Source organism: Amphiprion ocellaris, chromosome 9 (assembly GCF_022539595.1).
Source record: "Amphiprion ocellaris isolate individual 3 ecotype Okinawa chromosome 9, ASM2253959v1, whole genome shotgun sequence".
NCBI lineage: Eukaryota > Metazoa > Chordata > Actinopteri > Pomacentridae > Amphiprion > Amphiprion ocellaris.
This window is the reverse complement of record NC_072774.1, coordinates 3,972,520-4,044,608: the sequence shown is the minus strand read 5'-3', so window position 1 is coordinate 4,044,608 and position 72,089 is coordinate 3,972,520. Positions and strand designations below refer to the sequence as shown.

The 72,089-nt window shown below is 39.4% G+C and overlaps 2 protein-coding genes across 2 annotated transcripts; both read left to right on the top strand.

The window, feature by feature from the left end:
* The first annotated feature begins 28,060 nt into the window (after positions 1-28,060).
* Positions 28,061-43,623, top strand: efna1b (ephrin-A1b). Its single transcript, XM_023293587.3, has 4 exons — positions 28,061-28,351; positions 41,447-41,742; positions 42,229-42,417; positions 42,552-43,623. Exons 1-4 carry the CDS (start codon positions 28,254-28,256, stop codon positions 42,671-42,673), a joined length of 705 nt encoding a protein of 234 aa, XP_023149355.2. The 5' UTR covers positions 28,061-28,253; the 3' UTR covers positions 42,674-43,623.
* A 4,615-nt stretch (positions 43,624-48,238) lies between these two features.
* On the top strand, positions 48,239-58,219 carry slc50a1 (solute carrier family 50 member 1). The gene is made up of 6 exons (XM_023293588.3): positions 48,239-48,467; positions 48,740-48,817; positions 52,931-53,054; positions 53,123-53,284; positions 56,807-56,926; positions 57,021-58,219. The coding sequence occupies exons 1-6, from the start codon at positions 48,400-48,402 to the stop codon at positions 57,126-57,128; spliced, it is 660 nt and encodes a 219-aa protein (XP_023149356.2). The 5' UTR covers positions 48,239-48,399; the 3' UTR covers positions 57,129-58,219.
* Positions 58,220-72,089: the final 13,870 nt, after the last annotated feature.

Sequence of the window (72,089 nt, the reverse complement as noted above, 5' to 3'; positions counted from 1 at the left end):
GACCACAATCTCATGAGCAGCTCTGTTGTTTGTATTGGCAGCTTGAACTGCAGAAGCGAGTACACGCCTGTTCTAAGTTAAAAGTCAGTCTAAGTTAAACAGTCCAGCATTTCCTCTTATAAACAATCAAAAACAAATGTTTTACAAAGACTATATTGAAAGTTCAGGCCCCAAAGATGAAACTCAAAGCAGCAAAAGTGAATCCACCTGTGATTACTGGAACTGAACTGGGTCCACCTGTGATTTCTAATCAGCTCAACTGCATGAACATGGCTATAAAATGAGATGTGAACTGCAGAACTTTCTCAGTTTTATGAGCTGTGTCTATCTTCGTGTCTCCATCATGGCTCCACCTGGAAAATAATTGACAGACGAACTGAAAAGTCTGATTGTGAGGTTTCTGAAAGATGGGAAAGGATCCAGGAATATCAGTTAACAACTAAAATCAGTGAACCACAGTGTCAGCAGCAATCAGGAGTTATATGAGGAGCCATATTATTACCAATCATGGCTGCAGTGGTCGTCCTCCTAAAATGACTCCACAGACAGTGAACTACTTTCATAACCTAACTGTAAAAAAACGGATAACAGCTGCTTCAGACTTGCCACAGGAGTTATCAATGGTTATCAGAGTTTGTTTGAAGCTCAGACAGTGAAGGACACTTCAGAACATCAACCACTATGGACGGAGAACAAGAAAAACACTTTTTTGGCACAAATAGAAAAGCCAAACTTAGCTAAAATTCATGAAAAGAAGCCTGATGAATGTGGGAGAACATTCTTTGTTCAGATGAAGATAAATGAGTTGGGCTCAGATGGAGTCCAGCATGTTTGGTGTGAACCTGACCAGGACTACCACAGTGGATGCATAGTCCTGACAGTGAAGCACAGAGGTGGAAGTGTGACGATATGGGGATGCATGAGTGTAAAAGGTGTTGAGGAGACGACATTTATAGATGAATGTCTGTGGATAAACCAAAATACTGTCTGACAAGATGCTAGAAGAAGAAGAAAATTCCAGCAGGAGAACCATCCAAACAAGAGCTTCCAAAGAAGTAAAAACTTCGACCAGGACTAGTGTGTGTCGTCTGACTTGAATCCAATAGAACATCTTTGGGGTATTTTAAAGAGAACATTAGAGCAACACAACCCCTCCAGCAGAGAGACGCTGACAAAAATAGTCTATGACGAAGAATGTCAGAACATCTCTGCAGAAATTTGATTGAGTCTGTCGAGAAATATAAAGGTGGACCCATGAAGTAATAAAAAAAATAGACTTTTGTTGCATTGAGTTCCTGCTGTGGGGCCTGTATTTTTAATATAGTAAATCTAAACTATTAGTTTTTAATTGGACTAAACAGAAAATACTCTACTGCTCAGTTTAAAAGTAATCTGATTACTGTAATGTCATACAGTGTTGAATCATTTGACATTTAAGTCACATTACAAGGGGGTGTACTCGCTTCTGTGGCGTGCTGTATGTGAGGAAATTGCCAGTTCTACATCCCATAATTCCACCCAGCTGTTGTTGCTAAGGTAACTGGCTAACCAGTAGGAAGCAGGACCTAATTACAACCTACCTCCCTGCACTTGCTCTCCTGTTTCTATTCTCTCTGCATAAACCTCTCGGCTCTATCCGGCTTGACAGAAACAAGAAGATGTGTCTTTTTCCCATAGATGTATGTGAGACAGCAGCTTTCCATCTGCTCTTTCTGTCTCCCAGGCATCTGTCAATTAAATTTAGTCTGTCTGAATCTGCCTAATCCCGCTGACCTGTGGAGACCCAGCAGCAAGATCCAGGTTCCACTGTAATAACCAGGCCTTAATTTGAGTCTGGCAGACTGGGCCTCACATTGAGGACGCAGGAATCAGGGCCGAATGTCTGGAAAAACCGCCCTAAATACACTTTGTCGTCCGACTGTCTTTTTCGCTTAATTCACAAACACAAATGCGCAGCCTTGGTTTTCTCCGACAGCTGCATTAACACTGTACTAATGGCAGCGGACCAGGATCCTTTAAGCTGCAGTAGGAGTCCGCAACGTTGTGGATAAGTAGGTCTTAGCCTACTGTTGGAGCCGTCTGAAGCTATGGACAGTGAGATGTAGGTCAGGGCAGTCCCTTTGGATGCACGAGCAAGTTGGAAATACTGTATGTGCGCACACAGTCTTGTTTTTTCATCTTTATTGGGTCAGACAGTCGATCCGAGTGATGCTTGGGCTGCCAAACGTCCACACATTACACACAAAGTCAACAGCGACAGTCGTAAAGCAGCGCCAACACTTGTGAGTCAGTCCTGAACCACATTTACCCAGATGCTTCAGACTACACCACCTATCTACTTTAGACTACACCACCCATCTACTTTAGACTACATCACCCATCTACTTTAGACTACACCACCCATCTACTTTAGACTACACCACCCATCTACTTTAGACTACATCACCCAAATGCTTCAGACTACATCACCCATCTACTTCAGACTACACCACCCATCTACTTTAGACTACATCACCCATCTACTTTAGACTACACCACCCATCTACTTTAGACTACACCACCCATCTACTTTAGACTACATCACCCAAATGCTTCAGACTACACCACCCATCTACTTTAGATTACACCACCCATCTACTTTAGACTACATCACCTATCTACTTTAGACTACATCACCCATCTACTTTAGACTACACCACCCATCTACTTTAGACTACATCACCCATCTACTTTAGACTACATCACCCATCTACTTTAGACTACACCACCCATCTACTTTAGACTACATCACCTATCTGCTTTAGACTACATCACCCATCTACTTTAGACTACACCACCCATCTACTTTAGACTACACCACCCATCTACTTTAGACTACACCACCCATCTACTTTAGACTACATCACCCATCTACTTTAGACTACACCACCCATCTACTTTAGACTACACCACCCATCTACTTTAGACTACATCACCCATCTACTTTAGACTACACCACCCATCTACTTTAGACTACACCACCCATCTACTTTAGACTACATCACCTATCTGCTTTAGACTACATCACCCATCTACTTTAGACTACACCACCCATCTACTTTAGACTACACCACCCATCTACTTTAGACTACATCACCCATCTACTTTAGACTACACCACCTATCTACTTTAGACTACACCACCCAGGTACTTTTTTTTCTTTCTTTTCTTTGTATTGGATTTTCCAAAACATAAAAAACAGTGGTGTCCCATGGATACAAACATATATGTATACATATATATATAAACGCTACCAGTCAAAAGTTTGGACACACCTTCTCATTTAATGGTTTGTCTTTATTTTCATGATTATTTACATTGTAGATTCTCACTGAAGGCATCAAAACTATGAATGAACACATTTGGAATTATGTAGTAAACAAAAAAGAGTGAAATAAGTCATAACATGTTTTATATTTTAGATTCCTCAAAGTAGCCACCCTTTGCTTTGATTACTGCAAACCCTTGCCATTCTCTCTATGAGCTTCATGAGGTAGTCACCTGAAATGGTTTTCACTTTACAGGTGTTCCTTGTCAAGGTTCATTTGTGGAATTTCTTGCCTTCTTAATGGGGTTGGGACCATCAGTTGTGTTGTGCAGAATTCAGGTTGGTCCACAGTTGACAGCTCTATTTGACAACTGTTAGAATCCATATTATGGCAAGAACCAATCAGCTATAGAGAAATGACAGTTCATCACTACTTTAAGAACTGAAGGTCAGTCAGTCTGGAAAATTGCAAAAACTTTGAATGTATCCCAAAGTGCAGTCACAAAAACCATCAAGCTCTACGACCAAACTGGCTCACATGAGGACCCCCCCAGGAAAGGAAGACCAAGAGTCTCCTCTGCTGTTGAGGAGAAGTTCATCCGAGTCTCCAGCCTCAGAAATGGCAAGTTAACAGCAGCTCAGATTAGAGCCCAGATAAATGCCACCCAGAGTTCGAGTAGCAGACATATCTCTATATCAACTGTTCAGAGGAGACTGAACCAATCAGGCCTTTATGGTCAAATAGCTGCTCAGAAACCACTACTAAGGAAAAGCAAAAAGCAGAAGAGATTAGTTTGGGCCAAGAAACACCAGGAATGAACATTAGACCAGTGAAAATCTGTGCTTTGGTCTGATGAGTCCAAATTTGAGATCTTTGGTTTCACCAAAAAAAAAAAAAGAAAAGGTGATGGATGGTCTCTACATGCATGGTTCCCACCGTGAAGCATGGAGGAGGAGGTGTGATGGTGTGGGGAAGCTTTACTGGTGACACTGTTGGGATTTATTCCAAAACTGAAAACACACTGAACCAGCATGGCTACCACAGCATCCTGCAGCGACATCCAGAGAATGTCAAGAGTGAGCAAAGCAGTACTCAAAGCAAACGGTGGCTATTTTGAATTTAAAATATAAAACATGTTTTGATTTATTTATTTATTTTGCACTTTTTGTTCATTACATAATTCCATATGTGTTCATTTATAGTTTTGGTGCCTTTGGTGAGAATCTACAATGTAAATAGTCATGAAAATACAGAAAACCCATGAAATGAGAATCTGAGAAAGTACAGGATATCTCTTAACCAATGAGTGCTGAAGGGAGGCACGGGTGATTTCCACTTTGTCACTATAAGTCCGTCTGGCCAGAAAAGTGATGAAAGCCAAGGAGTCTTTTTTGCAAGGAAAGATTGCAATGAAGGGAATTGAGCAATGAGAAATTGTCTCAAAAACCTCTGTCCAGACTACATGTGTAAGGTCCGCAGGGGAATGCTGACACCTTTTCCAAGCTGGGGACACCCTGCCATAAAATTCTGACAGATTTGCATCAGGTTAGTCAACGCAGTGGATCAGTTTGCAATGAATAAAACCATGTTTTGCACAAAAAGAAGATTTATGGACTCGTTTTAGAATCTCAGCCCAAAGATCCTCAGATATTGCTTCCTCCAAATCCTTCTCCCAGTGCACCTTACTAGAATTTAAAGATTCCAGGCACAAAAGATTGATTTGTTTAAAAATATATGAGCACCCAGACACTTCAAACTCCACCACCCAGACCCCAGAGACCAGACGCCCCGCTGGCAGAGCTTCACTGGGTGGAGGCCTTCAGAAACTATGATTTCACCAACTTGATATTTTGAGCTGACGTCAGTGTGGTCGTGATTTCTGTTTTGATTAGCTGTCGTCTGAGTTTCCCACCAAACAGCTGCTTTTTCAGGGGTCTCGCTGTCAGTCATTCTGGGTCGTGTGGCAGAGCAGTAATTAGTTTGACCTTATGTGACCTCTACAGACAACCAGATCTTTTTAAAAGAAATATTACTTAAAAATTATATATATAAAAAAACACTGTGAAAATGTGGCAGCAAGGTGCCTGAAAAATATGTTAATAAGAAAATGAATGCTGTAATGTTCAGAAAGAATTGTATTTAAAATAATGGCAGATATCTAAATAATAATAATTCTATTTTTGCCTTTTTGAAAATACAGTAAATAGATTTCTAATGGTGACAATATTTACAATTTTGGCCTGTTATTTTTTTTTGTTTGCTTGTTTTGTTTGTTTGTTTTACAATTAACATGGGATTTAACACTTTCTTAGCATGATTTTAGTAGGTATTAACTGTAATTTAGTAAAATGGGGAAATTGTGGTAGATAACAGTAATTTGTAAAAAAAAATAAATGAATCAGTAACAAAATAATTAAAATCTTACTATATAATATAGCAGCAAATATCTGTAAAATTATATTTTTAGCTAATTTAAATACAGTTTTTTTACAGTAAATGTGAATTATAACCTTGTTTCAGTTATTTTATTAGATATTATCTGTAATTTACAAAACAGGAAAATTTTATATAATAACAGTAAAAAATATACTTACAATTTTTCAGTCCTTAATACATATAGTGTTTCTTTCAAATAATGATTTTTTTTTGTAAATTTTAATTCAGTAAAAAATTCTCATTTTAATTTTTTAATTCAATTCAATTCAATTCAATTTTATTTATATAGCGCCAATTACAGTCAAATTGTCTCGAGACGCTTTACAGAACCCATATGCCTGACCCCCAGAGCAAGCCAAAAGGCGACAGTGGCAGGAAAACACCCTTTTAACAGGGAAAAAAACCTCGAGCAGAACCCGGCTCTAATTTTACAGTCAAACACTGTAAAAAAGTATGTATGAACTGTATGAATTATGATATAAGTACTTGTAAAAATATTGATTTTGTACATGGATATTATTTACATTTTTGACAGTTTTAACAAAACAGGAAAAATCTATAAAGTGATGACGTTCAGAAAATAAAACTGTTAAAACTATTACTGTTTACAGTGTACTGTAAAAATAAATAAATAAAAAAACAATATGTAAAAACAATGGTGAAAATCTGGGAGCAAAGTTTTCCAAAATAACTAAATAAACAAAATGTTTAAAAAAAAGTAAAATATAATAGCTGTAAACACTGTTAAACAGCAAAAATTGGTAAAATTATAATTTTTTTAGCCAATTTAGACACATTTTTCACGGTCAACATGTCAATTAATCCCCTTTTCTGCTTATTTACTAGATATCTGTAATTTAACAAAACTTGAAAATTCTGTGAAATAACAATTAAAATTAATATTTTTTCACTCTCTAATATACAGTTATTCTTTTAAAATGTTTAAATATATGTATTTTTTAGATATAAACTCAGAAATATATAAAATAATATATTTTGACACTGTTTAAATTACCATTTGTAAAAATAGATGACTTTTTTTTAAACTTTTGGCCTGTTTATTTTGGGTTAGCCTGTAAATTAATACTAATTTTCTCATATTTTTAATAGCTATAATATGTAATCAACAAAACATGGAAAACCTGTTTTAAAAAATAAATAAATAAAGTAAATCATTCATAAAAGTTGGAGTTAAAAACTGTTTAAAAATAGTTTCATTCTAATGAGACCTTTTAGTTCCAATGTACCTCCTGAACAGGATCCACTTGGTTATCCCCTCAGTGCGTAGATCTGCGTAGTGACACTGAGCTGTTTCTGTTACCCTCTAAAATAAATTTGGCTTTATCAGGACAGAGATCAGGTTTCCCCCCCAGCCTCCTCACCCTCTCCCCCTCTCCTCCTCCCTCCTTCTCCAACTCACAATCTCCTCTCTTTTTTCCTCGTATCTCTGGAAACACTTCCACCATTTTATTTCTTTCTTTAACTTTCTCCCTCGCACTCATTTCCTGCTCTCTCCGGTTTCCCTCGTGGACCGGCGTGCCGTAAAATGGACAGAATAATTAGAATCACACTCTCTTAATTGGCTTTTTCCCAGCCTCCATTCATAATAAGTCCATTTAAAATCACAGCCCTCTCAGAGTGCGGCCGTCTGTGTGTGTGCCGCTGGAGGCAAAAGTGTGAAATTAAGCTTGCCAGAGTGCAGTAAAAAAGCCACAGTGAACTCTGGACACAATGTGCATGTGTGTGGAGTGCACTCATTAGCCCGTGTCCTCTAATGAGAGCCACGGGTGGTTTAACACCTCGGCCCTGTGGACGGCTTCGGCTCTGGCAGCCTGAATCCGGCCTGATTGTAATTATAGCAGCCGGTCTGAGTGCATTAGCGGCCCTCTCCGCCGCGTCCTGTTCTGTAATTAGAAATGTCAGAGCTGACCTATTGTGCATCTTTTTTTCGCTCTGCCCTGCTTCTACTGGGGCGTGCAAGACAAACAGCTGGTGGGAATTGAACCGGCAACCCCCGCTGGCAGCCTCTCAGAGTCCATTGGATTACTTCCAGTGCAGCCATGATGGAGAAGAAGCGATGCAAAGCTCCAGGGATTGGTCCCGTGACCGAGCAAACCACAGCGAGCTCACCGCAGCCAAGGACTGCAATTAAGATTTTTCTGAGAATAGTGAGAAAACAGCTCCTGTACACGGCAAGCTGCACCGCTTTTCTTTCTTAAAATCCGTCACTTCAAACACCGAGCCATCACAAAGACGGGTTTTCTCGGCAAACACCTTGTGCAGGTGGAAGGTTCAATGATTAATTTGTCATTCACATCATCCAGTTTCAAGTGTGCCAGAATTTACTTCCCCCTCTGTTGTGGAATTTCAGCGAGGTTGAGACACAGAGAGAAACACTGGAGACTCAGATGACTTAGGCTGAGAGTAACGTTTACTGATATCAGGAGAAGTGACACCAACAGAGCAGCAGTTCATGCAAGCATCAGTTCTGAGGTTCTCTCCGATCTTCGGGTTTATATCGTAGTTGGGAGAAGGTCAGATTTAGATTACAGACCAATATGGAGACAACTAGTCTGCTTAGTCATGTCAAAATAGACAATATCTAACCTCCTGCAGCGTCTGATTGTCTAAAGGGCATTATGGCCTTAGAAAGGTAGACATCTTTTTTTTTTTTTTTTTTGGCAGATCAGGTAATTGCTAAATGCACCTGTGGCTCCCGGTGACTTGGAAATGCTTTCAGGTTAAAGTAGGGTTTGGATGAGAGTTGGTGGTTGGGGGTTGCCATTTAAAAACATCATACTTATAAAAGCAAGATGAAAGATCTGGTGTTGATTTGTCATCGTGTTGTGCTTGATTCCCCCTTAGAAAAACCACAAAATTAAACTGACCTTAAAAAGTGAAATAAGACTATTAAAAAAAACTATGAATAGATGAAGAGTTACAGAAATACATTCAATAATACACCGAAACGATCATGAATATGTTCATTAAACTTTGTCCAGAAGTTGGCCCTGTCATCCTGTTTCTGTATGTAATATACTGAATATTTATACATAATATAGGTTTTTAATACTGATATGTAGCGTTTACTGTTATATTGGGGTTTTGTTTTAGCAGCTTTACATACTGTTGAGTAGTTTAATCTTGCCAAACTGAACTCCAAGCAGTTTCTGGGCACTTCTTGGCTCCTGTCACATTTTTTGTCATTTTTCACTGCAACATAAACTCCTGCACCTCTACGGAAACAGAACAACCATGCTGAAGGAGAAACAACTCAGAAATGTCTTCTGTGCAGAATGATACAGTTGAAATTTGTCCAAAAGGATTCAACATTGGTGTAAAGTAGCAAAAAAATGTCCAAAACAAGTCAGGAATTCTTCAAAATAACTCCAAAACGGTCCAAACTTCCTTGAAAGTACCTGAAAATATCTGGAAATTTATCATTTTAAACAAGATTTGAGTCATTAAGGTGAATTTTAGTAATTTTGGAAAAGTTTTAAGCCACATTTCAGTCTCTGCTCATCATCAGTAGAAAGATGTTTCACCATGCTGAATGTATCTCCAACAACTTGCTCCTCTGTTCACTGTTTCTGAGCCATGCTGCATTTATTTTATTCATCCAGTAGGTTTGATTTTCCACTCAGTCTTTCATGTTGTTGCCTTTCTGCGTTATGGAAACACTGCCTGCAGTTCAGCTGAACAGTTTCAGAATTTTTGTCACTTGACTGAAGAGTTTCAAATGTATACTTCTTTACAGGATCTGGTGCAAATGGTTTATTTTACAATATTTTGGGGGTGAAAACATGGAGAATAAAGTGATTCCAATTAAATATCCCAGTTTTAAGCTCAGATTTGGTTCATGATGCATTCAGGAACCGTCAGAAAGCTGAAAATCTAACGTTTCTCTCTGTTTTTAAAGTTTCTGGCTCTGATAAATGGTGTCATTTTGGCCATTTTTTTATGAAAAGAAACTGTGCCTCTTAAAATCGCTGTGGGTTTTAGGTTTCGGAGGATTAATGTTAGAGGAAATAAGGACAAGGAAAGGTAATTTGGACTTTTCTCTAATACCTTCTGTCAAATTAAGGGGTAAAATGTCTTTCCGGTGGAGTTCAAAAGCCAAAAAAGGATTATAACAACCACTTTAATCTTCCTCAAAGCTGTGGAAACTAGAAAGAGCAAATGTAAGTTAAGTATATTTATTAAATACACATTTAAATGCAAACTTATTGGCACACGTCTGTCTCCAAACGATCTTTCTGCTCTGATGTTGATGAGGGCATAAGCTACTGTTCTGTTTATCGTAATCGTTTCCACATCTGACATCTTTCTTTGACTGATTTAGGCCAAAGCACTGACATATTCCAGAGTGTTTTTGTACTAAAAAAAACACTATGGATAGAGCTGAATGTACGCACACACATCCTGGAGATAGACCACTGACGTTAACCCACTTACATATAATATCCAATAATGGGATTAGTCTTTTATTCCACTGACAGAGAGGTGAGGCGCTTTGAGATAAAAATCAGTCCTCAGAATCCATTTTCAGGCTCAAGTCAAACACAGATGTAAGATTTTGGAGGTGAGCTACAGATGAGAGGCTTCACACTGAGAGTTCAGAGCGATGATCCATAGCGCTTTGAAGATCATCGCCTTTAACCGTAAGCCTGTTATAAGCAGACTGACCGGGCCTCCTCTTCGTACATTATATCCCCAGTAGACGTGGACGCAGTAATTAGATTGGTTTTAATCGTGTAAAAGCACCAAAGCAGACGTCGAGGAGCTGCGTAATCCCACCCACCATTGTTCTTTAACTGTTCTTTGTGTTACCCCCTGACCTGCCCTTTAAGAGTATCCCAGCTAAGATGACCTCTTCCTGGAAGCTTGTATTAGATTACATCCCTCCACTGTAAAGACATTGTTGACCCGGAGGAGTCAGGTGGAGGATTCTCAAGGTGCTTCTTCCATTTAAAACTACAACTTTTAACCCTGCGATCCATCAAACGCACTGGCAGGTTTGAAAGCATGTCATCTTTTGAAAAACTCGTCAAAATTCCACCATTTACCAGAGCCGGAAACTGTAGACAACGAAAAAATTGTCAAGTTTTCAACTTTCTGGGGGTTCTTGAACTACTTATCTGTGATGTTCCTTTTGTTTGGAAGAATTCATCAAAATCTCAGCTTAAAATGGTGCTGTTTCATCAAAAAAAAAAATACTGTTTTCTACATGTCTTATTCAGAAATCTCCAAAAAATGTAACCCTTTGCACAAGATGATATACAGTTTATGGAGGTTGCAGAAATGTAAATGGTTAAATATCTATAGTATGTAGAGCCGCTGATTATTTTCCAGTGCTGGTAGCATCTTTGGGCACTTTAAAATAAACTTGTACATGTTGATTCCAGGTTTTTCCAATATTTGTAGAATAAATAAGCGAACAAATCCTAGTTTTTGTGGACTATAACTGCCCAGAAGACATTTCTCTCTCCTTCTTCATGGTTGTTCTGTTTCACTAGAGCTGCAGGACTTTATATTGCAGAGAAAATGTGACAAGAGTAAATAAAAAATGAGCAGAAATTGCGGAGTCCAGAGGGTTAAACTGTGAAGTCTGTAGGTTAGTACGATTTAGAAATCTTCAGTTGAATATTTAGAATCTGTAGCTGGTTGTACACCCAAAATCTGAGACTCTCTGATTCCATGTGCGAGAACTATTCCAAATTTTTTGACAGGTTTGGCCAGCGAGCCGATGCAGATGGCAGCGATCAAAGCCAAACAGGATCACAAAGTCTTGATGTTTGCCTGAATGCGCCCGTCCAATTCTGATTTTTTTTGTTTGGAGTTGACTTCTAGCGTCGTCGTCTTTGTCAAAAAATCCGACATGATCAAGGGACGTGTTGTCTGCAAAATTTATCACAACGGATCGCATTCATATTTGAGGCTGCGCTGATTTCGCCTCGTGACTCAGATGTCTGGCTTCTGAGCGGCTTCCCTCTCTGACAGCCACATAAAAGCCCACATCAGAGGGGTATTTTTTATTTTTTGTATGAATAGAGTCCCTGATGAAAAGGCTTCTCCAAAAGACCCACTGAATGATCTGAAAAACATCCTTCAGATCCCTGCAGGATCGATGTGTTGAATCACGGTGTTTTTACTCTGTTAGCGGGATGCCATCTGTTAGCCGTTAGCCGGGGAGGAGGCCACCATCCCGGCTGAACTTTTCCTTCGCTGCCTGTTTTAACTCTCCTTAACCTCCGAAGCATGACCCGGCCTCCCCCCCCGACCCGACCCGTCACCTACTGTCATCGGAAAGCAAGACGAACAACCTGCACACACTTTTAGGTAACGTGGATCCTCGCGGTCAATAAATCACCGGAGCGCAGCTATCGGTGTGTATGGATGACCCTCAGCTGATTGGGTTTGGCAGCGCTGTGGAAAATCCCACAGGAACATGTTGTGCATGAATCCATCTGCCCAGGACAGAGCATCAAAGCTCCAAAGCTCCTAGCATGTGTGTTTGTGTGTGGTCTGGTTAGTGTCCTGGACATTCGTGAGGTTCATTTTTTTTCTCTATAAGGCCAATTCAGTGTCCTTGTTCTGATTTTACGAGTTATTATCTGAGATTAATGCTGCTGCTGCAGCCAGATTTTGGTGGTTAAAGGCATTTTTTGATGCAAAATTTTACTCACCGGCTGGTTTTCTTGGATTTTTAGACACACAACTAATTTCGTGACCTTCGTTTTAGAAAATATCTCCACATACACAAGACTACAGATGTTCTAAAATGCATGCTAGGCCAGTTTACATCAAAAATACCTCAAATCATCAAAGAAGACAGCCATTTTATAATTTCTGCAGACTTTAATATTGCAATTGCAATTAATGCAAAGCAACTCAAACACATCACACTGCAACTTCATTTTGCTGCTTCCCGGCTCATTTTCCATGACTAATCTGCAAGAGAAGTCTGTCTGATAGGACATTATTTACTCTGATTTAAGGGTTCTTGAATAGATCAAGGTTTTATTTAAGTTTCTTTAAAAGATGCAGAGTTTGTTGACATCCAGGCGTCACTTGTGCACAGCAGAATGAGCAGAAAACGGGAGATAAAAACCAGAAATCAGAAATATTTCAGCTTCAGAAAGACCAGAAACAGGTGCACGGCCAGATCTGAATGCCATCCAATTAAATTATTTTTTATTTTTGATGCAGATGCTCCTCAACAAATTCACCCCAAGCCTTTTAAGTAGAATCATCTGGTGAAAATTTCTGTATTTTTTCCAGGAGAAATCGCAGAAAAACCAATATAATGCAGCCGAAATGCACAACCCAGAAGTCCTTACTAAAATAGAAAAGCGGTGTATGTATCGCTCATGTGTGGAGCTGGTCAAGACGCTGCTGCCGCCCACTTGTGTCATTTACGAGCCCCTGGTTTCGGAGATCACCATGGTGACCACTCTTTGCCCGGAGTTGCACACACACACACACACACACACACACACACACACACACACACACACACACACACACACACACACACACACAAACACACACACACACACACACACACACACACACACACACGTTTATCCAGTGTTTGACTTGAGAGTGCATCAATTATTAATGAACCGTGCTCGCTAAATTGATTTCCAGTCTCTCATTAGATGATCTCTTCAAGGATCGCATCTGTGCTGTGAGTGTTTCCGTTAGCGGTGTTTGCACAATGTAATTGTATGGCTGCTGTGCAAAGCGATGCAAATACAAGAATCCTGCAACAAGAACAAGTGTAGCGCACAGAAGAGCACATTAACTTTGAGTGTGGGAGGATCTGGCTGCGTTATAATGGAAGCCGCTTTGTGTAACTGCATCTACAGGTGTTTTTTACAGTAGCAGCATGTTAGCTTTGCCTTATCTGAAGAGGAGGAAACAAAAGAAACGAAACTTTAGACGAGGACAGCGATAGATTCTGCACTTGTGTTTGTGCTGACATGCTGAAGCGAACTGGGACAGGCCTCCGACACGGCGAGTGCTAGACTGAGCGTTCTCGATAATTAAGCAAGTGTGCAATTATGCAACGAGCGTGACCGTTGCCAACGCTAGACAAAGAGAGAACAGAGAGACAGAACAGGAGGCAGAGAGGGAAGCGTGACGGCTCGCTGAGAAGAAAAAAGATGCAGAGAAGAAGCACTTAAGGACGAGTTTCTTGGAATGTTTCGCTGCTCAGCTGAAGTTGGGTGAAAACTTGTTTTTACGGCACACACACGTGGATTTATGGCGCTAGTAGAGTGCGCAGTAAACTATATTTGGAGATGGGGAGGGGGTTCAGGCAACGTGTGTGTATGCATTTAAAGAATGCTAACGTATCCATGACACGCATTCATGCACTCTGCCCTTGCACCTGTAACATTGTAACCTTAGCAGACCATGCATGTGTGTGTGCACGTGCACCACAAGACCTAAACTTGGTTAGCAGCAGGGCTTAACTTGTTGCCTTCCCTAACTTGCTGATCCTTTGAGTCACATTTAACATAGCAGACATGTTTGGGAGTCTAAACAGCGTCTAAAAAGAATCATTTTGCTTATTTACTGATTCGTGTAAGTCGCGTATGGATACAAAACCAAAAAACGTGAATTTGATTCCATTTAGTTGCAGGAACATTGGAGAAATCCAGCTCTGGTGTTGGGCAACAAGGCCCAATTTGTCTCCGTGGTTTTAGCAGAGGTTCAGATCGAGGCTCAGTGGAGGCAAATCAAAGTTTTACCTTCTTCGTAAACAAATTTCTTTGTCCTTTCTAGTTTTGCTCTGTGCTTGGATGTCATGTTGGGGGTCTTCTGCAAAATGTTTACAACAGTGGAAATTTGGAAATGCACATGTGTCTGTAGCATTTTGAACATTGGAGGAATCCAGCTCTGGTGTTGGGCAATAAGACCCAATTTATCTCCGTGGTGTTAGCTGAGGTAAAGTCGAGGCTTTGAGGAGGCAAATCAACTTCTTACCTTCTTCATAAACAAATTTCTTTTTTGGATTTTGTCTTTTCTATCTTTGCTCTGTGCTTGTAGATGGTCTTCTGCAAAAGGTTCACAACACTGGAAATTCACTTGTGTCTGTAGCATTTAGATTGGCCTAACAGTTGCAGGAATAGTTCCCAATTTTGAGAAATATGCTGATCTGGTTCCACTCATGTTTGTGCATTAACGGACGATTTACAGAAACCGTAAATTCCATCATACACCCAAGTTCACAAGAGCCTGCGTGGATCCCTCTGTGGATGTAGATGAAAATTTGTGAACTGTATGCAATGCAAATGTACCCACTGTTGAGGAAAGCAATTGATGCTTTAATTGATTGTTCAGAGGAGGGACTGTGTCATTAGATTCCTCATCATCCATGCCTTTATAATTTGCTATTAAAAAGGATATAATTTAAGTAGTCACTCCATGACTTAGGAGTTACTTTAATTTAGTCATGCTTTTCATCAATGGAGCCCAAATATAGTGGGAAGTTCTGAGTTCTCTAGATATCCTGTGCTCACTTTTGTCTTTTCTGTCATTTTGTCGTGTTGAAGGTCTTCTACAAAATGTTTGAAAACACACTCATGTCAGATACGTAATTTCATGCTTTAGTATTGAGGGTTTCAAAAGCATTACAGGAATAATGGAGGATTTTGTGACTTTTGTGGTTCCCTGGTGACAGTTTAATGAAAAAAATTGGCATCACTCTCACGTTTGTCCATTAAAGACAAGTTCATGTTTTTCCCAGATCCACACATTGTAAACAGAGTTTAAAGTTTTGCTAAAATAAGTGAATGGTGTTTAAAATGACTTCTTGTTCCAAGGAGGGCCTGATTCTTCATCATCCACAACTTTATAGTTCATCATTATAAGAGTTGCAATTGAAGTAGTCGCTGCCAGACTTCAGAGGTGCTGTGATTTGTACATTCTTTCGACCAAGGGAGTGTGAAGTTCTAAGTTTTCCAAATATCCTGTGCTCAGTTTTGTCCTTTCTGTCTTCATTTTGTTCTCGATTGTCGTATTGAGGGTCAGGAATAGCTCAGGATTTTAGAAATCTGCACATGTGGTTCATTCTTATGTAGTTACACTAATGTTTGTATATTAACGGCTAATTCGTGCTTTTCCCGGTTCCACAACGGTACCTGTGATGGAAATTTTGTCATCCATCCAAGAATGTGAGACTCTGCATGGACCACTTTGAATGTAGCCCAGAATCTGTGAATGTGTGGACTTTCTTTTGCTAAAATAAGCAAATGCTTCCCATCAACGAAGCTCAAACACAGTAGAAAGTCTGAAATTCTCCAGATGTCCTGTACTTGACACACCTCAGGAATAACCACTGACACGGACCACATGTCGATGTCTGCACTGGTCATGCAGAAATCATTAATTGACCTTTTTACTTTCTGCATCTCCGAGTACACTGAGGGTCCACTTGACGTAAATTTCATCCTCTCTCTGAGTTTGCAAGAGTGCACATAGACTCTTGAGTGAATGTCCTTGTGGAAGTCGAAACTTGTGACCACACAACTAGGATGAAATCTGCTGTGCATGTATGAAACAAGGCCTTGCAAGTGGACTCGAAAAGCAGTGAAAGCAACAACTATGTGCCTGTGGTGTCAACAGCTAAAGTAAAATTTAAGGTCACTGTATGAATATGAACCGACCTCCATTAATCCAATGAAAGACTGAGGAATTTCTTTCAGAAACATCCACAGGGATCAATATGAGGGGCAATGCAACCGGCCTATTGTAGTATGAATAAGTCTGCACTGGTCATGTGGAAACCATGAATTGCGAGTACGTTGTGGGTCCACGTGAGGCAAATTTCATCTTCTTCCCAAGTCTACAGAGTGAACACAAACCCTTTGGTGGGCGTCCACGTGGAGTCCAAAACTTGTGTCCGACTACACAACAGTCTGTGTGCTCCACAGTAGTTGAAGTACATGGATAAGATGTATATTTATTCAACAGAGTCTTGCAAGCATAGGCATAACATAAGAAACAAAGATGTGCCCTTGGTGTCTGCGCCTTGCCTGTAATCAAGGCTGAATTCTTAAGCTGTACTTATGAATATGACTCAACCTCTATTAAAGCGATGGAACATTTCAGAAACATCCACAGGAGCCTCATGGATGTTTCTATGCTTTATTCTGTGCTAGCAGTTGTACTTATTGCAGTATGAATAGAACCAAGTGCACACTGCTGTCCATTTTCAAAGTCTGCATGCATCATGTGGAAATCATAATTGATCATTATACTCCTGCATGTGCAGGTACGTGAGGGTCCACATGACGTAGATTAAAACTGACGTACATGGATCTGACTCAGTCTCAATTAAAGCAGTTTTTCAGAGCAATCTGTTTTAAGTTCAGTCCTAATTTTACTTTATTGTTACAGCACAGGAGTGTCACCATCTTCCTAATGTGTGCCTGCGTGGAATTCGTGGATGCCTACTGCACATGAATGCAACGGAGTCTTGAAAGTGGATTCAAAAAGTAGTAAAAGCAACGACTACAGACCTGTGGTGTCTACAGCTGAAGTAAAATCAAGACTTATCAATAAGCATGAACATGATTCAATCTGCATTGAAGCAATATTTTTCTTAGAAACATCTACAGGAGCACCATGGATGTTTCAGTGCTCAATATGAGGAACAAAGTAGTATAAGCAATAATATGCATATCTGTGGAGAAAGATCAAGGCTTAGCATGGATTTAACTCGACCTCAGCAATGAAACATTCAAGCTTTTCTTTCTGAAGCAGCCAAAGGAACCCCATGGATGTTTCTTTGCTTGATAAAAGGGGCAATGCAGCCAATCGATGTGCACTTATTGTGGTATGAATAGAGTCACGTATGCTTTCCACTTTTGCATCAGTTGGCCTTTATACTTTCTACATCTGCGAGTACGTTGAGGGTCCAATGAGGTGAATTTTCTCCTTTACCCAAGTCTATAAAAATGCACACAGATCCTGCAGCCCAATGCAGCCAACTGACATGCGCGTATTGTAGTATGAATAAAACTACATTTAATGTCCACTTTCAGTCTCCATCCGTCATGCAGAAACCATAATTGACCTTTATACTTTGTGCCCGTGCAGGTACTTGAGCGTCCGCATGACGTAGAGTAAAATTGACGTAAACGAATCTGACTCAACCTCCATTAAAGCAGTTTTTCAGAGCAGTCTGTTTAAAGTTCAGTCCTACTGTTACTTTATTTAACAGGACAGGAGCATCACCATCTTTCAACTGTGTGCATGCATGGAATTTGTGGATGCAACCAACTGCACGTGTTTCTGTGCTTGATCTCATATCGATGCAACAAAATGGACACAAAAAGTAGTGAAACCAACAAATACATGTCCATGGTGAAAATTAAGGTTTAATAATAAGTCCAATGGATCTATCCAGTATCTATACACCGCCTAATCCTCATCAGGGTCATGGGGGCCTGGAGTCTATCCCAGCTGACTCAGGTGAAGGCAGGGGACACCCTGGACAGGTAACAGTCTATCACAGGGCTACATATAGAGACAAACAATCACACTCACATTCACACCTACGAACAGCTTAGAGTTACCAGTTAATCTCAGCATATTTTTGGACTGTGGGAGGAAGCCGGAGTACCTGGAGAGAACCCACGCATGCACAGGGAGAACATGCAAACTCCATGCAGAAAGATCCCAGTCAGGTTGGGATGTGAACCGGTGATCTTGTAGCTGCAAGCCGAAAGCACTAACCAATGCAACCAGCTGATGCGTAACTGCTGCACAAAACATGAATTGGACTTGTTACTTTCTGTACCTGCAGGAATGTGGAAGGTCCACGTGGCTAAACTTTGTCTCCTCTTAACAATTAACAGTGAAGCCTTATGTATGAATATTTCTCAAGCAATGAAACACTGAAGGTTCAGTTTTTTTTTCCAGAAACATTCACAGAAACTTGTTGGATTCTGTGCTTAACAACAGAAGCAATGCAACTGGATGATGTGCACTCATTGCTGTATGAATAGAACCAGGTGCACACTGCTGTCCACTTTCAAAGTCTGAATCCATCATGCGGAAGCCATAATTGACCTTGCTACTTTGTGCATGTGCAGGTACGTGAGGGTCCACATGACGTAGATTAAAACTGACGTGAATGAATCTGACTCAACCTCCATTAAGGGGATTTTTTTCTGAGCAGTTTGATTTCACGTCAATCCTGAATCTGCTTCATTGTTAAAGCGCAGAAGCGTGTCGATGTACATTACACCGCAGAACAAATTCCTCGTGAAGCTTCATCCTCGTTTCTTGGCCGCTCTGATCAGTTCTATTGTTGGCTCTCTAAAAGCAGAGCCTGAGATGCAAATCATCACAACACAGCCGTCGACTGCCAGCGGAAAAAAAAAAAAGCAAAAAAAAAAACAGCAAACCTTTCCCGTCTTACTCGAACGCATGTGCCCACACACATGTAGACACAATCCAGCACACATGTAGCCGACAGCCGTGCATGCCTACACGCACACACACAACCGCCCACACACATACACACATGCATACACCCTTGGAAGAAGCAAGTCGCACTTCGCCCCCATAGAGTAGATGTCAGTCCATCTGGGATCATTAACACCATGTTAATGAATATAGGGCTGGGGCCAGGAGCATGCTAGGAAACAAGAGAGTAGAGGGATGGATGGATGGATGGATGGATGGATGGATGGATGGATGGATGGATGGATGGATGGATGGATGGATGGATGGATGGATGGATGGATGGATGGATGAGGATAATGGATTCTCTCCTCACCAGCTTGAGGTACTTGTGGGGCGAAAATTTTAAATCAAAACAAAAAAACAGGATAAGAAAAGATTGTAAGTGAGGAAATCTGGGGTACTGCGAAGGGAGCAATAGAGCATGAAAACAGAGTTAGAGCCGGGTGAAATTTAACAAGTAATCAGTGGTAGAGAGAGACGTGGCTTCGTGGCCAGGGGGCTGATGAGGGGCTTGGTGGAAATAAGTGAACAGATGAACAGGAGAAAGGGAAGCGAGGGAAGACAGCAGAGACGACAGATGAGCCGAGAGAACGGGCAGCGAGACAAACAAGGAGATACAGTATAACAAATGATGGCAGCCGAGCAGCGCCGGTTAAATATTTCACTGGGGCTTGTTTGTGCTTTTTGTGTGTGTGCGTGGGCGTGTGTGTGTGTGTGTGTGTGTGTCCCCGAGAGACACAAAGCAGGACATGGAGGCAGAGAGTGGAGTGTGCCTGTTGACTGGGCGAGTTAATGATTCCTGTGGTGTGAATGGTGTGAATGGTGAGACGGTGTCGGTCCAGGAGGGAGGCAGGAGGCTCATTTACCCCCGAAGGGCAGCACACACGCAGCATTGTGTCGCTTTGTTTGTGTGTTTGTGGGGCTCGCTTTGATAGCTGCACGTTTGAAAACAGCTTAGCCTCCATGGCGACTTTCCAGAAGAGGATGCTCGGAGCAGAAACGCCACTTCGGTTTGTCACTGCAAGAATGAGTGTTTTACCCCCTGCAGGGTTAAATCTAGATGCATGCGCTGGAAAAAAAAACAAACCGCAGAATAGTGGTGGTGTGCAGCAGCTGGGGAGTCCAAAAAATACTGCAAAATAACCAATAAATTGCAATTAAAGTGCATTTTGTTGGTGTTTTAAAGTTTTTGCCCTCAGAACCCCAAAATGCAGGTGTTAAAAGTACATTGTCTTCAGAATAAACACCAAATGACACCATATATCAATGCTAGAAATTGTAAAAGCAGAAAGAATTATCAGATTTTCAATTGTCCCAACAATTCTTGACCTAATCATGTGAAATTTTCTGTTTCTGTTGGGAAAATGGGCCAAATCTAAGCTTAAAAAGGCGATATTTTGTCGAAATCACTTATTCATGTCTCATTTAATAATTTGCCCCAATGAAGTTGTTTGCACTGACTAGATTCTGTAAAAAACACAAAATTTTGCACTCTGTCATGCAACAATAAAACTATTAGTAATTCAGATGCGATCAAGAGTGACAACACAAAAATTTAAGGACTTTCTTTGGCTAAACTATGTTGATCTGCATGTAAGTAATATAATATCCATAGCATCAATTTTGTGCCAGGCTGTTTTCAGGGTTAATGCAGATTAATGATAATCAAGGAGGCTGATGACGAGTATTTGGAACTGATATACGCAGTAAATGTTTTGGAAGACTTCAGGGAATCTAAGCTTAAAATATCAGTATTTCGTCAAAATCATTTTATCTTGTATGTCTCGTTTAAAAATTTGCTAGAAATTAACTCTTTGTAATAAGCATTTTCTTTAAAAAAATAAAAAATTCTGCACTCTTTGGCACAATACCAAAATTACCGATGATTAAACTGCAGCCAACTGTCACGTGACAAAAATTTGTGGACTTTTCAGATGAACTGCGGGTTGTGTTTGCACAGGGCCAACAGGAGACAAGTATGGAAACAGATTAAAACTGTAAATAGTAAAATATCTATAATATATAGAGTCATTTTTTTTTTCCAGTATTGGTAGCATCCAATATTGTTGTACATGTTTATTCCAGTAAAGTAAGAAAGAAATTATTTTCATTGCAATAAATAGAGTGAGCAAAAGTGTGACATGTTTACAGATTAGCACTAATATAAACACATTTATTAAACATTTTTGTTATAAAAACTTCTGTAATGTTACATGATATCCCTAATTTAGCAAAGTATGTAAAATTACAGCTTCAATACTTCTTGCATCTAATTTCTGACATATAGTTACAGTATTAAACTTGGATTGTGAAATTCCAATAAATTTAAAAAATGCATAAAAAACAGGAAATTTGCTGTTGTTCATGTTAATTCCATTTTTTATTGCATTTTTGTAAAATAAAATAAGAAAGAAATTCTTTACAATGCAGTAAATATTGCAGTAGAGTGAGCAAAAGTGTGACATTTTGACAAATTAGCACTGATGAAAACACATTGATTCAACATTTTTGTTGTAAAAACTTCTGTAATTTTACATGACATCTCTAGTTTAGCAAAATAGTCTATGTAAAATTACAGCTTCAATACTTCCTGCATCTAATTTCTGAAATATTTTTCCAGTATTAAACTTGGATTTAGCATTATTATGTGTTTGTGGAATTCCAATAAATAAAAAATCTGTTTAAAAAAAAAAAAAAAAACAGGAAATTTGATGCTTATTCACAGTTACAGCTTCTGCTATGTGTAAATTTGGGGGGAATTCACAGCTTTTTCTAACGGTGTGGAACAATGTGAAGCAGAAGTGTGCCTCAGTGAATGGAGGACCACCTGTATGCAGATGACTGGGGCTGAATGGGGCCTGGAGACATGCCTTTGTGGTGCAGGAGAAGCAGCAGCTTGTGGAAGTGTGCCGCTATGAGCCCTAGGAGGCCGGGGATAAAGGCACCGAGGGTAGCAGGGTGACAAGCTGTCCGTATGTACATGAAACAATGCCAAGTGTTAACAAGCCTAAGCTAGCGGTAATGACAGAGGTTGGCTCAACAAAAGGCAGCATTTGAAATACAATCTGTGATCAACTAGAGTCAATAAGGGGCATATTACGGCGATCTGGCCCCTTTAAGCCCCTTTATTCCCTATTCATTGTGTCATAATGTTGATCTTCCATATGACCTTTATTCCCAGGCCAGCGAAGGATGTTCTGTGTGCATTAGCAGCTGAGGCTGGAGGGCACAGAGAGCGATGGCGTGATAAAGTCAGGACAGGAACGTGATCAACAGGATAACATCTCACTTCTGCTAATGCAGCAACAATGGAGCATCAGCACCAGGGATTAGATCACTCCTACACATCTTCAAACGCCAATAAAAAAGCTGTGCAGCTGCGTCTGAGCAGAGGAGTTCAGACAGGCGTTTAACCCTCTCAGCTCCAAGCTGTTTCCTGGTGTGTGTTGGTTTTTCTTAATGTGAAACAGCACAGCCGTGGCTCGATGTACAGAGAACTCAGAGATGTCTTCTGTGCAGTATGACATAGAAAAAGATGTGATTGTTTTGTTTATATGCTTTACAAAAAATGTAAAAAAAAAAAACTGGACTCAACATGGCCATTTTTCACCATGTCCACAGGTGATAAGGTAATATGAAAAAAATGGATAAACACAGCCTGCAGTTTAGCCAAATACTGTTGGTTGCAGCTAAGTTATTAATACATTTTTTGCACTAAAAAGTGCAGAAGTTTTGCTTTTTTTACATAGTATATTTTGTGTAAATAGTGTACTTTTGGTGAATTTTTAAACAAAACATGCAGGGAAAAGTGATTTTGAAGCCGTTTCTGGTTGTTTTTATTTCTCCTGTCACATTTTTCCTCACTGTGGGCTCATTTTTTACTGCAATATAGAGTCCTGTAACTTAATGGAATTTTTATAGTCATATGGCACAGAATTTTTGCCATATGACTGTTGGCTGCAGCTGAGTTACTAATGCACCAAAAGGCATAATTAACATGATTAGTTTAATGAATATTGAAACTGTGATTATTGTTTATGTTTTTACATTTCTTTCTTCAATAACTGGTGTCATTTTGGCAATTTCTTTCAAAGATAATATGCTTTTCTCAACAGCTGACGGGTTTGGGGGGTTCAGAGGGTTCAGCGACAGTTTAATCTCTGTTTGGTTCTTGTTGTGTTTCAGTGTGACTGCCGCCAATGTTTCCATCTCTTTGTATCTGTAACACCCTTCTTCTCCTGTCACTGTGTTCTTGTCAAAGCTTCACTCCACCTCGTTTTGATTCCCTTTCTTTTAAACACTCCTTCTTCATATTTTGCTCCATGTGTCTCTAAATCTTTTGACGTAGATCTCTGGGCAGCTCTGATCCCCGCCCGAGGCCGACAGGATCAGAGGGGAGAAGAGACTGAAAATTTAATAGATTGGAGGGAATCGAGTTTTCTTTTTTTTTTTTTTTTTTTTTTTAAATAACTGTCTCCCACATAACCATAGTCTTATCAAAACATTTATTCTGCCTGTGCCGATGCTTCACCATGTGTTTCAGTTTTATGGCTCTCGTCACTCCTCAAAAACTCCCCGTGTGTGTGAGTGTGTTTCCCTCTAATAAAAAAGATTTTTGTTTGCTTTCGTTAGAGGAAAAAGAAAGTCAGGCCTTGCCAGGTATAGGTAGCACCTGAAGCTCTTTGTCTTAATATAAAGCGAGTTATGTAATTGTGGGATTTCCACATCGATCACAACAACTCGTGGCAGATACAGTGACGCCTGGAGACGAGTCCCTAGAAAATAAACAAGCTGGTTTCCGCCTACTGGAAGGTTTGTAAGGCTGTCAGGTCTTCCCTCGACTTCCTTTTAATCCACTTTAGATCTGTCGAGCTTTCCGTCTTCTCAAACACTTTTCCTGTGAGGTGCTTTTTTTTTTGTTCTCCATCTCTGCCTCGCTGTCATTCTCAGAAACCTCGGTTATCCCTGTCCGTGTTGCCTCTTGTGGGAGGATTAAGTCTCACATTGAGAGTCGTCTGTGGTTACTACCGGCAACAACCCTGTCACAGGATCCTACATGTTCGCGTACAGTATGCATATGGATGGATATACATGGGAGATCCCGACCATCTGACTGTTTAGTTGGCTGCGGCATCAAAGAGGAGGTGTATTTGTGGGATGTGAATGTCTAAATTTGTGTTTCTGCCTCGCTGCATCACCGGTTATGTGTTACAGGGATGTATCATGAGGAAATCCCAAGTATGAGCAGAGGAAATCTGCCGGCGATGAGGGACTCTGACAGTCACTTCTGCTGTTATGTACCACTGAGAACTTGGGGATCCTGTTGCTGGTAGATCAGTAAATCATTGGCTGGTTTGGAGCTGCTGAGACAGTATTTACATTCCCACCATTCCAAACAAGAAATCTATACAGACAGTGAGTGTGGAAATCAGGCGACATACTTCACTTTGTTCTTCTTGAGGATCTCTTGTGTGATTTAGTTCATTGGATGGTTCTGCTGGAATCTTCCTTTTCTTCCAGCTTCTTGTCAGCCAATATTATGGTTTATCTTGAGACAGTCATCTATAAATGTCATCTCCCCAACACTTTTTGCTCTCATGCAGCCCCATATCATCACACTTTCACCTCCATGCTTCATTCTCAGGACTATGCATCCACTGTGGTAGTCCTGGTCAGGTTCACACCAAACATGATGGACTCCATCTGAGCCCAACTCACTTATCTGCATCTGACTAAAGAATGTTCTCCCAACATTCATCAGGCTTCTTTTCATGTTCTTTAGTAAAGTTTCATCTTGCAGTTTGATACTAAATTCCAAGCAAATGTCTTTTCTTGTCCTCCATCAATAGAGGTTGATGTTGTGAAGTGTCCGCCACACTGTCTGAGCTTTAGAAACGGTGATTTCCATTGATAACTCCTGTACCAAGTCTTATACAGCTGTTTTTCACATTTAGTTCATTGTCTGTGGAGTCATTTTAAGAGGACGACCACTGCAGCCATGATTAGTGGTACTCTGACTCCTTCTATACCTCCTGATTACTGCTGACACTAAGGTTCACTGATTTTTAATTGATCTTCCTGGATCCTTTTCCATCTTTATAAAGTCTCACAAACAGATTGTCCAACTCCTCTGTTCAATTCATTTCCATGTGGAGCCATGATGTAGACATAGACGCAGCTCATGGGTTCAAAACTGAGAAAATTCTGCTGCTCATTTTAGAACCATGTTAATGCAGTTGCTCTGATTTGAAACAGCAGTTTAGTTTCAGTAATCACAGCTGTTTCCTACTTTGGGGCATAAATTTTCAATATAGTCTCTGTTTTTCTGTGTTCACGAGAGGAAATTCTCGACTGTTCAGCTTAGACATAGTGCAGTTATGGAGGGTTGACTCAGTTTAGAATCATTTGACATTTATGTGATGTTGCACAGGACAGAACTGGTTGAGATTTTGCAGGAACATCTGGTTTTGTAGAAGGAATATTTACCAAAAACCGGATCTTTTCCTAACAGTGTCAGGAGTCGTTAAAATGACCTCTTTTCGCATTTCTATCGTGCATTATTTCCTTTCTTCTGTCTTCCCTCGTTTATGGGACGGAAAAGCACCCTGAGCTGCGATTACCACCCCCTGCCTTCAGCATCTACAGTCGCCGGGTATATGATCCTCTCCGAGTGCCAGGACGTGCGAGTGCTTGCCCAGCCAAGCCCAGGAACAGCCAGACACTCGGCCTGCCTGCTCACAAACAGACACACACTCCCTCCCTGCAGCTCCGGAGCTCTGAACCGGCTCACCCAGGCACCGCTCCATCTCCGCCCGAGGGAAGCCCTCTCCTGCTGAGGCCACAATCCCCGCCGACACTCCACGGCCTGGACTTTATCCACTCCATCTGTGAGCTTGTTTTCTGGCGTTACCTGTCTGGGGACGCGGCCGAAGCGGAGACCACGAGATTAGACCGGCTGATAAGACGGCAATAATTCTTTACTATCTGACAAAGCGCAATCAGTGCAGCAGCGTGCCTGGACGACAACAACAGCCTGCAAGAACGCACACACCTCTCAGCAGAGGCCTCTCTAATGACGAGCAGTGGGACCAACCAGAGCCAGATTCTCTTACAAACACAACACGAGTGCAGCAGCGCATTTACAGCTCCGACAACGAGTGCAAAACAACAAGACACTGCATTAAGAAGCATGAGAGCCAAACCAACAATGAAATGCAATACAATGAGTTGCAACATGCGGTACGTCAGAGCAGCAGGGTTACAACACAACAACGTACAAAAAAACAGATTACCAACAGACTCCAACGTAATACAATATAATTCACTAGATTACATCGATTTAACCCAATAATCTCGTTATCTTGAAGTGCTTCTACTGTACTCCAGTGTTTACATCTCTAAACTACATTATAAAGGGGATTATTTTCCTTTCTGCAGTCCAAAAGTGTACATAACACAGTATTTTCCACCTGATTACATCGATTTGACCAAATATTCTTGCTATCTTGAAGTACTTTTAGTGTTTAGTGCTACTTTAAACCTCTAAACTACATTATAAAGGGTATTGTTTTCTTTTCTGCTGTCCAGAAGTATAAACTTTAGAATAGTAAACCCACAACAGATCCCAACATAACACGATATATTCCATTCAGTTAGACTGATTTGACCAAATATTCCTGCTATCTTGAAGTATTTTTACTGTTTAGTGCTGCTTTAAACCTCTAAACTACATTATAAAGGGGATTTTTTTCCTTTCTGCTGTCCAAAAGTATACATAACACAGTATTTTCCACTTGATTACATAGATTTGACCAACTATTCTTGCTATCTTGAAGTACTTTTAGTGTTTAGTGCTACTTTGAACCTCTAAACTACATCATAAAGGGGATTATTTTCCTTTCTGTTGTCCAGAAGTATGAACTGTGAAGGAATAAACAAATAACAGATAACAGATTCCAACATAACACAGTATTTTCCGCTAAATTACATAAATTTGACCAAATGTTCTTGCTATCTAGAAGTACTTTTACTGTTTAGTGCTGCTTTAAATCTCTAAACTACATCATAAAGGGGATTATTTTCCTTTCTGCTGTCCAAAAGTGCAGAGTGTGAAGTAGTAAACAAATAACAGATAACAGATCCCAACATAATACAATATATTCCACTAAATCACATTGCTATCTTGAAGTGCTTTTAGTGTTTAGTACAACTTTAAACCTCTAAACTACATTATAAAAGGGATGATTTTCCCTTTTTTTGTCCAAAAGTGTAGGCTATAAAGAAGTAAGCAAATAAAACATTAAAATACTGTTTACATGATAATACAGAGATAATTATGATCCTTAATAATTGCATGGTATAATGTATACTGGTATGGTAACATTACACACAGTACTTCACTTTTGGTACATTATGTATATTTTTTTTTGCAAGGATTTCTCCGTTTTTCTCTGTTTTTATATCTTTAAAAAACAAATTATACATATAGTAGTGATTACAGCACTTCACAGGCACTAATACATCCCTTCATCCCTTCAACTGGTTCATTTATTGTCATTTTTTGGCTGCGGACTCAATAAGTCTCCCTTAAATCCTCTCGCGTTCCAGTTTGACTCCTCTTTGTTTATTTCGCCTCTTCGGTCTCATTGCGGCTCCAGTTGAGCTGTTTTTGTCTTCTCTGGTGATCCTGTGTAAAGCGCGAGCAGCTGGAGGACGCGTCTCCGGCGGCTGCGCTGGGCGGCGCATTCAGATTTACGCGCAGCCATTGGTCGGCGGCACCTTGTGGGCGGAGCTACGCGCGCACAAAACAGCCAAGTTGCGCTCATGTGAACCAGTCAAGAGCTTTGATAGTGTTTGGTGAGGTGCTTTATCTTTGATAGGCTTCGGTTACTACAGCAGGCGCGTAAAATCCACGTTTGGTTTTCGTGCGCCTTTTTACGCACAGAAATCTTCAGTCCGAGTAAAGTTTTTCAGATCGCCGCCGACCAGTTTGACTTGTTGAGGTTCCTGCGGAGAGGAGCAGCTATGGATTTGGTGTATCTGGTGTGCTTGGCGCTGACCGTCGGTGCTTGGTTTGCCTCCGCGGAGAGACACAGCGTCTATTGGAACAGCTCGAACCCACAGTAAGTGCTGATCTTTTGTGTTTTCTTCTGTGCGCCTTTTGGAAGCTGTCTGCTGTGTGAGTGGTTGTGGTGGATCAATCCTGTCCGTCTCCAGAGGGGGCGAGTGGATCAAACTTTCCTCCAGTTTCTGACGCGTAAAGTCGTTCCTCCTGCTGGTTGTTTTCATCTTTAAGACGGTTTAGTACGTGTCAGCCCCGTGTGGTGTCCCTTTAAACTCTCCCAACATAGACTGTTGCACCATACGGCAGCAGCTGGACGCAAAAACAGAAGATTGTGCGCGGATGCCGAGACAGATGGACAGATTCACCACTATATTTAACCGCAACACACAGACTCAGACATACTCTAATAGTAAAAAATAGACCGACGAGTATGAACTTGGCCGGTGCTGTCTGCAGCCTCTGCACCTGTGACTGTGTCATGGAAACAAGAGTGTATTAACTAAGTGAAAATGAATCATTTACGTATATAAGAAGTGGTTTTTCACTGGGAGGGGGGGAGATACTGAGTCACATACGGGTTTGGTGTGGGAGAAAAGAGCTGATTATTTTGTTCTGAGGTCAGAAATGTAACGCAATCCGACCACTCCAGAGGGATCGATGCGGCTTTGACATATCGCAGCGAGATTTATTGGGCTTTTAGCGCGCAGCGACTGATCCTGACGCATGAAAGACGGTATTATTGTGGCTGAAACAGAAGGACGGTCCCCGCTGCTCCTGCTCCTGCCCAGAGAGGTCGATTAAAACCCGCCACCGAGAAAAGGCAGAGGGCAGAAGCCATTATAGCCTTTTAGTCTCTTCTTGATTACATTACCGGCTCTCTAATTGCCCTTTACAATGACAATAGAATGGAAAAAAGAAGAGCTGCAACATGGAAAACAGTTGTCCTGATAATTGGATGAGAGCAAGTCTAATGGAAAAGTCCTGTTTGTGTCATGCGTGAGTCAGTGGCCCGAGTTTGACCCACCTGGGCTTTACACCTGAGTCAGAGAGGGAGGAGCCCTGGCTCAGGTGACATAAAGGCAGGAAAGTGGAGCTCTGAGATCAGCTAAAAGCAGGCAGAAAGAGAGAACGGGTGGTCTGGTAGCTGCACAGTCACATCTAATCCGGACTATTTCTGAATATGCCGAATGGAAGTTGCATAACCAGAAGAAAAATCAGAATGTAACACTAATCCCTGTGGCCGAACACAGACGGTGACACAGGAACTTCACACATCATCACCTCTTCTTCTGCTGCTTCTCACCTAAAAGAGCCAGAATGGTTAAAAAACCAGGAGGATGGAACCATATTTGGCTGACCTCCACAGGCCACTTGATTCTGTTGTTTTTCCATATTTTAAACCTCTATTACGCCTCAGTAATCCCGTCTCCTCCATGTATCTCCCTGTAGAAGCCCCACCTGCCCAGAAACATCCCCGGTGATCAATCAGTCACCTGTTCTCCGGATTACACACAATCCATCAGTGACCTTTGGCGGCAGCAGGCCGTGCATAATTGATGCTAATTGATTCTGGGTCTGATTGTGAGCAGCAGTGATTTGTCTTGGGCGGCCGACGGTGACCAGATGGCAGCAGTGTGCCCATTCATATTTAGCAGCGAGGAGCAGCTTTATGTGTGTTTCTCTCAGTGCAACTTAATGATTTTTGTCTTAATCCTGAGCTCCAGGACCTGGAGGGATTGGATGCTCGGTGTTTTTCTACTCCGGGCAGGTGGAGAGGCGTGTTTTCCCTCAGTCATGTCTGAGCCTGTGTGGACTTTGTTAGGGAGAACTTCCTTGAAGCAGGAGGCAGTTTTATTTCTGATGGTGTGATGGTTTCTGAGAGTGGAGCAGGGAGTGGCGGGTTACTGTAGGCAGCCTCACCGAGACATGATAAATGTGTGACTCACACTTCCACACTCTAGGGGGGCAAAGAGGGAGGACTGGGGTTGTTAATATTAGCTCCAGCCGACATTCCGGCCCGCCGTTACTGTACTCCACTCTGTCAGCTGTGTGGGTCTGTGTGAGTCTTGCGCTTGTGTTGGTTTGTGTACCTGCCGGTTCCTCTCTCCATCTCCACACTCCCACATTTAACAGCTGGATCTCCTCCCAGAACTGGCCGCCCTCCCCGAGCCCTCCATCCTTTACTTCACCTCTCTGCTCTCTGGCTCAAGTACATCCGAGATGTCTTCATTTTGTGCACTAATTAATGTGCAACTATTTTTATATTCTGATTGACTGTTTATCCTCAAGCAGTTTCTGGGCATTTTGTTTTTTTTGCTCCTATGGAAACAGCACAACCTTGGCTTCATCGATTTATTTGTTTCACAAAATTAAAAACAACTCAAATGCCCACAGGTGTTACCAAAAGTGTTTCCAGTTTTACAGCCTCTACAAACCAAAGACAATGCTGAGTTTGTAGAGGTTGTAAAATCGTGCGTCGACTCTACAAGGTTGAATTTTCCATTACACTGCCTGCATTTCACTTGAAAACTCCCTGAATTCACAACTAAGTCACTAAAGGTTTCACAGTTGCGTCAAATCACCCAGAATCTTGTCATTGTAAACGGTTTATTTTTTGTTTTTTCTCTTTTGTTTATAAACAAGGCGTGTAGAATAAAGCGATTTCAGCTGACAACTCCCAGAATTCTTTGCATGTGGCTGTTGGTCACAGCTGAGTCACTAAAACTTTCACAGTTGCGTCAAATCACTCAGAATTTTTTCTTTTTTACAGAATCTTGTCATTGTAAACAGTTTATTTTTTTGCAATTTTTTTAAACAAGACATGTAGAATAAAGCGATTTTGATGAAATATTGCAGTTATAGTTTAAATTTAGTTAATTTTCCCGGGGGACCTGCATGTCACAGATGAGTAGTTCAAGGACTGTCAGAAAGATGGAAATCCTTAATATTTTTCTGTTTTTTCAGATTTTGACTCTGATAAATGCTGTAATTTTTCAAAGATGGCATGCTGATTACGCAAGTTGGCAGGGTTAATTGGTTTGAGGACATCATTTTGGGCTTTTGGAAACACTGATAAACATTTTCCACCGTTGTTTGACATTTTATTTATCCAACTGCTAATCAGTTAGTCTAGAAAATAATCAACAGTGACAGTAATTATTATTTTTGCACACATATGGATGCTATTAACACACTGAATTGTTTGTTTCTCTGTTCTTTGGCTGCCTTTGTCCACCTCCCCTGGCCTGAGTTTACATCCAAGCTTGGAGTATCTGCCCAAATATCTTCATGGGGACTTTGCTGTAACGTAATATTGTGTTTATCTCAGCTCATGTCTGGTTCAGGCTGCCTTCTCGGGCCTGTCTGAGCATGCAAACGTTGCCCAGAGGTTTTTGTTTTTTAGGGGAAGGTGGTCGATGTTGCTCCCCTCCCTCCCTCCTTTTATCCCTTTAACTCATAAATTTTATACATTTTGTTCCCGTACTCTATGTCCCTTTATTTTTTTGGCTTGTGGTTGTCGTGCCTCATTATTTACCCCTCCCCGGCCCATGTCCCGTCTGGTTCCTCTAATCTGGGCAGAATGAGAGCGCACACACACACACACACACACACACACACACACACAGACACACACACTAACATAGATTACAGACGGCTTGTAATCTGACCATCTGACCCATAGACACAAAACCATCATCCTGCTGCCTTCGTTCCACATATAGAATAATACATACATGCCTCTATGATCCTGTGACGTAACTCCGGTCAGTGTGTTTCTGCTGCGTTACGTCGTCTATAGTCTCTGTGTGTAGGTAGGATAATTCTTACAACGTATATAAATGACTTCATGAACCTGAATTCCCAGCATAATCTCCCAGATGGGATGCTACAGCTCCTGCCCATTCATTATCAGAAGGCTTTGTGCGTACCCCCCGCTGATATAACAGTCCTCTTACCTAACACGCTTATGAACGTACACACATACCTTCACACACGGGAATATAAGTTGTACAATTGAGCCCAAAAGGATTCACACCAATGCCAAATTTTGATTTATAGCGAGCTGCTTCAGGCTGGAAATAACAGAAACAAGCCACAAAAGACAGAAAAACATCACGTTAGGGATGTTAATAATGGATTTTTACATTTTTTTGGTATATTTTTCTGACATTTTTGTGTCCGAAGTTGTTGGAACTTCTTGAAATTCATGCATTTCTAGCAAAATGCAGCTCTTAAACCATTCTAAAGAACAAAACACCAGCTTTATCCCCCTTATTAAAGTTCTTCTGGAGGTTTGTGTGTTTGCATTTAGATCATGTGCATTTCACAAACTTGCTCAAGTCAATTTAGCAGAAAATGAAACTGGTTGTTTTTCTGCTTTTCTGGGTTTTGGATTCCTACAAAATGAAATAAAGAGTTGGAGTGAGGCTTCTTATCAAGTTTCACATAAAAATGAATTCTAATCTATGCTAAAATTTGATTTGTAGTGGATTGTTGTTTGACAAATGTGTTTGTTCAGATTGGAAATGACAAGTGACAAAAGACGGTAAAACGTAGTTAAAATAAGAAATTTGAACACTTTTCCTGAAAATTGCAATGGCCAAAATTAGTCACAACTTTGAAATGTTTGCAAAATTTTGAGAAAATGCAGCTTTTGTCATTCAAACTGTGTCCTAGAGCATTGTAATAAACAAAACAGCTGATGCATTCGTTCTCTAGTCAGTTATTTGCACAATATGGCTGCTCACAAGACGTTTAAAGGCTATAAAGTCATGAAAATGCAAAAAATAATACCAAAAAATGGTTAAAATTCACCATTAACATGTGCAATGCCATGTCTTACTGTCTTCTGATACTTGTTTTGGGCATTTTTAGTGAGAATAAACCTATAAAAACTCATTATAAATCCTGAAAAGCCAAAAATAAGAGCAGAAATGGTTAAAATCCACCATTAACATCTCTAACACAGCGTTTTACTGTCTTCTGATGCTTGTTTTGGGCATTTTTAGTGAGAATAAACCTATAAAAACTCATTATAAATCCTGAAAAGCCAAAGATAAGAGCAGAAATGGTTAAAATCCACCATTAACATCTCTAACACAGCGTTTTACTGTCTTCTGATACTTGTTTTGGGCATTTTTAGTGAGAATAAACCTATAAAAACTCATTATAAATCCTGAAAATGCAAAAATAAGAGCAGAAATGGTTAAAATCCACCATTAACATCTCTAACAGTGTCTTACTAGCTTTTGTTACTTGTTTTGGGCGTTTTTAGTGAGAATAAACCAATAAAAACGCACTATAAATCAAAGTTCTGACATGTTTTGGCCTTGGTTTTTCATCATATTAGTGTTTCCGTCCCCCCCCCCCCGTCCTCATCTCAGTATCCTTGCACCTCTGTTTTCTCCCTGCTCTTCCTCTTGCTTCCTTATCTGTGGTCCAGACTTCCTCCCCCTCTCTCTCCCCTCCTCCCCCGTCTCCCTGCCTCTGACAGACCCTCCTCTGTTATTTTTCTGCCCCAGTAGTTTTCCAGCAGAGGAGGACAGAGCGGCTCTGAGCCCAGCTTCCACTAACATCAGAGAGCTTTGACCCAGCGTTGTTGCACTGAGCGTGGGCATGCATGCATGTGTGTGGACGCTGCTCATTCATAGCATTTCAGACATACTTCACCGTCCACTCCAAGCTCACCGGCGCCCCCTAAAGGCAGGATCGGCAGCAAATGTGACTTCTGCACTTGCATACGCTTTCTGAAAATTCTTTTTAGGTTTAAAGAAGAATAAATGTTCCATGCAGATTCCTAGAAGCTGCTGAACTTGCAGATTAACTCTCCGTGACCCGCAGCGTATTAAACCAAGCATGATACCATTTGGCTTCTTTCTATTCATCGCAACACAGAATGGGAGTCTAGGAAAAAAAAAAAAAAAGAGGGGTGAAAAGACTCAGGGGGGGAGGAGGTGGAGAGGCCCTGGGTGCAGGGTGAGAAGAGGGTGAACTGCAGAAAGGGATTTGTGTTTGAGAAATTAGCCTGGATGAAGAGCTCCGGTATATTATGTCAGCGTTAAGAGACAGGACAGAATGGGAGGAGGGGGCTGGGAGGGCTAATTTTGGAAGAATGGAAGGGAGGCAGACGGAGGGAGGAGAGGGGAGACAGTGATGGATGGAGGGAGGGAAGAAGTTTGGAGCTGAATAAGTGAGAGATCACCATTGTTGATGATTTTTAAAGGCTTCATCCTGCAGCCGCTGAAGGAATCCTCAGTCTTAACTGCACAGATACACACATGCATATATGTGTTCAGAAATGTGTGCACATGCATATACATGCATGCACATAGCTGAAACTGCAAAATAGTGTGTTGGATTTATATTATTATGCATGAGGTTGTATCGGTGCAAAGTGGTTAAACAGTTGAATATTCATTAATATTTAGCATTTTTCTGATTTCCAAGCTGCAGTTTCTGGGGGATTTTCTGCACATTTTTCTTCACTGTCGGCTCATTTTTCTCTCCAATTTTAAAGTCCTGCACCTGTATTGAAACAAAACAACCATTTCTAGAAGTAAAGTGAACGCCTAAATATCTTCTGTGCAGAATGATACAGTTAATATGCCGTAAATTGTTAAAAAGTGGAAACAATTTTAATTTCTTTGGTTTTTTTTTCCTAATATAAAGATAGGAATTAACATGTATAACAGCTTCGGAATTTCCACAAATGCTACCAGTATTGGATGGGGGGGAATGTGTGACTCTATACTATTTACAATATATATTTTCCCACTTACATTTTTACTTAGCATCCATAGTTGTCTTCTATGTGTGCTGAAAACACTGCCTGCAGTTCAACCCAGTTCAGCTGAAAACCCATTGAATTTTTACCACATTTCTGTTAGTCGCAGCTGAGTCACTCTTACCTTTATGGCTGTGTAGAAAAATGCAGAATTTTTAGTTTTTTACAGAATCTAGTTATTGTAAACAATTTATTTTTGATGAATTTTGAAATGGAAAAAAGAAAATTTGATGAAAAGTTTTCTGGCAAAGATATAGCCGCACTGGCCCTGAAAACCTCTACAGGTCAACCTCTAATACACAGAGGACGAAGGAGACACTGAGATAGAGGAAGAATGAGGTTTGATTGCATTGGAAACTAACACAGAAAGACTTTTTTCATCTTATATTAGATTGATTCTATTAGAGCGGCCCACCGGTGAGCAGCTAAGCCCATTAGCTGCTCTGACAGCTCCTCGGCCTCGTGCGGACGAAGGTGTGAATCCGTCACACCGCAGCAAATTAATCAGGGTATTAAGTGTACACCTCAAAGTAAAAGTGTGTGAGAGCGGGGCTGGAAATTTGATGAGTGCTGTAAACCCTCCAAACCACAGCTTCCACCCCCCTTCACCTCCTGCTGTTGGTACATTCCGAAGTGTGCACACTTACTACTGATTACCTGCAAATGGAGCGACCCGGGTGGGGGGAGTTCAGCCAGAATTGACATTTTTGTGTAGCATCCATTATTTTAAATGGGGAAAAAAAGCTTAAATTTAGCAAATGTCTCCGTTTTCAGATGAGAAATTATAACAAAATATGTAAATATTATAATTTTTTTAATGTTTGGCATCACTTTTATAGCAATAACTACGTCTTGATGGTGAATTTACCTAATTTTCTGCAAAAGTAATGCAGAAAATTAGCACGAAAATTGACATTTTTGTGTAGCATCTGCTATTTCAAATGGGGGGAAAAAAATCTTAAATTGAGCAAATATCTCTGTTTTCAGCTGAAAAATTATGAGAAAATATATAATTTTTATAATTTTTTAATACTTGGTCGCACTTTTATTGCAATAACTACATTTTGATGGTGAGTTTAGCTAATTTTCTGTAAAAGTAATGCAGAAAATCAGTGCGACAATTGACATTTTTGTGTAGCATCTGTTATTTCAAATGGGGAAAAAAGGCTTAAATTTAGCAAATATCTCTTTTTTTTTATTATTTGGTGCCACTTTTATAGCAATAACGACATCTCGATAGTGATTTTAGCTCATTTTCTGCAAAACTAAAGCACCTGGCATTCTGTTTACTGCTGGTTTAAAGCATCCGCTGCACATACAATCTTACATTTGTAGTTTCACAAGTGTGTGAAAACCTCAGCGCTGACTCGGATGTGTGTTGCGACCCTGAACTTTAACCTCGTGACCCGGCTGCCAGTTTGAAACTCTCCCCCCAGAGTCCCTGTTGTCAGTTGTTTTGGGGCAAATGGAGTCGTGGAGAGGGGGAAGAGGAAAGATTCTTGTCAGGGAGAAGGACAATGGTGAGACTTCAAAGCCTGGGTGAAGTGTTGAACAAGTCGCCTGCTGCAATAACCGCCAGTACTCGAGTTATTTTACTAGTTTATACCCTCGACACGCAGGCATCTCGGCCGCTGACGCAAAAACTAGAGTATCACTGCAGTGAGAAATGACCTGCAGAGGAAAAAGAAACACCCACCTTCAACCCTGGCTGTTTGCAGACGCCTCCAAGCAGAGGCTCCGGTCCTGATAGACACATGTGTTCGCGGCTCGAGGCATGAGACGCCCTCAATGAGGGTCTTCAGAGAATCTCTCTCCTGCAAACAAACACACAAACCAGCGGAAAGTAGGTTCACAACAACTCGCACACCTGGATCGGTAGCCGTCACGCTGCTGCGACTCGCACTCACCTGAGAAATGTCAGCGTGTCGACGCTTTGATGACGGGAAAGTCAGAGGAGATTCATCGATTAGTTAACTCTTTTCAGAATCAGCTCATCGATTTGAGTAACTTCTAAGAGGAAAAAGTCTAAATTCTCTGTTTGCAGCTTCTTAAATATTAATATTTTCTGGTTTCTTTGCTCCTCTGTGACGGTAAACCGAATATCTTTGGACAAAACAAGACATTTGAGGACGTTTTCAAACACTTTTCTGGCATTTTAGAGACCAAAAAAGTCAGATTGACTGAGATTTAAAGCTGCAACGATTGTTCAATTAGTTGCCAACTAAAAAATCTAAATTCTAAAAATCAGCTGTTTTGATAATCAATTAATCAGTTTGAGTCAACTTTTAAAGTGAAAAGTGTTAAATTCGGTAATTCCAACTTCTTTAATGTGAATATTTTCAGTTTCTTTCCTTCTCTATGACAGAAAACTGAATATATTTGGACAAAGCAAGAAATTTAAGGACATTTTTCACCATTTCCTGACATTTTATTGACCAAACGATGAATCAGTTAATCAAGAAAATAATCCATAGATTAACTGACCATGAAAATAATCATCAAAACTCATTTTTTCACTTGCCTGAAGTCAGTACAGTCAGATTGACTGAGATTTGAAGCTGCAATGATTAATCAATTAGTTGTCAACTATCAAATTAATAAAAATCTGCTATTTTGACAATCGATCAATTTGAGTAACTTTATAAGAGGAAAAATGCTGAAATCTCTGATTGCAGCTTCTTAAATGTTAATATTTTCTGGTTTCACTCCTTTTCTATGACCGAAAACTGAATATCTTTGGACAAAAGATGATATTTTTCACAATTTTACAGACCAAATAACTGAAAATAATTGCTATTTGCAGCCTTTTAATCAACCTAACAAATAGTGGACTGACAGATAAAAATATTCACTGGTTCATTTTTAGAGAAATTGCTGCAAACATACAGTTTGTTCTAAGAAACTGTGCACTCAGTAAATCTTGGCTTCATCAAAGTTGTAATGTTCAGTTTATTATAGAGCTGCAATGATTAACCAGTGAGTTGTCAACTAATAATCAGTCAAAAGTCTACTGCTGCTTCTTAAAAATGAGTATTTCCTGGTTTCTTTCCTCCTTTTTGCCAGTAAACTGAATATCTTTGTGTTGCGGACATTTAAAAAATGCCATTTTTCACCATTTTCTGACAAATAACGTAGAAAGTAATCCACAGATGAATCAAAAGTGAACATAATCGCTCTTGTCATGAAGATGAAGTGGCTGAAGGCAAACAGGACTCAGTGGGCGGATGGTTTTTCGGGTTTTCCCAGCGCTTTGACTTGTGGTAACGTAAAGAAAACACAATCCATATTAAAAAAAACATTCATTCAGCCGTGTTAAAGCTCTAAAAGCTACACTCAGCCCACGTATCAGAGGACAGTGAAAGCTCCACAGGGGTGAAGGTACAGAGGCCCTGCAGTCTTTGGGGAGGGGAAGGGTATAATTACCCCCCATTCATTCCTCCTCCCTCCTTTAGCAGTGAACACATTGGCCCCAGACCCCTAACAGCTTTTAATTAGCCCGAGCAACGGAGGAGGAGGCGAGGGGAAGGATAAAAGGAGAGTTTTCTTAAAGGCCTTGAATGAAATTAGCAACAGAATCCATCTGTTTTGTTGGCTTTTGACGAGGCTGTGTTTTGGCGCCGGGGTCGGACAGACCGCTAACAAGGATGCAGTGTGGGAAAGAGAAGGTGAAGCCTTACAATTTAGAACTATTCTTTACTTCACAGGGAACCACTGGAGACCTCCAAACGTCTTGTTTTCCCCGAGCCCTGTTATTACCGGCCTGACTGAAGAAAACATTGGAGATGCGTTTGGAGATTATTCAGCCAATTAGGCAGCTACAGATGTGTCTCTTTTTGGCCTTCGCTCTGCCCACGACAAACACACAAACATGAAACAAAAGCGCGCACACCTGCAGCACAAAAAGGCTTTTCTAAGGGTAGGCGCTGATTATAAGAGGAGGGTAGTGATCAGCCTATTAGCCCCAGATAACAAGAGTGTAGCTGTGCTCAGCCAACAAAGCGTGTTTTGACAGGTAGGTTAGTGCCGACGGACACACACATGCACACAATTACACACCGCCGCTGCTGCTGCTGCTGCTGCTGCTGCTGCTGCTGCTGCTGCAGAGGGAGGAAGGAGGGGTTGGAGGCCTTGGTTTGGAGCCAGTTTGTCTGTGACTTGGCCGACGGGGTCCGAACAGGAGCCACAATAACAGGAGGGGGAGCAGAGCTTTGATGCCTCCAACGGGAGGCTGCTTCTGGTCACTTTCACTCACTGCAACATGCAAACAGACATCCACCAATTCAGGGATTAGAGCGCCTCAGGATGGAGCAGGAGGAATATGCAAATTAAAAGAAAAATCTCTCTCAACCTCTTGGCTTTTTGCACTCAGGCAAGCTGCACCGTGTTCACTGTTAAGCCAAGAAAATATTAGATCTGACTTCTTGCGCCGGTGAATCTGTGCCGAACCGTAGCTACTTATTAACTGGAAGTAAAAGTTTTACCACGGTGGAAACTCTCTGAACTCCTGGCACATTTTTGCTCACTGTAGGCTCATTTTTCAAAGTCCTACACCTCTGTGTAAACAACAACTAGTGAAGAAGAAGTGCTCTGTGCAGTAAAACACACTTAAAATGCTGTAAGTCATTAAAAAAGTAAATTAAATGTTGAATTTATGCAATTTTCTTATTGTAAAAAACATTTAAAAACTGGAATCTACATGTACATCTTTTTTCCAAGTTCCCACAGGTGTTTTAAAATAAAAAAACTCTACATATATCACGTTTTTATTAATTTCCTTTTGCTTTGTGTAAACGCTGCCTGCAGTTCAGCAAAAAACTCCCTGAATTTTTGCCGCTTTACTGTTGGTCACACCAGACTCCCAAATACCTTCATATTTTCATCAAGGAGTGCAGATTTTTTTCTTTTTTACAGGTTTTGGTTGTAGTAAACTGTCGTCACATTTTTGCTCACTGTAAGCTCATTTTTCAACGTCCTGCACCTCTGTGTAAACAATTACAAACAAGAAGTCTTCTGTGCAGTAAAACGCACTTAAAATGCTACAAATCATTTAAAAAGTAAATTGAAAGTTGAAATTCTACAATTTTTCTTCTACAAAAATTTTAAAAAATGGAATTGACATGTACAACATTTTTCCAAGTTTCCATAGGTGTTACTAATATTAAAAAAAAAAACTCTACATCAATCATATTTTTTCTTGGTTTCCTTTTGCTTTGTGTAAGCACTGCCTGCAGTTCAGCTGAAAAGTCCCTGAATTTTTGTCGCTTTACTGTTGGTCACAACTGACTCCTGAATGACTTCACATTTTTGTCTAGGAGTGCAAAATTTTTTCCTTTTTACGTAATGTGGTTGCAACAAACTGTTTATTTTTGGCTCATTTTTAAGTAAGTCATGTAGAATAAAATGATTTTGATGAAATCATCTCAATCTTTAAGCTTGGATTTGGTTGAGTTTCTTTGAAGTCTTTCAAATCTGACAGTTCTCTCTCTTTTTATAGTTTCTGGCAGTGATAAATGGTGCAATTTTGCCAAGACAAGATGCCTTTTAAGCCCATCGGGGGGTTCGGAGGCTCAGTGGGTTAATCTGGCTTCTGTTTTCTCGCTGAGCATAAATGTGCAGCAGGACTTTAGAGGATCTCTACTTATTTTTCAGCATCTCCATAGCTCATTAGGACTCCGGGGGCGAAACAAGCCCAGGAAGTGAGGGAAGAGGAGACAGGGAGGCTCGAGAAGAGCCATAAAACTAAATGAAGGGTAAAAGATGAAAAGAGAGAGAAAGAAAATCTGGCTGTCTCCACCCGCTCTGTCTCTGTCTTTGATGAAATCAGAGAGAAAGACTCGCAGACCGAGACGGCAAATTAGCCTGAAATAAAAAGCCAAAACAGGAGGCACAGACGGACAGACATCCAGGTGAAAAGAAACCACTGTGACAGAAAGTGGAAAAACCGTTTAAGGAGACTTGATGGAAACAGAGTTGTACAGATAGAAAAGTGGACTTTTAGGAAGGTGGAAGAGCAGATTGCGGGGGCTAAGCTGTCGTTCACAATCTGCCGCTGAGCAGGTGAGAAGTGAATCTGTGCTGAAGGCCAGAGAGGTGTGTGAGTGGGACGGTGGCAGGGATTTACAAGACTCTGGGTGTGTTTCCTCGTCCAAAAACAGAGAGAACAAGTCGAGCATGATCTTTCTAATTCTGTTACTCAGACGGGTTTGCACAAGCTCCCAGAAACACGCATGACCACCAGCCCACGACTGCTGTTCGTGTGAGCGGCTCGTTTTCTGCTGCTGCACGTGTTTATTATTCTTAACAAATGTATTGAATGAGGGTGTGTGTTGACATTAAGTGAGTAACGGCGACTCTCGTGTTTCCCTTCAGCTTCCAGTGGGACGAGTACACGGTGGAGGTGAAGATCAACGACTACCTGGACATCATCTGCCCCCACTACGCCCACGGCGAGGTGCCGTCGCATTCGGCCGAGCGCTACGTCCTCTACATGGTGGAGAAGGAGGACTACGAGGTGTGCAAGCCTCACTCCTTCGACCAGCTGAGGTGGGAGTGCTCTCGGCCCTTCGCCCCTCACGCTCCGGAGAAGTTCTCGGAGAAGTTCCAGCGATTCACCCCCTTCACGCTGGGCAAGGAGTTCAGACAAGGAGAGAGCTACTATTATATCTGTAAGTACCGATTCACGATATGGGAAAAACCTGACAATCTGCAAGAAAATCATAAAAACAAAGCTATTTGGAAGCTTTCTCACACGGTGTAACTCCAGTAAAGGCGTCCAAAATTGTGTTTTTTGCTTTTGATAGCATTTAGATCTGGCTTCTGCACTCATTAAACAGAGTTTTGTGCTGCTTATTTAACTTGGAAACAAATTTTTGCCTCAGGTAGTTGGTACTCTGCAGACAGAGTACCTACTTTTGGTCATTTCTGCAGCTAAAATATGCATTTCCTTGCATCTTATGTGATTTTTTTGGAATTAAATCTTCAATTTTTTGCTCATTTTTCCAAACACGTGCAACCAAACATTTTCTTCTCAATGAAGTTTAAAAAAGAATCTTCATCTTGCAGATTAGTCATGGAAAATGCATCATGTGTTTGAGTTAACGTGCAGCCCTGTCTTCCTGTATTCAACTTTCCCTCTTTTCTGACTTTTCCAGCTAAGCCGATGCACCACCACGGCCAGGAGTGTCTCAGGCTCAGAGTAGATGTCCTCGGGCACAAAGGCTCCGCGAAGACTCATGTGGACAAATCCAAGGCCGAGGAGACGGGAAAGAGCTTCGACGGAGGAAAAGGGAAGTTTCACGTCGCGGGAGGAGTCCACAACCCCTCTAACCGGCTCCCAGCAGGTGAGGAATCTTTTAGAAAAGAGAAAACAGCAGCGATGGCGTGTCTGCGATGAGCTCAGCTGGGTGTGTTTACCATTCCTGAGTGATGAAACCCTGTACTGACGAACGCTCCCGTCTCTTTTTTTCCCTCTCAGATGACCCAGCTGTGATGGAGCCGGAGGTCCAGAGGAGCATCGGCAGCTCCGGAGCACAGCTGGCCTCGCTCTCGTTCTTCCTCACCATGATCCCCGTTTTATTAGCCCTGACGCTGCAGTAAAGCCGGACGGAACAGAGACTTTTCAAACCCGACGCCGGTCATCGGGACGCCCAGAGACTTTTTTTTACACAGACTTTTTTATACGAGCATGGACAGAGCGTGATGGTCGGTGTGTGTTTTGATGTGTTTGTGGTGTGAATGTGGAGCGTAGATCGCCCCAAAGATCTTTTCTTTTTGTGTTTTCTTACTTTATTATGAGGATGGAAATTCTCAGATTTAACCGTTTAAGATGCACACTTTTGAACAAAAACAACGAGCAGAAGAACGATCAAAACACTCAAAATGACGGCAAGATTCCATCATCCTCATTCATCATGTGATTTCACGTCTTGGTATCGCTGTGCAGACTCATTTTTTTTCTTCCTCTACATGTAGAGAACTTACTGATTTTGTGTATTGTTGTCGGCAACTGCCAGCGTGGTTATGTAGCATTTTTTTGTCATGTTGTGTAGCACTCAGCTCCCTTTGCATTTGTCAAGTTTTATGTGACGTTTTGTTTCAGTTCAGTCATAAGACGAGAAATTGAGAAAAGCAGTTCTCAAACAAGTCCTTTTTCCAAGTAATTTAGTTGAAATTTTTAGAAAAATGCATTTAAACTGTTAGAATTCTTGCAAAACTCAATTTATTTTTTGTCTTTAAAAGGTTGAGAGCCACTTATCAAGAGATCAGAACAGATAAAATCCAAAATGAATAAGATTTTCAGTTAGTTCATCTCATTCACTCATTTCTACGTCTTGATGCTATTATGGTACACTGGCAGATGTTTGCAGATGTGATCATCAAACCTCCAACTGAAGGGACTTTCTGGAATCCAATTTTTTTTTCTTGTTAAACCTGCTTGCGTCATTTTGTAAATGTTTATATGTAAATTTGTACATAGAGAAAACTATAAGAAACTGTTTTAAGATGTGAAATAGTAAAAAAAAAAATGTGATGTCATAAAAAATAAATCTGGTTTTTGTCGTTTTTTGCAATAACCAACCCGCTGAGGTCATCGAGATTTTGACGGGTGACACAATGTTTTGGAAAAAGCATCCATCTCCCGCCTCATGAAATCTCCCCCAGGTCTTTTCCCCTAAAGCAGTTTTCTCATCCCTCCCTCCTCCTCCTCTCTGGCTGTTCTGTCTTTCATCCGTGGCCGTACAACATGCTTAGATTTCACAGTCCCCAAACCAAACACCGGAGCTGGACGAAGACAGCGAGGGAGGCCAGAGGGGAGATGGTGAGAGAAGCCCCCGGGAAAACTGGCAACCGAGTGCGAAGGTGTCACTCTCGCCTCCTCTTTCGCTCTTTTCTTGCCCTTTTCTACCACCTCTGTACATCTGCTTTTTGAGGAAAAGCTGACCGACCGTCTGCTGGGCTGTATGTTGGAATGAGGAGGAGCCGAGGGTTCGTACCTGCTGACCGAAAACTGCCAAAAGTCGCCGTCCCTCGTAAAACCACACAACATGCACACTCCAGAAGTCAGAGCGTTAAACTGAGCTGTTTGTTTTTCCGATATAACAGCATAGTTTAAATTCAGTGCACATGGTCACACGGCCTCAGGAATCTTGTAGCACCGTGTCGGTTAATGCAGGACAGACTTCAGCTGATGGAGCAGACCAAATACGGCTGATTTCACAACACTGCGGGCCTCACTTCACCATTAGGTCATCCACATGTGCAAACATGGGTGTAAACGGCACAATGAACCAACACACAGTGTACAACAGAACTAAGTACACACCTGGGCAATAGCATTTAAAAGTCAAATGATTCGAATCTGCATCACTTATCGAGAAATTGCATCATTTCTAAGTTGAAAAGCAACAGGAAATTTCCTTTCATGAACATTTAAAAACAAGTTCTTAAGAAAACACAGGACCTGAAATAGAAACAAAAGTGAAACTGAACAGAGCTCACCTGTGATTTACAGGAAGCTTGACTGCATGAACTTGGTTATAAAATGAACTGTGGACAGCAGAACTTTCTAAGTTTTGGACTTATGAATTGTGTCTATGTCTACATCATGGCTCCATGTGGAACAGAATTGAACAGAGGAACTGAAAAATCTGATTGTGAGGCTTTTAAAAGATTAAAAAGGAGAGAAATCAGGCAAAAATGAGCAGAACCACAGTGTCAGCAGTAATCAGGAGGTATAGAAGGAGTCATAGTAGCACTAATCATGGCTGCAGTGGTCGTCCTCCTGAAATGACTCTACAGACAGTGAACTACTTTCACAATCTAGCTGTGAAAATCAGACATCAGCTGCTTCAGACTTGGTACAGGAGTTATCAATGGAAATCAGAGTTAGTGTGAAGCTCAGACAGTGAAGGACACTTCAGAACATCAACCTCTATGGACAGAGGACAAGAAAAAAGTTACATTCAGCTAAAATTCATGAAAATAAGCCTAATGAATGTTGGAGAACATTCTTTGGTCAGATGTAGATAAATTAGTTGTTCTCAGATGGAGTCCAGATGTTTGGTGTGAACCTGACCAGGACTACCAAAGTGGATGCATAGTCCTGACAGTGAAGCATGGAGGTGGAAGTATGATGATATGGGGCTGAATGAGAGCAAAAGATGTTGGAGGGACAACATTTATAGATGAATGTCTGAGGATAAACCAAAATACTGGCTGACAAGAAGCTTGAAGAAGAGGAAGATTCCAACAGGAGAACCATCCAAAGAGCTAAATCTCACTAGAATTTCAAAGGAAGAAATACTGTGAAGAGTTTCTAAAGATAGACAAACTGAAAACTATGAACCTGGACAAATATTTGTTCTGACTTGAATCCAATTGAACACATTTGGGGTATTTTAAGGAAAGGTAAAGCAACACAACCCCTCTAGCAAAGAGCAACTGAAAGAATGATCGAAGAAGAACAGCAGAACATCTCTGCAGAAATTTGATATCATTCATCAAAAATAAAGGTGGACATACGACATACTGAAAAAAATTGATTTGCATCCTACAGTGGGGCCTGTTTTTGTGATATAGTAAATCTAAACTGTTAGTTTTTAATTTTACATCTGAGCAAATACCTTCTGTTCACCTTAGATGTAATACAATTACTGCAAAGTGATACGATTTTAAATAATTTGACATTTAAGTGATATTCTATTAAATATGGCATTTTTTCAATTACTTCAAAAGATCGAGGTTCATCAAAGATAAACTTTAACATTCTAAAATTTTGTTGGCATAACATTGAGAGGAATTCAGGCATCTTCAAATAAAGAAAGTCACAAAAAAAGTGAATCATAATTGAATAAGAGAAAGATCAAATATAAAGAGATGAAATTGCTTAGCATTTAAATCGAAATGACCTTAAAAACAGTGATGAAGGGAAAAAATGTAAATGTCAAACAGATGCGAAGAACTGAAAGCTACAAAAATAAAGGAGATGAAGGGAGAAAATTATACATCAGAGATTGTTATTAAAGGTCAAGTTTGAAAGATTTCTGAAAAGTGAAAAAGCAGCTCGGCCTTGATAGAAGGAGGAGGAAGGAAGGGCCAGAGAAAGTTAATGAGGACATTTAAGGTGATTAGCATTAAATTTGCCCTTAACTTTGCTAAATGAGGCGACAGCAGTAGCTTTTAATTCACGGGTTGAAATATGAATCTTAATTCCTGGACGTAATATCCATGAAATAACACAGCAGCTTGAAAAATGATGCAGAGGAGATTGCATTAATCAAACAACGCCGGTGCGCCCCAGCGGAGTGCACTTTTAATTTTCATTTTAAACATTTCATTTTGGATTGTGAACACCCAGAATATACATGTAATTACGTTGGTGTAATGATGTAAACCTGAGTCTTTCAGTCTTAAAAAAACAAAGCTTTAGATCAGCCGATTCAACAGATTCACAGAGTGATGTTTTGTCTTCTTAGCTGGACTGTGCGGTGAAAAAATGATCAGAAACAACAAGAAAAAAGCAAAAACTAGTGATGAAAAGAATCCTCTGATGTGTCCTATTCTGCTAAACTCCAGGAATTTAATATTCCACTTCCACCAGGTTGAGGATATGACAGAAAACTGATTATAATTGTGATCGAAATCATCTTTTCAGTTTTAGACCCCCTGTGTTTCCTCAATTCATTAAAATTATCCACCTCAAGTCTGCTTTCTGTTCTGAGTTTTAAATCTGATATGAGCTTGAACCAATCAAAATTATTTCTTCAGACTTTGGAGAGTTTCTTACACAACCACACATGACTTTACAGGCTACAACCTTCTTCACAGACTGAGTGGTACTAAATGAAGTGGAATGAATGCGCCCACAGGTGAGTTTGGGCAGGTGAGAGGTCGCACCATTTCCCACTGTTGGATGGGCGTATCATTGTAGATGATTGACAGCTGATCCCCAACAGGAAGCAGATGTCAGGTGACTCTAAGTAAAACTAAAGGGCATTAGTGTGTCTGCATGGATAAAACTAAATATACATGTACACAACAGAGTCGTGCAAGCAGACTAGAAAGCAGTATTAAGCCTTGATTATGTCTTGCAGAGGTGACACAAGTAGATTTATTTATTGCTATTATATGCTACTTACTAGTCTGCCAGGTGTCTGCTGTATGGGCTACATTCCATAAATGTGATCATATGTACTTATTTTGCACATAAACGCTACAGCTGAGCATGTGCACTACTCTCTTTGCAGCATAGTGGCCACAAACTTTGGGCTGCATGCAGAGAAGTCCGCATTTATATCTAGCAGACCTGAGCAGACTTGTAGAAATGAAAAGTATACCCAGCCTAAAAGCAACAAATGGGTGTCCATGGTGTCCACAGTGGAGTTAGCCTTTACCATCAGGTTGGGTACCAGTTAATATAAAAATAATTCATGTACAAGTTAGCTTTGTTGTTTGGTTGTTTGCATTTTTACTACAAATGCCATGATAAAAAAAAATAAAGCGTTGCACAAAGAAGCATTCAAGACCAACAACAGCATCTTCACGGTCAAACATGGTGGTGGGAACGTGATGCTTTGGTGCTGTTTTTCAGCAGATGGACCAGGCAGCTTGGTCTAAGTAATCATGAGAAAAGATTGTGGCAGAAAACATGAGGCAGTCTGCAGAAAAAATGCTCCTTGGGCAGCATTGGAGCTTCCAACAAGACAATGATGCAAAACATGGAGCCAAAGTGGTGAAGAAATGGTGAAGAGAAAACAATGAGAAGATATTGGAGCGGCCCAGCCAAAAAAAAAAAAGCAAGAATTTCAAGGAGTATGACTACATTATTTACAAAAAATATAAGAGAAATATATAGAAACTGTTTAAAATCTATCATTGACATCACTAAAACAATGTCTCAGTGTATTTTGTAACTTGTTTATTTAATTTTCAGCCAGAATAAAACTGTCAGTCTAATAAAAATTCACTATAAATCGAAATATTTGCATTATTATGAATATTTTTTTTGTTTAAACCTGCCTGGGTTTAACTTTCATCCTTCCACACTGTACATACAAAACTCTGGCGACGTCAGGGCGTTACGTGCCACGTTAACAACGTTCCGGGCTTCCATTGGTCAGATCCACCCCACCCGTCTGACCGCGCAGCCAATCAGAGCGCAGCTGCCCCGGGAACACTGATTGCAAACACGGAAACGGATCATCCGTAGCTGCAGTCCATCTTTATTTTCATGCACTTTATCAAACCGTAATTAAAAAAAAACGCACATTGAAGGTTGTAATATCGAGTCGACTGGTGTTTTTAGATTTATTTTCTTTCGCTCTATGGATTTTCTGCAGCTTCTGTCATGGGCCTGCATCGTGTTCACCGTCGGGATGTTCTCGACTGGACTGTAAGTGGAATTTTTCATTAATATCCTGTATTAGGTTCGATGTTAACCTTATTTACTGCTTTAATTTTAATGTTACACAGCTGTCGGGTCTGTTTTTGGTAAATTTCTGAGCTGAATTCGTGTCAAACACTGTGATGGCAAGTTTAAAATGAAGGAATGTGAGAAGTATTTACAACTAAATGCATTAAATCTTCTATTTTTGAGTGTTTTCAGTGTCGGTATCTGTGTTTACTTCCTGTTTTGTTTACTTATTTGCTTGTTTGTGCCTCCAGGACCGACATGAAGACGATGCGAGAATCCAAAAGCACTGACAACATCCAGTTTCTCCCTTTTCTCACCACATGTCTTAAGTGAGTGACTCAGTTTCTGTTATTATGGCACAATTTCTTATTTAAGTCTGTTTTTTTAAGTTAATCATTCTTAATATTTGCTTCTGCAGACACAGTGCAAAGTAGAAATACAGGAGAAATCACATACCATGTAATACACTTTATTATGTAATTCTCAATTAATTTAAAAAAAGCTGCAACAGATGCGGAAGTTCAGCTTTTTAAATTGTTGGTGAAGGTCATTAGATAATTATTGTTTACATTCCACATCATTTCTAAGCCGTAGCACACATGAATGGATGTAAAGACAGTCATGGAAAAAATTATTAGACCACCCTTGTTTTCTTCAATTTCTTCTTCATTTCAATGCCTAGTACCACTAAATGTATATTACCTGAAGAATACAATTAACACGACAATAAATGCAGCTGATTCCATAATACTTTATGTCCTACTTGACATGCTTCAGCTTCATTGTATTCCCAGGGTATATAAGAGGACATTTCATGTCATCATCAGCACATGCAAAGACCTAGAGTGGTTTCCTGCTGACATTCAAGCCGTAGCACAACTCAGAAGTTGTCAGCTCTCACATAACGCCTAAAACTAAAGAGTTATGTGAAGCCACAAAGGCAGCCATCTTGGCACTGCTGGAAATTGGGTAGAGGTAGAGGGGTAGAGGTAGAGGTAGAGGGGTAGAGGTAGAGGGGTAGAGATAGAGGGGTAGAGATAGAGGGATAGAGGTAGAGGGGTAGAGGTAGAGGGGTAGAGATAGAGGGGTAGAGATAGAGGGGTAGAGATAGAGGGATAGAGGTAGAGGGGTAGAGGTAGAGGGGTAGAGATAGAGGTAGAGGGGTAGAGGTAGAGGGGTAGAGGTAGAGGTGTAGAGGTAGAGGGGTAGAGGTAGAGATAGAGGGGTAGAGATAGAGGGATAGAGGTAGAGGGGTAGAGGTAGAGGGGTAGAGATAGAGGTAGAGGGGTAGAGATAGAGGGGTAGAGATAGAGGGATAGAGGTAGAGGGGTAGAGGTAGAGGTAGAGGGGTAGAGGTAGAGGGGTAGAGGTAGAGGTAGAGGTGTAGAGGTAGAGGGGTAGAGGTAGAGATAGAGGGTAGAGGTAGAGGGGTAGAGGTAGAGGGTTACAGTTGGTCTGCAGTCATCAGAAACAATGGTTATGAATCAGTACTAACTCCTGTGTGGATCCTGGGACTAATACGGACAGAAAAGAAAATGTGGAATCCTAAAAGCTGTTTTTGGCAGAACAATGCCATAGCTACTGATGGAAGAACTGAAATCAGTTTTGTCATTATCAAGAAAACCATGGAAAATGTCGAGATATCAGCTCTTAAATTTAAAATCTTATGACCTATTTTTGCTATTATCATTATATTTGTTCAAACAAATGTACCTTTAGTTGGACCAGGCATTAAAATGAACAAGAAATTGAAGAAAACAAGGGTGGTCTAATCATTTTTCCATGACTGTGTGTATAGAACACATGCAAACACATGTATGACTGCAGCTCTTGTACATGTGCACTTGTATTTTGCATTTTAGCCCAGTCATTATTTATTTCTGACTTTTTCTTTTTTTTCAGGGATATCTGGTTGTTATTGCACAGTTTAGCATTTCACTGCACAAACTGTATGATCATGTGACAAATGAAAACTCTGGATTCTTAAGATAATAAGACCTGCAGCTCACCCACCCAGCTGAGACATCACCCTGTGTTTATCCAGACTTTAGTTTCTTTCCGTTGGATGCAGTTTCTGGGTCAGTCTTCATTGTTTGGGGGTTTGGTTCTTCAAAGAAGGTTTCATTCCTGCAGTCTTTAAACGTCTTAAACTAAACCCGCGGCTTAACCTGAATCATACACGCTGTAACTCATAAAAACAGGCACAAACACATTATTTATTGACACAGAAGAACAGATGTATTTTATTCCACCTGTCGGGATCTTGGTGTTCTTTGTTTAAGTACCACCTTTAACACACAGTCGGATTGTGCTTCGTTTCAAAAGTTGTGTAACTATTCTTCCTGCAGTGGCAAGTTTACAGGCACTAGTCAACTATACCAGATCAAATGTTGCACCAACTTTATGAAAAGTTCATTAAATCAGCATTTTGCAGCTCATTTATTTGCAAAAACAACAACTTATCGCTCCCATCTAAAGTATTGTGACCTTATGCTGTCTCAGTATCTTCTTATTAGTCAGATTATTATTAGTATATGGCACAACATGAGCCAATAAACGTGTTCCAATCAGATTTACAGCCCAACACTGATGAACTCTGGCATTAACGGTGATGAATGACGTTATTTTATTGTGTTATTATTAGCTTTCTAGCTGTTGCAAAGAAAATAATAGGTTATAAACGTAAGAAAAGCAGCAGCTCCTTTCGACTTTAAAGTTGAATGTTTTCTTGCATGTTGCTAAGTCCGACGTCAGGAATCAATCAACGCAACTTCACTGTAAAAGCAACAACTCTGATCATGTGTTTTTATTGGCTCTCCTGCTTGACATTAGTGATGAATGGATCTTCAAGCTAGATGAGTTTCAACAGCAAACTGTGAATATTTTTTTTTCCTACAATTCTACAATTTCACTTGATGCTTTTATCCAAAGCGACGTACGTCTGAGAGCAGATGCAACACAAACAAGGATCTAGTCAGGAGAAAACAACCTGGATAAGAGCCATAAAACACGTGGAAAAAAATATTTAATTTGATCTACAACTATTCTGTCTTTACACTTAACAATAATACAAAATCTCTGAGTTTCTTAAAAAGCGGTGTGAAGATTTTCTGCTTTTTTAGCACTACTTGGCTGTACATTATCTTTCAAAAGTTTAGAGCAGAGATGTCAAACTCATCTTAGTTCAGGTTCTACACTCAGCCCAATTTCATCTGAAATGGACCAGACCAGTAAAATCGCAGCATAATAACCTATAAATAACCACAACTCCAAATGCTTCCTCTTGTTTCAGTGCAAAAATGTTCACATTTAAGGAATTATCTTTTTACAAAACATTAAGAACAACCTGAATTTCTTAAGAAAATTAAATAAAATTTCAACAATATTGTGCCTCAGTTTATCCATTTACTTTATGATCAAAACAACAAAGGAAAAAGACAAAAAACAACAAAAACAAGACAAACTATTACAAAAATGAGACAAAATTACAAAAACGAGACACAAAATAAAAAGTGAGACATATGAAACAAAACAAAACAAAAAAGAGAAAAATTAGACAAAAGTTAGAAAGCGACAAAAAATGGATGAACTGACAAAAATTTGACAAAAAGTGGCAAAAGTGAGAAATAAAATGACAAAAACATGAAACAAATGACACAAATCAGACAAAAAACGACAAAATATTAGAAAAATCAGACACAAAATGACAAAAGAACAATGAACAACCTAGTATTTTACTTTACGATCAAAACAACTTGTCATGGTCTAGAAATTGTTTTAAATTTATAGTTTTACTAATTTACAATCTGCAGTTAATGTCTTCTCTGTAATTTTGACACTTTACTAAGCTTGCTGCATGTTTGACACCTATGGTTTAGAGTCACTTAGAAATGTCTTTATTTTTGAAAGAAAATCATTTTTTTCAATGAAGACAACATTAAATGAATGATAAATCCAGTGTAGACATTGTTAATGTGATAAATGACTATTGTAGCTGGAAACAGCTGATTTTTAATGGAATATCTCCATAGAGGTACAGAGGAACATTTCCAGCAACCATCACTCCTGTGTTCTAATGCTACATTGTGTTAGCTAATGGTGTTGAAAGGCTCATTGATGATTAGAAAACCCTTGTGTAGTTATGTTAGCACATGGATAAAAGTGGGAGTTTTCATGGAAAACATGAAATTGTCTGGTTGACCCCAAACTTTTGAACAAGAGTGTTTGAATGGTGGCTGTGCTTTTAAAATGCATAAATATGGGAACAGCGACTGCAGAGAAATGGTTCCACAAAAAAGTTCTGCCAGAAAGATAGTTACTGGATGCAGCTCCAGTTCTATGTGTGCACTGTGTCCTCTAACAAGCTTTACTATTAGTTGTGTAGAGGGAGCCAGACTTTAGCCATGATGCCAGCTCGACTAATGCTCCTCTTGTTGCCATAGTAACCTCGGTTGGTTGTTTTATGGGATGCTGAAGAGAGATCAGACCATCGTCCTGGTCAACATAATCGGAGCTCTTCTGCAGATCCTCTACATCATCATGTACTTCCACTACACCAAACACAAGGTAAGTTTGTCCTCCAGCAGGAATCGCTCTCCTCCCTGCAGCTGGTTCTGACTATTTCCTGCTTTCAGGGGCTGGTGATGTCCCAGACGGTGGCGGCAGGGACGGTCCTGACCTGCGGTTGGCTCTACTTCGGCATGTTTCTACCCGAAGGAGACTCTCGACTCAGCCAGCTGGGACTCACCTGCAGCGTCGTCACCATCAGCATGTACATGTCGCCGCTGACCGACCTGGTAAACACAACACATACAGGCTGCATGTAGACAGGCAGCCGGACTTCACTGGGAGATAGTTTGCTTATAATTTGGTCTATAACTTTATCTGCCCTTTAAAAACAAAGTTTACAAACTGCTACGCAGACGAGAAAATGGAGGATACTCAGGAAGAAAATTTAGCAACAGAACAACCAATAGCAAAACCACAGAAGTGGGGCAACATTATTAAACGTGATAAAAGATTTTCCAAAAAAATGAATACAACAAACACCAATGGATACGAATAACATAATAAAAGCAGCAAATATGCCATATCAAATTAAAGAAAAGAGGCAAGTAGAATAAACAAATTGCAGGTTAAACCATAAAAACAAGAGCAAAAAGTGATAATAGTAACTAGAAAAGCACTCAGAGAGCGCAGTACTCCTCCAAGGCTGCTCATTCCGTCATATGGCATCGTCAGAAATGCAGCATTTGTTAGTTATTGATGATCAGAAATCATGGCAACACAGAATGTGTCCATTTAATATAGATGTACCCACAAACAAAATGACCTTGTGCTGATCACAGGTGTGTGTTCTGCATGTGTACGTTATGTACAGATACTGAATCACGTGACCTAAATATGTAACAGGCGGCAGGATTTAAAGGGGATTCAGAAACACCCCCACAATTTAATCAGTTGTTCCTAGTATGATTTCCAACGGATAAGTCCTGATAAGTCCTCAGCGGTGGATTTGTAGTAGGATCACAATCATGTGATCTTCAGCAGGCAGCTGACGTAGCGTTCACTTGGTTACCGTGATGCTGTGCTGCTTTCTCACAATGATACAGAAATCTTCAACAAATCTGTGGATCCAGACTATAAGCTGTATCACTGCCAAAATCTAATCACTTGGTCCTTGTGTCATTTCTGACCTTCGGTGATCGTCACATAACTCTGCCGTATTCCTTGCCAGAGTAATAAATAAATGGAATAAAATAGTTGAACAAAATAGACGACACAACATGAAGGCAAGTGTACAAAAATGAAGTTTAGGAAGTGATTTAAAAGAAGAAATCAATTCATAGTAGTGGTTTAATAAATAATGTAGACAAACTGTTGTTACAAGAAAAAATCCTCTCATCTGGAATATACTTGTAGTTACTGATTTGACTAAAAACGGCATTTTATTGTCTGACAATATCTGATAGTTTTTTCAAGTTTTTACAAAATCAAAGTGTCTCAAAACAATTGTGATTGATTTCAAAAAGCACAAAGAAGCTTCCTAAACCAGAGTCCGCAGGCCAAAAAATCAATCTTTTCTGTACAGTTTAGATCCAGCTTATTGTCATTGCACGTCACATAAATAAGGTAATGAAATACAGATTGCATCTAACCAGAAGTGCATAAGCAGTGACAATATACACAAGTGTATAATATAAATATGGATAATCATTTATCATCAGTGCTGAGGTTAGTGAATTATTGCTGACCTTGGAGTGTACACCACCTTTTATGGGAGCTACTAATGCCTGATTTCTGCCCATTTAAACACCAAAAACTACTCAGATAGCAGCTTGTTGTAGCTTTAACGTTGTGTAGTCCTTGAACCCAAGACTTCAGGATTATGCTGCTGTATAGAACCAAAGATAAAATGAGGAAATATACACCAAAGAGCTGTTTTATGAATCAAAACATGGCAAAAAGTAGACTTTCAATCATGTAGAAATTGAGATTTTATTGTACTTCTAACAGTAAAGACTCAGATTGAAGGAATTCACGCTGTGCAGCAAGAAAATCAAGTTCATCAGAGACTGAATGGAGTTGTTATTACAAAGCACTGGGTGTGTTGTTGAAGCTATTTACACATTTCATAAGGACTTACACCTTATTTTCAGCAACAGGCACACATTCTTCCTTGCCTCGCTGAGCAGCAACAGTTGGGTTCATCTCACATGCACTCGGTGTGCACGTGCACTGAAGGAATAAATCCCCTGTTCGCTCTCCTTTCCTTTTGTCTCTTCATGTCGTCTCGCGGTTCCGTCTTCTATCCTGTTTGCCTTCTTCCCTCCATCTGCCTCTCAGCTCCCACTGACCCCGAGTCGGTCGGTTTCCTGCCTTTCTTTCCTTCATCTGTCTTCCTGTTATTCTCAGTCTCTGTCTCTGTTTGCGTCTCATCCCCCTCGGTCACATTTTTGCTCCTTACAGTTCACATAATCAGACCTGAGCATCACACAAACTGAGTAAACCCGAAGCTGTCCTCGCGTTCCCCTCGACATCGCAGCACATTCCAGAGGTGGAAGTAGCTTTTACATGGAAATCCCAGATTTATACGACATTTGTAGCCGTCGGTCGCCATCAATTACTGGGATTTAGACATGTGAGGGAATTTCTAAAAGGGAAATTACACAAAGGAATGAACAGTCAGACGGAGAATCAGGCAGGTTTTGCAAAGCTGGAAGGTGAAATCACCACCCAGGGTCTGTATTTAAAACACACATCACAATTACAGACTTCTTGACTCAGTTTTGAGCATTTTCAGCACTTTCTGGTAACAATGCACATTCGATCCTTCTGATATGAAGCATGTGAGGATATAAAAGTGATTTCTGAAGCTGTGCAAGCATTTCTGTTGTAGCATGTTGCTGAAACTGAACCAAAATGATGAAGTTGTGCACTGTTGCACCAAAACAATGTGTTGTACAGGTGGGTCTCGACTTACATCGAAATTCCGTTCCTATGGCGCGACGCAACGCGATTTTTGCCATAAATCGGAACTCATATATATATCACGTGATTCGGTATCCGTACATAATGTACACATACATATCACACGCCTGTGCTCAGCGCAATGTCATTTTGTTTGTGGGTACATCTATATTAAATGGACACATTCTATGTTGCTGTGATTTCTGCCACGAGTTTTTTCAAGATTTCAGACGTCGGTAATGATGCGACGACTGAGCAGCGTTGGAGGAGGACTGTGCTTTCTGAGTGCTTTTCTTGTGTTGCACGTTTAATTCAGTTCAATTTTACTTATATAGCGCCAATTACAGGTCAAATTGTCTCAAGATGCTTTACAGAACTGCCTGAACCCCTAGAGCAAGATCTAAGGCGACGGTAGCAAGTAAAAACTCCCTTTTAACGGGAAGAAACCTTGAGCAGAACCCGGCTCTTTATATGGGGGACCCATCTGCCTGCTGGCCGGCGGGTTGAGAGGGACATATGAACTGTCACCCAGCTACCCTGACTTCCCGGCTGCTCGGGAGCTGCTAGGGGACGGCTAGCAGAAGCTACACTACCAGCTATGCTATTGCGGTCCGCACCGGCTAAGGGAGCCTGGCTAACAGCTAGCGGGGTGTTTTCCATGGTGTGGAGCCACGCTTCCACTTCAGAGAGCCTCGCCTCCAGAGCTACAAAAAGACTACATTTATTACTTGTACCATTATCGTTAAAGGAGGCAGAGGAGTAACTGAACATTTGATCCAATGTAAATCTAAAAAGTCTTATTTGCTAACTGATAGTTGCTTCTCTCTTCCTATTTTCCTCCCGTTCAGGTGGAAATAGTGCGCAGTGGTAACGTCCAGTGCTTGTCCTTCCCTCTGACTGTAGCCACCTTCTTCACTTCCACCTCCTGGGTTCTCTACGGCTTCCAGCTCAACGACTACTACATCGTGGTAAGATGCAGCAAATATGCACTGGAATCTGTGCCAGTAATCACAGCCCTCGGGATTAAAATAATAACACTCCTCCGTGTTGTTTTTATTGCAGGTTCCAAACACACCTGGAATCTTCACCAGTCTGATCAGATTTTATCTCTTTTGGAGGTTTGCGTCCGTCAATCAGAGCTCGCCTTCCTATAAGCCTATGCATATATGATGACACCAAGGGGGACAGTTATGAAAACAGATGACAGATGTCGGTGGAAGGCGAAGCTCTCCCGTCACTCGTCCTGTCTTTTTATTGGAGTATGGCAGAAAGAACATATCTGAGCTCACTGAGTGACGCCGCTTATAAAGTGGCGATAATGGCAATTGTGTTGTGTTTACTTTTCGGGGAGGGAAAGCAAAGGAGTGCAGTCGAGAGCCTTTCAGACATGAAGATACAGAATGTCACAGCTTTGTCAGTCTGTTAAAGTGACAGCAGAGTTAATCCAGTCAGTCCAAACATCTTAGAAGATTTTCTAAATGAAATGCTGAAACGTGGAAAAAAAATCCTCAATTTGCTTCAAAACAGCTCAAAATATGTCACATGTGTGTCTATCCATTAATATGCTGTGTTAAAATTGAAATATCGCTCGGTACGACCTTGTAAGATTACGATTTTTACCAGAAAACTGAGCCTGGTGCACCTTCTTTGAGATGCCGTCACATTAACAGAGTTTTGCATGTCTGAAAGGGGCTTTAGAGTTACAAAGGAACAATTCTGATGTCTTAAAAACAGTCAAACTGTTACTTTCCTGCGGCTGTGTGTGGAACTGTGACCTGCATCTGCTCTGCGTCTTTAAGTGCCTTCTGTTAGGTCAGGCTTGCCATTAAAGCTCAATGGCATTTACTGATCTGCCCACACGTCAGGAAAACTCCCTTTGCAATCGCTGAACTGGATTCAACCTCATCTCGTACTAGCCAAAGATCTCGTGGAGTTGTCGGCTGCTATTTTAATTACATATATTGTTATTATTTTCCCCCTGTTCCTTGGGAATCACATGTGGGATATGTGTATACACTTATTTTTCTGCTTAATAACTCATTTGTGTTTTGTTCATGTCGACAGATATTGAATCGTGTCAGTGGCAGTGATATTTTCTATACCCTTTTTTGATATGCGACATGAACCAAATAGTGTTTACTATTTTTATAAGGTGAAATGTAATTAACACCATAAGATTTTGTTTACAAGGATGAATGTTTCCTAATTCTGTGGTGGCTGGCTGAATTATCATTATTAAACATATTAAGGGGAAAATGAAAGCATCAGTGCTGATTCAGTAACTTCTAAAGGTGCTATTTTTTTTACTGCAAATGTGATATTTATTTGCTGATTGTTGAGCTGAGAACATAACGTGCTGGACGGGGTTTGTCGTGGTCGCAGTAATGAGCTGCCATGCAGATGTGTGCAGATAAGTGTGTGATTGTAGGAAGACAAAAGCCCGTTTGATGGCGGCACGGCGGTGTGAACGAGTGTGTTTGTACGAGTGTGTTGATTCAGAGAGGGCAGCGGTGGGAAAGGCCACGCCAGAGGTTCTCATCCCGTGTGTGTGTTTGGTGTGTAACGCCGGCCTCTTCCTGAGCTCAAAGACCTCGATAGAGAACACACATGGACATTGTGTTGGAGTTGTTGTGTAGAGGAGGCTGGAGGTGGAGATAAATTAGCAGGACGAGGAGGGGGGAGCTGGAGGAGTATTGAAAACTGTGACATAATAATATACAGCCTAAGGAGATTGTATGTCTGGTTCTTTCAGTTTTGTTTTTCAATGTTTCACACGACGATAAGCTTCAAGTATCACCCAGTGGTGGATTGTAACTGCTCAAGTACAGGTAAACCCAAATTATTCACACCAAGCTGCAGGTTTTCTGAAGGTCTACGCTAGGATTTGGTTCATTTTTGTGTCCATCACCAGATATTTTAGGCCCAAAATTATTAATCCCTCATGCCAAATTTGAATTTATAGTAAATTTTTATTCGATCACCACAGTTCTTCTGGTTGAAAATGACAAACAAGTGACAAAAGACAGTAAAACATTATGTTGATGATGCGTTTTTAACTATTTTTATGCTAAGTAATCAGTGTCAGTCTTTATTTTCCTCCACAGCAGTAGTTCTAGTGTCTAATAGGTCTCTGCTGGGATTTAGTTAATTTTTTGTATCAATCTCCAGATCTTAGAGGCCCAAAATTATTCATCCCCCATGCCAAATTTTTATTTATAGTCAGTTTTTATTTGAACACCAGATTTCTTCTGGTTAAAAATAATATCAACAAGTGTGAAAAGACAGTAAAATATTGTGTTAGATTGTAATAATGATGCATTTTTAACTATTTCTATACATGTCCCATGTTAGTGACACTCTTTCCCTGTAGTTCTAGTGTCTAACAGTCTTTCTGCAGGTCTCCACTGGGATTTAGTTAATTTTTGTGTCCATCTCCAGCTCATTTAGGCCCAAAATGATTCATCTCCATGCCAAATTTAAATTTTAAGTCAGTTTTTATTTGATTACCAGGGTTCTTCTGGTTGGAAATGATATAAACAAGTGACAAAAGTCAGTAAAACATTTTGTTAGATTGTGTTAATGATGCATTTTTAGCTATTTCTACACCATGTCCAAAACGACTCAGTATCAAAGTCTTTCTTTTCCTCCACATCAGTAGTTTTAGTGTCTAACAGTGTTTCTGCAAGTCTCCACTGGGATTTAGTTCCTCCAAGTGTCCATCTCCAGCTCTTTGAAGGCTTCCTCTCCATCACTCTGCTCTTCACTTCCTCCACACATTCTGGATGGATTCAGGTCTGGACTCTGGCTGGGAGGCTCCAACATCTTCTCATTGTTTTCTCTTCATCACTTCTTCACCACGTCGGCTCCATGTTTCACAGTGTGGAACTCCTTGGACTTTTTCATGAAGCTTCAAACTGTGGACTCTGGACCTTGAAAACACTTGTGACTTTATAGCCTTTAAACATGTAGCGAGCAGCAACAATGTGAAACTGGAGGTTCCTCACTGAGCTCTTTGGTTTCAGTCATGACTTGGAACTGACTAGACTGCATCAGCTGTTCTCAGTTTATAGTGGATTAGAACAGTCTGGAATGCTCTGGAGATCTTCTGTGGCTCAACCTTTGCTCCCCACCTGCAGCAATAATCCCTGGGTGTCCATGATCCTGTCCTGGTTCACTGGTTGTCCTTTCTTGGACCACTTTTGGTGACCACCTCATACCAGAAACATTGCACAAGTCCTGCTGTTCTGGAGATGTTCTGACCTTTTAATCTACCATCACAGTTTGTCAAAGTCTCTCAGGTACTCACACATACTGCACATTGTACTTCTTTCAGTAAACCAACTCCAAGTCCAGACTGTGCACCTGCTGCCTAAGTATCCCACCCACTGACAGGAGGTCTTGTGAAAGTTTACAAGAGCAGCACTTTTATCCTTTCTGTTTTCATTGTGGTGTCGGATCCTACAGCTTCAAATGCAACGTTGAGTCTGTGTGCAACAAAACTGGACATAACTCCAGATCCATGTAGGAAACAGAACAGTAGAGGTTTGCTAAGGTAGAATATATGGACAGCTTTATGCTGCTGATGGTGATGTAAGAGAGGAAATGATTAGGAACTTTTCTCTACCCCAAAAACAGCCCTGAAAGAGGTTCTACAGGGAGGTTCTTTTAGTTAGAACATATACAAAGCTTCAGGTCGTCCTGAAACTGAACCCAAGTTAATGCAGTGGAAAACATTTTCATTTTTAAGGGTTATTTATATCATTTTGTGTCTCCTTTCTGTTGCTTTGTGTCTCATTTTTGCTGTTTTGTGTCTCCTTCCTGCTGTTTTGTGTCATTTTGTGTCTCCTTTCTGTTGTTTTGTTTCACATTTATGTCAAGTTTGTCTCGTTTTTATCATTTTATGTCTCATTTGTGTCATTTTGTGTCTCCTTTCTGTTGTTTTGTGTCTCGTTTTTATCATTTTATGTCTCATTTGTGTCATTTTGTGTCTTCTTTCTGTTGTTTTGTGTCTCGTTTTTCACTTGTGTGTCATTTGTGTCATGTTGTGCTTGAGTTTTTCCATTTTGTGTCTTATTTTACAAATTTTGTGCTTCATTTGTGTCATTTTATGTCTTGCTTTTTGTTTGGGTCTTGTTTGTCTCATGTTGTGCCTGATTTTTAGTCATTTTGTGCCTAATTTTTGCTATTTTGTGTCACATTTTTACTTTATTTACAGTGTGGATGATTAGTGTAAATGTTTTGCAGCAGTTTATCCAGAACAGAACAACATTTTCATTGCTGAGGCCACACTGATAGTGATATTTACAGTAAGTTCTGACACAACAAAACAATCTATGAATAATCTGGGACAGGACGGTGCAGACTCATGAGTCAGAGCAGAGCAGTGAATGGGGGCTTTGTGAGTAGAAATTAGTCATTTCAGAGGAATATGAATTAGTAAATAACGAGTCCTGGACCAGATAAGGCAGGATTCTGGTTGATTCTTCTAAAAGGAGGCAGACGTCCAGGACAGAGTCAGACAGACTGTTCAGACACACCCCTCATTAGACACTGAGCTTTGTTGCAAAGAGACGCACAACATGACACGAACAAGACAAAAATGAAAAACTAGACACGAAACAACAGAAAGGACACACAAAATGAGACAAACGAGACACAAGACACAAAATGACACAAATGAGACACTAAAGGAGACAAAGCAATACAAAGATAACACAAAATGAGAAAAACAAGAGGCAAAACTGTCCCGGCAAGACATTGAACAACATAAATAAGGCACAGAAGAAAAGCGAGACACAAAGTGACAAAAAAGACACAAATGACAAAATGAGACGCAAAATAACAGACGGGAGACACAAAAATGACAAAAAAAGACTAAATGATGCAAATGAGATACAAATAGATGAAAATAAGACGCAAAAAACAGACAAAAAAGAGACAAAGGAGACAAATAGACTAAAATGAGACAAACTGACAAAAATAAGACACAAAACTACAAAAATGAGACAAAATGACAAAAAAGACAAATGAAAAACAAGACAAAATAAAACGACACAAAAAGACAAAAATGAGACACAACAAAAACTTGACAAAAAAGACACAAATGAAAAACTAGACACAAGATGACACAAAATAAGACAAACAAGATACAAAATGACAAAAAAGATACACAAAATGTAACAAATGGGAAACAAATCAACAAAAATGAGACAGCATGAGAAAGATAGATGCTAAACTACAAAAATGAGACACAAATCAACTTAAATCAGACACAAAATGACAAAACCTAGTCACAGAATGACACAAATGAGACTCACAACGAAACAAACGAGACACAACATGACACAAAGGAGACACCGAGCGACGAGGCGTGTGCTCATCAGTGTCGGGTTTCGACGTGTTCAGAGTTGAGCAGGAAACTTTACACTGATGAGTCTTTGGTCTGCGGCCAGCTGTAGCATGAGATGTGTGTGTTGTCTACGTGTGTGAGTGTGTTGTGTACATGTGAGTGTGTGTGTGTTGTGTACATGTGTGAGTGTGTGTGTTGTGTTGCGTTAGCAGCTGAACAATGAGTGCGAGTCACAAACAGGATCCCTCTGTTTCCTGACACCGTAAACTGCACACACATCCTTCAGACTCTGAAACACTCCCACCGTGTGTGTGTGTGTGTGTTGTTTTCAGACTATTTCTGTAGTAATCACACAACAACAACGCTGCGCACACTCAGCACACAGACACACACAGGGGCGTAAAACACACACCTGTCCCAGCTGGAATGTGCTGCTCTCAGTTTTCCTGTCGCTTCTTCCTTCACCTGTTTGTCAGATTATTCCCATGATCCTCCTCTTCTCATTATTTATTCCTTTGTTGTCCCAAATTATGTCTCTGAAAGTTTCCTGTAGATGACAGTAAATAGTGTTTTGTTTTGTGTTTTACAGTGTTGTGATTTACAGAAACAGTTCATTAGTGTGTATTTGATGTCAGTATTCTACAGTGGAATATGAGGTTTATGGTTTAATACTGTAATTAAACTTGGCAATAATATACCATATTTATATTGTGTTTCAGCTGTAACTGTAGTTTTGTGTCTCGTTTCTGTTGTTTGTGTGTGTCTTGTTTCCCATTTGTGTCTAGTTTGTGTCATTTTGTGTCTCATTTTTGTTGTTTTGTTTCATATTGTGTCATTTGTGTCTCATTATTGGTATTATGTGGCTTGCATCATTTTGTGTCTCATTTTTGTAGTTTTGTTTGACATTTTTGTCATTTTGTGTCCCGTTTTAGTAATTTTGTGTCTAATTTTTGGCATTTTATTTCTTGTTTCTGTCGTGTCAATTTTTCGTCATTTTGCATCTCGTGTCATTTTGCGTGTCATTTTTGTCTTTTTGTGTCTGATATTTGTCTATTTGTGTCTGATATTTGTCTGTGTCTGATATTCGTCTGTTTATGTCTGATATTCGTCCATTTGTATCTCGTTTGCATCATTTAGTGTTTCTTTTTGTTGTTTGTTGTCTTTTTGTGTCTGGTTTGTATCACTTTTTGTCTCATTTCTGGCATTTTATGTGTCGTTGCTGTAACTTTGTGCTTCTTTTCTCATTTTTTGTCTCATTTGTGTGGTTGTGTCTAGTTGTGTGTGTTTTTTTTGTCATTTTGTGTCTTTTTTGTGTGTTTTTTGTGTACTTCACACCGTCAGTTTTAATAGCAGCCTGCTGTTATCTGTCATTCTTGTTTTTGGCTGCAGAACTCGTGTGTATTTTACAGTAACTGATGGCAGTGACTCCTTCAATCTGTAACTTTGCTTTATTCGTCTCCTCTGCAGTAACTTTCTGTTCCTGCCTGCTGTGTTTCATAAACTCAGATCATCTGTGCTGATAATCAGGTGTAGCTCATGAAGCTGTCAGAGGCAGATTTATTTACACCTCTCTTGATATGTGTCGCTGTCTGTACATAAAAGTCGCACAATTAACTGCAGAGCTGCAGCTTTCTGCCACATTTTTACACAAACACACAAATTTATTTGGTTCTGAAGGTATTTACAGTAGCAAGTGTCTTCTATTCCCAGTTTCCAGCCTCCTACACCTTCGTTTTTATTTCATAATCAGCATTTTCTTCTCCTCAGAGGTTACACAGCTGACAGGCTCCACGCTGCACACAAAGACACACAACGACACACAAAGACCACCTTCCTTATTCCTCATGCAAACACAATCACATGCAGAAAAATGTGATGCTTCAGCTCCTTGGTGTTTCTACCAGCTGCTGCTCAGAGGCCTTCAGGCTGCAGCTTGTTGTTGTTATGTGTCTCATTTGTATCGTTTCGTCTCATTTTTGTTGTTTTGTGTCTCATTTGTGTCATTTTGTGTCTTGTTTTTCCTTTGTGTCTTATTTATGTTGTTTAACGTCTCGTTGGGACAGTTTGTCATTTTGTGTCTTGTTTTTCTTTGTGTCCAACTTTCCTTTTTTGTCTTGTTTGTGTCGTTTTGTCTCATTCTGTCACACTTGTATCAGTTTGTCTTCTTTTGTGTCTCTTTGCTGTTGTTTTACTGTGTTTTGTTTTTACATCTGTGTCTCGTTCATGCAGTTGTGTCTAGTTTGTGTTGTTTTGTCTCATTTTTTTCTTTTCGTGGATCAGTTTTGCATTTTATGTCTCATTTTTGTCATTTTGAGTGTCATTTTTGCCTTTTTGTGTCTCATTTTTGTCATTTTGTGTCTCATTTTTTACTTTTTGCATCATGTTTTGTCATTTCATGACTCATTTTTGTCATTTTGCATCTCATTTTCATCTTTTGTGCATCATTTTTGTCATTTTGTGTCTCATTTTTGTTATTTTGTCTCTTTTTTTACTTTTTGTGGCTCATTTTTGTTGTTTTGTGTCTCATTTTTCTTCTTTATCGTTCATTTTTGTCATTTTGTCTCGTTTTTTTCTTTTTGTGTCTCATTTTTCTTTTTCATGGTTCATTTTTGTCATTTTGTGTCTCATTTTTGTCATTTTCAGTGTCTCATTTTTGTGTTTTTATGGCTCATCTTTGCCATTTTGTGTTTTGTTTTTGCAGCACTGATGCATGCGTTGCAGGCTGCACACTGTGACCACCTTTTTTTCCCTCATCCAAACACAATCACATGCAGCTCTTTAGTTCTTCTACCAGCTGCTGCTCAGAGGCCTTCTTTGTGCCTCAGAGGAAGATTAACCACAGAACCTTCTGCTGTTTTTTCAGGGTTCCAGGTTGGTTCTGAATGTTCTCCATCAGCAGCGTCTCAGAGTCCTGGCTGTTTTTCTGCTTCCTCCTTCCAGAGAATCTGAGTGAGGTGATGTGTGGACAGCCGGTCATTAAGCTGTCAGAGCAGCGCTGATGGACCAAAACCCGTCAGCTCACATCCATATCAATCATCCATCAGGTAAACGTCTGTTCTACCTGCACAACACATCAGAGGTTTACTCCCTGCACCTCGTGTTCCTTAAGTAAATACCTGGAATGTTTCTGCTAATTTACTGTCTGTCTAGAGTTAAAAAAAATAAAAGTCCTGGTATTTAACAGTAAATCTGGACCGTAAATGTCACATTATACTGCAGATATATCACTAAATAAAAGCAAATATCTTGTTTTTTTATTTTATTATTTTATAAGATGTACTGTTTGCTTTTAATCTTAGATATATAATTAAATAATATAAAAATTCATATTTTTTCCCTATAGACATGCAATTAAATAAAAGCTAGTAAAAATGACTATTTATTGTGCATCTATATGAAAAACATGACGTTTTTTGTAATTTAACAATAAATCTGTGATTAAAAAAACAAAAAACAGCAAATCTATAAAATAAAATTAAAAAAACAGGACATTTGCTATAATATAAATAAAGTTTATTACATAAAATATGACAATTCCTGTAATTTTTTGGTATGTCTACAATAAAAAATATGAATCTTTAAAATATAAACACTTTCTATTGTTTAAAGGTATATCCACAGGAAAAGAAAGGAACATGTTCTTTTATTTAATGTAATAGCTATAATTTCAAAAATTACCATTTGTTACTATGAAACGGTGTATCCGTAGTTGTTTTTCAATTATTTGATGGTGAATCTATAATAGAAAACGGTCATTAGTAAATCTATAAATGAAAAGAACAGAACATTTACTATGATTGAAGTGTGTTAAGTGAAAAGTTTGACATTTTCTGTTATCAAATGGTATAAATATATATATATATATATATATATATATATATATATATATATATATATATATATATATATATATATATATAGACATATATTTATAAATATATATACATATATAAATTATGATGAATTTTTAAATTAATGTAAAGTGCAAATCTATAAAATAAAAATAAGACATAAAAAACTGAACATTTACTTTTAATTAATGTTGCATTCATAGTACAAAAATAAATAAATAAATAAAAACATTTATATGTTATTTAATGATATATCAACATTGTGAAACCTGAAAATGTCCTGGCAACTTATTAGCTAGACTTTGCCCTGTAAAAAACAGTAATAATTCTGTTAAATAACAGTGTGTCTACAATAAAATAATAGATAATTGCTTATTATTATTAACAATAATAATAATAATAATAATAATAATAATAATAATAATAATAATAATAATAATAATAATAATAATAATAATAATAATAATAATAATAATAATAATAATAATAATAATTTTTAAAAACACAGTTTTCTATAGATTAATGGTGTACCAACAGAAAGGGGAAAACAAGACATTTCCTGTTATTTAATGGTTGGTCTATTGTAAAAAATAGGTGAATTTTCTGAAATTTAATGGTAAATCTATTTTTAAAATTATATTTTCTGTTGTTTATTGGTGTGTTTAATGTTATTTTATGGTATATCTATGAGGAAAATTGACATTTTCTGTTGTTTCGTGGTATATTTATAGCTATTTTCAGTAATTTGATGGTAAAACTATGACAGAAAATGGTCAGTGGTAAATCTACAAAATACAAAAACAGGTCATTTGTTATTATTTATTGGAATATCTAGAGTAGCAAATGTTAAATACATGAGAAATAACTTGACCCTGCAGTTAAAGAAATTAATATTTTCTATTAATTAAGACTTACTTATTGCTAATTTTTTTTTAAAAAATTGTGTGTAACTTTGTTAATGATGTATGTACAGTAAAAAAAAAAATAATAATAATAAAATTTAAATAAAATTGGATTTTTACTTTAGAATTTTTTGGGGAAGATTTTTATAAATTTTTTGAAAATCTTTACAATTTATATATATTTTTTTTATTTTTTGAATTTTTATTTCTTGCCAAATTTGGGGATTTAAAAAAAAAAAGACTTTTAAGGGAAATTTTTAAGGAATTTTTGGAATTTTCTTTCAGAAGATTTTTTTTATTTTTTGGTGCCCATAAATGAAGACAACAGGAGGGTTAAGTCCTATTTTCTATCTTTGTGTTTGTTTGTTTTTTAAGTTAATTAAATGTGTATTGAACTTTTGCCCTTTTACCTAGAAACTGCTAAATCTCTCTAAATGCTGCCACTAAGTCGACTGAATATTGCGACAAACAGTCTTTAAAAACCCCGTCAGACTTTATGACGCGTTAATGTTTTTCCAGTTCAAAAGTGAGACACGGTGAGACATAAATACTCTGAACACCTGAGGGCCTCGTCCTGTCTGAACATGCTCACACTCTGGCATCTGTCCAGGACTCACATATCAGGGTTGTGTGTCTGCCTCACGCTGCTCTCTGATACGCTTTTAAAGCAGAGCTCAAATCAGTTTGCTTCCACAGTTCTGGAGGGTTTTTATGAAGCGGTGCAGGCCGGTTAGAACTCGTCCTGGAGGCCGATATGTTTGCAGGACGTCCCCCGTGATGTGCAGAGGTGCTGAGGACAGACAGGAGACACAGCTGTTCAGGGGAATCTCTGCTTGCATTAGCAAACATTTCCCTGCAGCTTCTTGCTCCGTGTGCACATTTGAAAGTTCACCGCTCCTCGTCGAGCGTGGAACTTATTCTGCAGGACGCTCAGCATTTTTATACGTTCGTTCAGTCGACTTTGAACATAAAAAAGGAAGACGCTTTATTAGCGGTTCAGATGCAGCTGTAGACAATCTGAGCTGTTGACTGGAGATTTAGATATCTGATGGTAATCTGTGTGAACACCAGAGACAAAACGGCACAAATGAGACACAAAATGACATAAATGATCCACAAAATGACAAAAATTATCCACAAAACGGCACAAATGAGACACAAATGACATAAATGAGGCACAATATGAAAGAAATGAGACAAAAAAATGACAAAAATTATCCACAAAACGGCACAAATTAGACACAAAATGACATAAATGAGGCACAATATGAAAAAATGACACAAAAAATGACAAAAATTTGACACAAAAAGACAAAAATAAGCCACAGAATGACAAAAATAAAACACACAAAAAATTAGACGCAAAAGAGACATAACACAAATGAGACACAAAACTGTATAAATGAGACACCAAATGACTAAAATAAGACACAAATTAAAAGCGTGACACAAAACAACAGAAAGGAGACAAAGTAACAAAAACAACACACAAAACAACAGAAATGAGACACAAAACAACAAAAATGAGACACAAAACAACAAAACGAGACACAAAACAACAAAAATGTGACACAAAACAGCAATAAGAAGACACAAAATAACAAAAATGAGATGCAACATAACAAAAATAAGACACAAAACAACAACGAGACACAAAACAACAAAAATCAGACAAAAAAACAACAAAAACATGACACAAAACAACAAAAATGAGACAAAAAACAACAAAAACGTGACACAAAACAAAAATGAGACAAAAAACAACAAAAACATGACACAAAACAACAAAAATGTGACACAAAACAGCAATAAGGAGACACAAAATAACAAAAATGAGACGCAAAATAACAAAAACGATACACAAAACAACAAGGAGACACAAAACGAGACACAAAACAACAAAAATGAGACAAAAAACAACAAAAACATGACACAAAACAACAAAAATGAGACAAAAAACAACAAAAACGTGACAAAACAAAAATGAGACAAAAAACAACAAAAACGTGACACAAAACAACAAAAATGTGACACAAAACAGCAATAAGGAGACACAAAATTACAAAAATGAGACGCAAAATAACAAAAATGAGACACAAAACAACAAAAACATGACACCAAACAAGAGAGAAAACAAAAGACTTCTTGCTATAGATGAGTCTCTTGTTGATCTCCTCTGATTCATTAATGATAAATTCATGTTGCACAGGAAATAATGCAACACAATCCAGCTGGAAGCTCTCATGATCCACTTACAATAGCAGCTAGCGTGCAAACAGAGAAATGGAGGAGGAGTTCTACCAGGTCAACACGTGTGAAACTAAATGAGCTGCAGGTAGGGAGGGAGGGAGGGAGGGGAGGGAGGGAGGGAGGGAAATCAAGACTGGACTGGAAAAAAACACATCTTTTCTCTTCTTTTTCCTGCTTGGTTCAATCACAGATAACAACCAGTAAAATAACAAGTAAAATCACACAAAAGACGCATGAATTTACATGTTAAGCATAAAAAAATAGGTTAAAACTGTAAACAACGGTCGATAAAATAACTGATTAATGGTTCTGTGGCTCCTTCTGTTGAGTTTTAACTAGTTGTACAATTTGTTTCATTGCTACATCCTTTTTTAAACTATAGGACAAGTAAATTTGGACAATTTTTGAGTCTTTTTGGATATGTAATTTTGAGTCCTTCAGGACAATTTTTCTGTAATTCTGTGCAAGTTTCATAGCATTCTAAACAGATTTTTACTCATTTGTGGCAGATTTTTAAGTTACTTTAGGCAATTTTGAGTTATTTTTGAATGTTTTTAACTCATTCTAGACATGTTTTAAGACATTTTGGACATGTTTTGAGTCAATTTTGAGTCCTTTAGGACAATTTTTAAGTCATGCTGGAAATATTTGATTAAAATTTATTTATATGCATTGTCTGCAGCAAATAAATAAGCATAAAACTGGTGAAGAGAAGCTTGGGAGATGATAAACAGAACAAAGGAGCCAAACAGAAGCTGAAATCTGCTGTGAACCTGCAGCGTCTGACGTGTCGTCACAGATTTGCGACCAGACTAGTCAGTGTTGACACATGCTGCACCTGTTGCTCCTGATTTTTCCTTTAACCCTCGTGTCGTCCTGTGGGTCAAATTAACCCATTCTGAAGTTTGATAATGTGGAAAAAAAATATTTTCACAGTGAAACTTCTGATGTCCACATTTTCAACATTTTGGGGAAATTTTTTTTTTTTAACATTTTTTGGTGGAAAAAAAGAAATGTTACAATAAACGTTTCTCTAAGAACATTCAGAAAAAAGTCAATCAAAATTTTGGTTAATTTTTTTCTGAAAAAATGAAAGTTTTACTGATAGATATAGAATCACTTTAGATATTTTTAGGATTTTTTAGGCGAAAAATTTTATTCATTTTTTGAAAATATTTACTTTTTTAAAATTATTTTTTAATTTTTATTTCTTGCCAAAGTCGGGGATTTTTTTTTTTTATTAAATTTTTAAGGGAAAATTTTAAAGAATTTTCTTCCTGAAGATTTGGCAAATTTTTTATAAATTTGGGGAATTTTTTTGCTGAATTTTTGGATTTTTTTCAGGCAAGGAAACAATTTTTTTTGGTGCCTGTAAATGAAGACAACAGGAGGGTTAAAAAAAAAAAAAATACCCCAAGAAACCAACAAAGCACAGACAACACCGCCCCCTACTGGTGATTTATCGGTACTACACCCTCCTGCAGCAGAGCAGCTTCACTGTCCTGTAAAGACACAGACGCAGTGTGTGGTTATGTAATTTCTGCCTCCTGGAACTCGCTTTGTTGTCACTTTGTCTGGCGGAGAGCAGCGTTTGAAAACAACCACCTGGTCTAGAAGAGCCATCAGGTGTCCGGAGGCGTGTCTCACCTTGATTACCTGTAAACCAACAAAGGACTGATGTGTTCCAGCAGTGATTAATGTCTCACCTGTCCTCACACGCAGCAGACACTCCAGTTTGTCCCATTATGCTGAAACAAAGAGGGTTTGTGTTTGTAATCCGCTCTGCTGTTTACAGTCGATCAGAGGTTTGAAAACACGCAACCTTTAACCGACAGATCAGGAGTTTCATCTTTAGCTGTATTTTTTGTCTACCATCACAGCACTTGTCTGCTCTTTACAAATGCCAAGAAGAACGTTCTGTGTGAGAAACTGCTGGCCATGAACCGTAGAGAGGTTCAGGAGATTTTGGACTCTGCAAAGAAGAATGATGTATTCCTTTGTATGTCATTTTGGACAGGACTGGATAACTTTTTAATGATTTTGTGCAAGTTTCAAAGAATTTTCAGCTGATTTTTAACTCATTTATAAGATAAGATAAAGTTCTTTATTTCTCCCCACTCCAGGGGAAATTTACATTGTTACAGCAGCTTTATTTACAATATATACAAAGGTGAAAAAAATTTTTAACAGAAAAAATAAAAATAAAATTTAAAAGTGCAGAGATGTGCAGTGCAAGAAATGTCAGTGCAAATTTTATGGTTTGGGGTGGTAATGATATAGTCCAGTTTATGTTAACATCAGCCAGGTTTTGGCCAATTTTGAGTCTTTTTGTACAATTTTGAATCATTTTTGAATATTTTTAATTTATTCTAGAAATGTTTTAAGACATTTTGGAAAAGTTTTGAGTCATTTTGTGCAATTTTGAGTCCTTCAGGACATTCTTTATGTCATTTTGGGCAAGCTTCAAAGCATTTTAAACAGTTTAAAGTAATTTTGGATTGGATTTCAGTCATTTTGAGCAATTTTGGAGTTCTGTTGGACACCTTTTTAATCATTTTATACAAGTTTCAAAGCATTCAAATGGTTTTTAACCCAATTTAGATGAGTTTCAAGTAATTTTGGACAACTTTATGTTCTTTTGTACACTTTTTAAGCAACTTTAGACTAATCGTAAAGCATTCTAGACAGTGTGTAGGTTTTTTCTTAAATGTCAGATGAGTCATAATTGCATCACCTTACAAGAATCAGATTATTTCTAAGTTAAACAGCAGGTATTTGT

Bases quoted from the DNA above. Each gene is read 5' to 3' on its own strand.
- efna1b (XM_023293587.3), top strand. From the start codon at position 28,254: ATGGATTTGGTGTATCTGGTGTGCTTGGCGCTGACCGTCGGTGCTTGG. The intron at 28,352-41,446 runs GTAAGTGCTGAT...GTTTCCCTTCAG, and splicing joins TGGAACAGCTCGAACCCACA to CTTCCAGTGGGACGAGTACA. The intron at 41,743-42,228 runs GTAAGTACCGAT...TGACTTTTCCAG, and splicing joins AGAGAGCTACTATTATATCT to CTAAGCCGATGCACCACCAC.
- slc50a1 (XM_023293588.3), top strand. From the start codon at position 48,400: ATGGATTTTCTGCAGCTTCTGTCATGGGCCTGCATCGTGTTCACCGTC. The intron at 53,285-56,806 runs GTAAACACAACA...CCTCCCGTTCAG, and splicing joins TGTCGCCGCTGACCGACCTG to GTGGAAATAGTGCGCAGTGG. The intron at 56,927-57,020 runs GTAAGATGCAGC...TTTTTATTGCAG, and splicing joins TCAACGACTACTACATCGTG to GTTCCAAACACACCTGGAAT.